The 54774-nt window shown below is 36.8% G+C and overlaps 6 protein-coding genes across 6 annotated transcripts; all 6 read right to left on the bottom strand.

Moving 5' to 3' along the window:
• Positions 1–4625: 4625 nt before the first annotated feature.
• LOC145897216 (uncharacterized) lies at positions 4626–8384 on the bottom strand. The gene is made up of 3 exons (XM_082985410.1): positions 8309–8384; positions 5252–5923; positions 4626–4999 (listed from the first exon to the last, which is right to left on the bottom strand). The coding sequence occupies exons 1-3, from the start codon at positions 8382–8384 to the stop codon at positions 4626–4628; spliced, it is 1122 nt and encodes a 373-aa protein (XP_082841536.1).
• Positions 8385–9801: 1417 nt separating this feature from the next.
• Positions 9802–13270, bottom strand: LOC145897215 (uncharacterized). Its single transcript, XM_082985409.1, has 2 exons — positions 12816–13270; positions 9802–11083 (listed from the first exon to the last, which is right to left on the bottom strand). The coding sequence occupies exons 1-2, from the start codon at positions 13268–13270 to the stop codon at positions 9802–9804; spliced, it is 1737 nt and encodes a 578-aa protein (XP_082841535.1).
• Positions 13271–14579: 1309 nt separating this feature from the next.
• On the bottom strand, positions 14580–15545 carry LOC145897214 (uncharacterized). The gene has a single exon (XM_082985408.1). It carries the CDS (start codon positions 15543–15545, stop codon positions 14580–14582), a length of 966 nt encoding a protein of 321 aa, XP_082841534.1.
• A 7656-nt stretch (positions 15546–23201) lies between these two features.
• On the bottom strand, positions 23202–24854 carry LOC145897211 (uncharacterized). Its single transcript, XM_082985404.1, has one exon. It carries the CDS (start codon positions 24852–24854, stop codon positions 23202–23204), a length of 1653 nt encoding a protein of 550 aa, XP_082841530.1.
• Positions 24855–31801: 6947 nt separating this feature from the next.
• On the bottom strand, positions 31802–37545 carry LOC145897209 (uncharacterized). Its single transcript, XM_082985403.1, has 4 exons — positions 37325–37545; positions 36605–36739; positions 34816–35328; positions 31802–33083 (listed from the first exon to the last, which is right to left on the bottom strand). Exons 1-4 carry the CDS (start codon positions 37543–37545, stop codon positions 31802–31804), a joined length of 2151 nt encoding a protein of 716 aa, XP_082841529.1.
• Positions 37546–43335: 5790 nt separating this feature from the next.
• On the bottom strand, positions 43336–46860 carry LOC145897208 (uncharacterized). Its single transcript, XM_082985402.1, has 2 exons — positions 45317–46860; positions 43336–43807 (listed from the first exon to the last, which is right to left on the bottom strand). Exons 1-2 carry the CDS (start codon positions 46858–46860, stop codon positions 43336–43338), a joined length of 2016 nt encoding a protein of 671 aa, XP_082841528.1.
• Positions 46861–54774: the final 7914 nt, after the last annotated feature.

The raw sequence follows: 54774 nt of genomic DNA, 5'->3' as shown, positions 1-54774 counted from the left end.
GTGACAGTTAAGATTAGATTAGAGGTTCCAAGCATCGGTTGTTATCTGCGGTGGCATTAGTTCGGCGATAACAAAACAAAAGGAAAGCGAATGGACGATTAAACGAAACACAAAACCTGCAAGCGGGGATTGCCAACATTTTGAATATGCTGGTGGTGCCTTTAAACAAAATGCGGGTACTTCGAGCAATTTCCAAATACCAATACGAAACGTCATAACAGTAGCCTGTTGTTGCTGTTGCGAAATATCTGATTCTCGATCCCAGTCATCTGATTAAACTGTTGTTTCCTGACTATCTTTTTTCAATTCTAGACCGAACGATGTTGGGAGACGGAGTTTGGATTTCCTGCAAAACTCCCACAGCTTTCTGGCATGCTTCTGGACAAGATCCATTTTTTTAAAAATTCAAACGCGATCCTTTGCATGCAGTCTATTATGTCTCGGGATCGCGCCCTATTGCACGCAGGAAGTTTGGTAATTTACTCACGTTGTATAAATCTTTGATATTAACTGCTTCAGTCACTGACAGGCGTTTAAATGCAGCCACCAACCGATATTGCAACGTAACGTTCTAAAATAAGTAAGTCTGTTCATAAAGACGAATTTAGCAGTCTCTAGCAAGAACACACATAACAGACTTATATTAAGTTCTAACATCCTATCGCAAACATTCCAAAATTCCAATGTGTACAATTTTATTCATATTAACTTCCGTTTAACAGGGTACAATAAGACAGACACGATAACTTATTTCTTGGTCCATAGAATTTATATCTTAGTCCATAGAATACAATATCAGGCGCGTTGGCACAGTTGTCGCCGGTGATTTAACATCATGACTATTTGGCATTCTTTAAAAATATTTATTAATCCATATAGCATCAAGCAACGATTTTCAAAACAGATTGCATCAGACAAATATTATCAGTATACGATATTTTGTGCTGTCTAAGTTCCTTCGAAAACTTTTATTCTGACATGCATCCCTTGCAGTAAAGGTCCATTACGTATGTTGGATGTTTTTCATTGATTTACCCCTGGTATGAGTTTGAAGGTGAACATATCTCAGATTTTTACGTCGAAATGTTTTTTCGCAAACATCACATCTAAACGACTTTTTTTCCGGTGAATGAAAATGTGCCCTTTCAGATTGTTCTTTATAGAAAAAGACTGATCACATACGTTTAATTGCATCACCTAAGGAAGTATTTGATATTGCCTATGGCGATCTTGATCTATAAGTTTCCTGTATTGATTGTTATTACTAGTTCGCAAACTCTATCCTTTTGAAACATAGCGTTAACTCCTAAGCCATTTCAGTAACAAAATACGGCCAAGCTCATACCGTGAAAAGCAACAATAATTTAAGTTACGATCAGTGGCGATAACTCACACAATCTGACAACCGCCAGAGGCGGAAAATCATCGAACCGTATCAACGCATGTGCCAATTTTGTAGAGAATTCAAGCCCGCGGTTCACAAATTACAAATCGTATTTTAGCTTGATTTATTTGAAACCATCGCATTTTATGTCAAATTTAACTGTAAATTGATTGATATTTGTGTTCTTTCAGTTTCTAAGTTACCACAAACTAAATTACAAGGAGTAAATTTACCACCATCTGCATCATAAACCTGTTAATTTTGTCGACAAACTTAAGGACTGAAGAACACCGGATTATTTCCGTATATATCCAAAAGTTTTGCTTGATTTCTGTTGTAACTGACACTAAGTCTGTTGTGCGCGTTCGTTACTTCAGGCTACTGAATTTGAATCCGTGAGCAGAGTTATTTAATTTTTGAAGAACACATTGCAGCACCAGTTAGCGTGCATTCAATTGTCCAAGCGCGTTAATGACACTTAAATCAGTTAATGTTAAAGAATGAAAACACAAAACTGAACTGTATCGAGCTAATTACCACAAAACGTGATTCAGTGAGAGCGCGATAATGAGAAATACTAGACTGACTGAGCGAGTAACTTCTATGCTGTAGGCAGTTAGTTAAGTGTCCGAGTCGAATTGGGTGGAAGAGTGAATGTAATTGGGTCACACGTGTTTAACAAGTTGCGATGAAAAAGGCCTGACGTCGAGCCCGGTGTCTGAAGGCGGTGGGACTTCTACTGGAAACCTCTGTCTGCATTCTTCGTTGCGTCTGGCGATCTAGAAGGGTGGGGAGTTAAAGTGCATATGACACGGCCTCGACAACTTTACGTAAAACTAAAGGTACATCTACAACAAAGATATATCCAAAGTTTTTCGGTTCTACGTCAACTAAAAATTGTAGAAAACTGCACAAAAAGTAGCGACGACCAAAAATCGTAAACCGTTTGCGCTGTGGCGAAAATGACATCACAATAGGCGCTCGCGTAGAAAAAATGCATTGTTTAGATAGGAGAAGGCGCCTTATAATGCAGATACCAAATAGTTACAAACATAGGAGAATCCACAGATTACTTTACCCCAAAGGTCAGGAAAACGTGTTACATCACACAACAATTTGTCACTGTGACGTCACAAACCAAAGGATCATTTGTCCAGAATTATCGGAAGACCAAAGCGTATAGCAGCAACGACATTACTCTGTACTTCGACAAGACAGGAATGGTGCGTTTCTTTGTTTAGTGACATTACATGAAGTCATTTTTAATGTGATGTGATTACTTTAACCTAACTTTTGTGTGGACTTGAATTTTATGATTCCAAACATTCAAACAACATTCAATATTTTCATTCCGAAATCGACCTTTTCTAACGCCCCTCGTTGTGCGTCACACAGGTGGAAACTTCACGTTTGCAGAATTACAATATAATATAACCTTGTGACAAACGCATTTACTGTTAAGAATGCATGTTTCGCTCAAAATAAGCATCTCCAGTTGCAAAATAAAACGGAAAACAAAAATAACAAAAATAAAATGCTGAAAAATAAATGCTAAAAACAGGCCGAACATATGGACTGCTGGTGGTAACCTCCAAGACACTCTGAGAAGCAATGTCTGGTGGCCTACTTGCGTGGTGTAGCGCCACAGCCGCAAGCATGCGTTGCATGTAGATAAAAACGTTGGTTAAAGTCAAGTGATACATGCTTGATTCAAATCTGAATGCAAAGCGCAACGTACGTGGGTATATACGAAGCGAATTAACAACCGTGATGTTGTTACTATAAAGCGTAACAAAAGCCTAAGAACTTGATGTAATTATAATCTAATTAGCTGTGAAGCGTTTGATATACTGCCTTGATATTATTAATGCACATCTGAATCAGAGTGACTCCAGAATTTAATATCTGTAGGTCTCCTCGCTAACCTCTCACAGCATACAAAGTCTTACTAACTAACGTAACTAAATGTGACAGTAGTTTAAAGAACGAAAATAAAGTGTGACAGTTAAGATTAGATTAGAGGTTCCAAGCATCGGTTGTTATCTGCGGTGGCATTAGTTCGGCGATAACAAAAGGAAAGCGAATGGACGATTAAACGAAACACAAAACCTGCAAGCGGGGATTGCCAAAATTTTGAATATGTTGGCGGTGCCTTTAAACAAAATGCGGGTACTTCGTAGAGATAGTAGACTGTTGCGAAATATCTGATTCTCGATCCCAGTCATCTGATTAAACTGTTGTTTCCTGACTATCTTTTTTCAATTCTAGACCGAACGATGGCGACAGACGGAGTTTGGATTTCTTGAAAAACTCCCACAGCTTTCTGGCATGATGCTGGACAAGATCCATTTTTTTACACTTCAAACGCTATCCTTTGCATGCAGTCTATTATGTCTCGGGATTTCGCCCTATTGCACGCAGGAAGTTTGGTAATTTACTCACGTTGTATAATTCTTTGATATTAACTGCTTCAGTCACTGACAGGCGTTTAAATGCAGCCACCAACCGATATTGCAACGTAACGTTCTAAAATAAGTAAGTCTGTTCATAGAGACGAATTTAGCAGTCTCTAGCAAGAACACACATAACAGACTTATATTAAGTTCTAACATCCTAACGCAAACATACCAAAATTCCAATGTGTACAATTTCATTCATATTTACTTCCGTTTAAACAGGGTACAATAAGACAGACACGATAACTTATTTCTTGGTCCATAGAATTTATTTCTTAGTCCATAGAATAGAATATCAGGCGCGTTGGCACAGTTGTCGCCGGTGATTTAACATCATGACTATTTGGCATTCTTTAAAAATATTTATTAATCCATATAGCATCAAGCAACGATTTTCAAAAACAGATTGAATGAGACATATATTATCAGTATACGATTTTTCGTGCTGTCTAAGTTCTTTCGAAAACATTTATTCTGACATTCATCCCTTGCAGTAAAGGTTCATTAAGTATGTTGGATGTTTTTCATTGATTTCTCCCTGGTATGAGTTTGAAGGTGAACATTTCTCAGACTTTTACGTCGAAATGTTTTTACGCAAACATCACATCTAAACGACTTTTTTCCGGTGAATTAGAATGTGCCTTTTCACATCTTTCTTGAAAGAAAAAGATTTATCACATACGTTGCACTCAAAAAGGCTTTTCTCCAGTATGAGTTCGGAAGTGAATTTTAAGACTGCATTTTTCAGAAAAAGATTGATCACATATTTCACATTTGAACGGCTTTTATCCAGTATGAGTTCGAAAGTGCCTTCTTAGATTGCCTTTTAAAGAAAACGATTGATCACATATTTCACATTGGAACGGCTTTTCTCCAGTATGAATTCGAAGGTGCATTCTGAGATTGCATTTTTCAGAAAAAGATTGATCACATATTTCACATTTGAACGGCTTTTCTCCAGTATTAGTTCGAAAGTGTGTTCTTAGACCGCCTGCTTGAGAAAAAGATTGATCACATATTTCACATTTGAACGGCTTTTCTCCAGTATGGGTTCGGAAGTGAGTTTTGAGACTGCCTTTTTCAGAAAAAGATTGATCACATATTTCACATTTGAACGGCTTTTCTCCAGTATGAGTTCGAAAGTGCCTTCTTAGATTGCCTTTTAAAGAAAACGATTGATCACATATTTCATATTGGAACGGCTTTTCTCCAGTATGGGTTCGAAAGTGTGTTCTTAGACCGCCTGCTTGAGAAAAAGATTGATCACATATTTCACATTTGAACGGCTTTTCTCCAGTATGGGTTCGGAAGTGAGTTTTGAGACTGCCTTTTTCAGAAAAAGAGTGATCACATATTTCACATTTGAACGGCTTTTATCCAATATGACTTCGAAAGTGCCTTCTTAGATTGCCTTTTGAAGAAAACGATTGATCACATATTTCACATTGGAACGGCTTTTCTCCAGTATGAATTCGAAGGTGCCTTGTAAGATTGCATTTTTCAGAAAAAGATTGATCACATATTTCACATTTGAAAGGCTTTTCTTCAGTATGAGTTCGAAAGTGTGTTCTTAGACCGCCTGCTTGAGAAAAATATTGATCACATATTTCACATTTGAACGGCTTTTCTCCAGTATGGGTTCGGAAGTGAGTTTTGAGACTGCCTTTTTCAGAAAAAGATTGATCACATATTTCACATTTGAACGGCTTTTCTCCAGTGTGAGTTCGAAAGTGAACTCTTAGATTGCCTTTTGAAGAAAAAGATTTATCACATATTTCGCATTTGAACGGCTTTTCTCCAGTATGAGTTCGAAAGTGCGTTCTTAGACTGCCTGTTTGAGAAAAAGATTGACCACATAATTCACATTTGAACGGCTTTTCTCCAGTATGGGTTCGAAAGTGCGTTTTAAGAATGCTTTTTGCAGAAAAAGATTGATCACATATTTCACATTTGAACGGCTTTTCTCCAGTATGAGTTCGAAAGTGTGTTCTTAGACCGCCTGCTTGAGAAAAGGATTTCTCACATATATCACATTTGAAGGACTTTCCTCCGGTATGAGTTCGAAAGTGCGTTCTAAGACTGCCTTTTGAAAAAAATGCTTTCTTACATATGCTACACTTAAACAGTTTCTCTCCAGTGTGAGTTTGACCGTGTTGCTTTAGATTATCATTACTGGAAAACCTTTTTGGGCAAAACGTGCATTGATATGGTCTGTCACCAGTATGTGTCCGATAGTGCGTTTTTAGATTACTTTGTTTAGTAAATGTTTTTTCACATACGTTACATCGGAATGATGTTTCTCTAGTGTGCACTTGAATATGCATCCTCAGTGATTTTCCACTGCTAAACAACTTTTCACAAATATCGCAGCGAAAACAATTTGCTGTTGTTTGAATTTCCATTTGAGTTTCACGTTTTCCACAAATTGCGACTTTGCTGCTTGTGTAAAGATTTTTTTTCTCTGCATTACAAGAATGTATTCATATTTCCAGACAACATATGATCAGCACCAATTCTCTGTTTTTACTTTGCACAATGTCACTTATATAAGAACCTGCGCTATATATATCCTGGAAGTGAAAAGCATTATTGAAGAATTCGTTTGCTTTCTTGCAATATTTAACGATTAATCGTCACCAAAAATACTATTTGCGTCATTTAAAGAATTATTTGATATTGCCTCTGACGATCTTGCTCAATAAGTTTGTCCATCCTGTATTGATTGTTTTTAACCCGACCGCAAACTTTATCCTTTTTTAAAACCTATCATTGATTCATAAGTCATTTCAGTCATAAAATAAAGTCAAGCTCATACCGTGAAAAGCAACAATAATTTAAGTCACGATTAGTGGCGATAACTCACACAACCTCACTACCGCCAGAGGCTGGAAATCATCGAACCGTATCAACGTATGTGCCAATTATGTGAACAATTCAAGTCCGTGGTTCACAAATTACAAATCGTATTTTAGCTTGATTTAATTGAAACCATCGCATTTTATGTCAAAATTAAACTGTAAATTGATTGATATTTGTTTTCTTTCAGTTTCTAAGTTTGCCACAAACTCAATTACAAGGAGTAAATTTACCACCATCTGCATCATAAATTTGTTAATTTTGTCGAAAAAATTAAGGACTGAAGAGCACCGGATTATTTTCGCATATATCCAAATGTTTTGCTTGAATTCTGTTATAACTGAAACTAAGTCTGTTGTGCGCGTTCGTTACTTCAGGCTACTGAATTTGAATCCGTGAGCAGAGTTATTTAATAATTGAGGAACACATTGCAGCACCAGTTAGCGTGCATTCGATTGTCCAAGCGCGTTAATGATTTTAAGTCAGTTAATGACAAAGAATGAAAACACATAACTGAACTGTATCGAGCTAATTACCACAAAACGTGCTTCAGTGAGAGCGCGAAATACTAGACTGACTGAGCGAGTAACTTCTATGCTGTAGACAGTTAGTTAAGTGTCCGAGTCGAATTGGGTGGAAGTATGAATGTAATTGGGTCACACGTGTTTAACAATTTGCGATGAAAAAGGTCTGACGTCGAGCCGAATGCCTGAAGGCTGTAGGACTTCTGCAGGAAACCTCTGTCTGTATTCTTCGTTGCGTCTGGCCATCTAGAAGGGTGGGTAGTTAAAGTGCATATGACACGGCCTAGACAACTTTACGTAAAACTAAAGGTACATCAACAACAAAGATACATCCAAAGTTTTTCGGTTCTACGTCAACTAAAAATTGTAGAAAACTGCACAAAAAGTAGCGACGACCAAAAGTCGTAAACAGTTTGCGCTGTGACCAAAATGACATCACACAAGACGCTCGCGTAGAAAAAATGCATTGTTTAGATAGGAGAAGGCGCCTTATAATGCAGATACCAAATAGTCACAAACATAGGAGAATCCACGAATACTTTACCCCAAGGTCAGGACAACGTGTTACATCACAGAGCAATTTGTCACGGTGACGTCACAAACCAAAGGATCATTTGTCCAGAATTATCGGAAGACCAAAGCGTATAGCAGCAACGACATTACTCTGAACTTCGACAAGACAGGAATGGTGCGTTTCTTTGTTTAGTGACATTACATGACGTCATTTTGGGTGGGATGTCATAACTTTAACCTAACTTTTGTGTGGACTTGAATTTAATGATTCCAAACTTTCAAACAACATTCAATATTTTCATTCCGAAATCGACCTTTTCTAACGCCCCTCGTTGTGCGTGACAGAAGTGGAAACTTTTGCAGAATTACAATATAATATAACCTTGTGAAAAACGCATTTACTGTTAAGAATGCATGTTTCGCTTCAAATAAGAATCTCCAGTTCTAAAATAAAACGGAAAACCAAAATAACAACATATAAAATGCTGAAAAATAAATGCTAAAAACTGGCCGAACAAATGGGCTACTGGTGGTAACCTCCAGGACACTCTGAGAAGCAATGTCTGGTGGCCTACTTGCGTGGTGTAGCGCCACGGCCGCAAGCATGCGTTGCATGTAGTTAAAAACGTTGGTTAAAGTCAAGTGATACATGCTTGATTCAAATCTGAATGCAAAGCGCAACGTACGTGGGTATATACGAAGCGAATTAACAACCGTGATGTTGTTACTATAAAGCGTAACAAAAGCCTAAGAACTTGATGTAATTATAATCTAATTAGCTGCCAAGCGTTTGATATGCTGCCTTGATATTATTAATGCACATCTGAATCAGAGTGACAACAGAACCTAATATCTGTAGGTCTCCTCGCTAACCTCTCACAGCAAACAAAGTCTTACTAACTAACATAACTAAATGTGACAGTAGTTTAAAGAACGAAATGAAGTGTGACTGTTAAGATTAGATTAGAGGTTCCAAGCATCGGTTGTCATCTGCGGTGGCATTAGTTCGGCGATAACATAACAAAAGGAAAGCGAATGGACGATTAAACGAAACACGAAACCTGCAAGCGGGGATTGCAAAAATTTTGAATATGTTGGCGGTGCCTTTAAACAAAATGCGGGCACTTCGAGCAATTTTTAACGACCAATACGAAACGTCATAATAGTAGACTGTTGCGAAATATCTGATTCTCGATCCCAGTCATCTGATTAAACTGTTGTTTCCTGACTATCTTTTTTCAATGCTAGACCGAACGATGGCGGCACTCGGAGTTTGGATTTCCTGCAAAACTCCCACAGCTTTCTGGCATGCTGCTGGACAAGATCCATTTTTTTAACACTTCAAACGCTATCCTTTGCATGTAGTCTATTATGTCTCCGGATCGCGCCCTATTGCACGCAGGAAGTTTGGTAATTTAGTCACGTTGTATAATAGCTTGATATTAACTGCTTCAGTCACTGACGGGCGTTTAAATGCAGCCAACAAACGGAAATGGAACGTATCGTTCTAAAATAAATAAGTCTGTTCATGGAGACGAATTTAGCAGTCTGCAGCAAGAACTCACATAGCAGACTTATATGCAGTTCGAACATCATATCGCAAACATACCAAAATTGCAATGTGTACAATTTTATTCATATTCAGTTCCGTTTAACAGGGTACAATAAGACAGACACGATAACTTATTTCTTGGTCCATAGAATTTATTTCTTAGTCCATAGAATAGAATATCAGGCGCGTTGGCACAGTTGTCGCCGGTGATTTAACATCATGACTATTTGGCATACTTTAAAAATAATTATCAAGCCATGTAGCATCAAGCAACGATTTTCAAAACAGATTGCATGAGACATATATTATCAGTTTACGATATTTTGTGCTGTCTAAGTTGCTTGAAAACTTTATCTGATATGTTGTAATCCGCTGGTTTTTCTCTTGTGTCAAAAGCAAGTTGGGCAGTGCAAATATCGAGGCTGTGTTAAAAGGGTTTACCCCATCTACACGATGTTTCTCCAGTGTGGATCCGACGGTAAGCGTTCACGATGCAATCCTCGCAGAAAACGTCTATTAAATATGTTGTATGCTTTTCATTGATTTCTCTCTGGTATGAGTTTGAACGTGGACATCTCTGTGGATTTTCTGTCGAAATGTTTTTTCGCAAATTTGACATCTAAACGGCTTTTCTCCGGTGTGAATTAGAATGTGCTTTTTTAGACTGCATTTTTCAGAAAAAGATTTCTCACATATTTCACATTTGAACGGCTTTTCTCCAGTATGAGTTCGAAAGTGCCTTCTTAGACTGTCTGTTAAAGAAAAAGATTTATTACATTTTTCACATTTGAACGGCTTTTCTCCAGTATGTGTTCGCAAGTGCTTTTTAAGACTGCCTTTTTCAGAAAAAGATTTATCACATATTTCGCATTTCAACGGCTTTTCTCCAGTATGGGTTCGAATGTGCGTTTTTAGATTGCCTTTTGCAGAAAAAGATTTTTCACATATTTCACATTTGAACGGCTTTTCTCCAGTATGAGTCCGAAAGTGCGTTTTAAGACTGCCTTTTTCAGAAAAAGATTGATCACATATTTCACATTTGAACGGCTTTTCTCCAGTATGACTTCGAAAGTGCGTTCTAAGATTGCATTTTTCAGAAAAAGATTTCTCACATATTTCGCATTTGAAAGGCTTTTCTCCAGTATGAGTTCGAAAGTGCTGTCTTAGATTGCCTTTTTCAGAAAAAGATTTCTCACATATTTCACATTTGAACGGTTTTTCTCCAGTATGAGTTCGAAAGTGCGTTTTTAGACTGCCTTTTTCAGAAAAAGATTGATCACATATTTCACATTTGAACGGCTTTTCTCCAGTGTGAGTTCGAAAGTGAACTCTTAGATTGCCTTTTGAAAAAAAAGATTTATCACATATTTCGCATTTGAACGGCTTTTCTCCAGTGTGAGTTCGAAAGTGAACTCTTAGATTGCCTTTTTCAGAAAAAGATTGATCACATATTTCACATTTGAACTGCTTTTCTCCAGTATGACTTCGAAAGTGCGTTCTTAGATTGCTTTTTTCAGAAAAAGATTTCTCACATATTTCACATTTGAACGGTTTTTCTCCAGTATGAATTCGAAAGTGCGTTTTTAGACTGCCTTTTTCAGAAAAAGATCGATCACATATTTCACATTTGAACGGCTTTTCTCCAGTGTGAGTTCGAAAGTGAACTCTTAGATTGCCGTTTGAAAAAAAAGATTTATCACATATTTCGCATTTGAACGGCTTTTCTCCAGTATGAGTTCGAAAGTGCGTTCTTAGACTGCCTGTTTGAGAAAAAGATTTCTCACATATATCACATTTGCCATTTGAAGAAAATGCTTTCTTATATATGCTGCACTTAAACAGTTTCTCTCCAGTGTGAGTTTGACAGTGTTGCTTTAGATTATCATTACTGAAAAACCTTTTTCGGCAAAACGTGCATTGGTATGGTCTGTCATCAGTGTGCGTCCGATAGTGCGTTTTAAGACTACTTTGTTTAGTAAATGTTTTTTCACATACGTTACATCGGAATGATGTTTCTCTAGTGTGCACTTGAATATGCATCCTCAGTGATTTTCCACTGCTAAATAACTTTTCACAAATATCGCAGCGAAAACGATTTGTTGTTGTTTGAATTTCCATTTGAGTTTCACGTTTTTCACAAATTGTGAGTTTGCTGCTTGTGCAAAGTTTTTTGTTTTCTCTGCCTTACTAGAATGTACTCATATTTCCAGAGAACATATGATCAGTCCCAATTCTCTGATTTCACTTTGCACAATGTCACTTATATAAGAACCTGCGCTAAGTATACCCTGGAAGTGAAAAGCATTATTAGAGAATTCGTTTGTTGTCCTGCAGTATTTTGCGAATAAAGTTCATAATAAAATACTATTTTTGTCATCTAACAATTATTTAAGATGGCCTCTGACGATCTTGATCTATAAGTTTGTCCATCCTGTATTGATTGTTTTTAACCCGTCCGCAAACTTTATCGTTTTTTTGAACCTAACGTTAATTACTAAGTCATTTCAGTTATATAATAAGGTCAAGATCATACCGTGCAAAGCAGCCATAATTCAAGTCACGATCAGTGGCGATAACTCACACAACCTAACAACCGCCAGAGACAGAAAATCATCGAACCGTGTCAACGCATGTGCCAATTATGTAAACAAATTAAGTCAGCCGTTCACAAATTACAAATCGTATTTTGGCTTGATTTATTTGAAACCATCGCATTTTATGTCAAATTTAACTGTGAATTGATTTATATTTGTGTTCTTTCAGTTTCTAAGTTACCACAAACTAAATTACAAGGAGTAAATTTACCACCATCTGCATCATAAACCTGTTAATTTTGTCGACATACTTAAGGAATGAAGAACACCGGATTATTTTTGCATATATCCAAATGTTTTGCTTGATTTCTGTTGTAACTGACACTAAGTCTGTTGTGCGCGTTCGTTACTTCAGGCTACTGAATTTGAATCCGGGAGCAGAGTTATTTGATAGTTGAAGAACACATTGCAGCACCAGATAGCGTGCATTCAATTGTCCAAGCGCGTTAATGACTCTTAAGTCAGTTAATGTTAAAGAATGAAAACACATAACTGAACTGTATCCAGCTAATTACCACAAAACATGATTCAGTAAGAGCGCGAAATACTAGACTGACTGAGCGAGTAACTTCTATGCTGTAGGCAGTTAGTTAAGTGTCCGAGTCGAATTGGGTGGAAGAGTGAATGGAATTGGGTTACACGTGTTCAACAAGTTGCGATGAAAAAGGCCTGACGTCGAGCCAGATGCCTGAAGGCTGTGGGACTTCTACAGGAAACCTCTGTCTGCATTTTTCGTTGCGTCTGGCGATCTTAAAGGGTGGGGAGTTAAAGTGCATATGACACGGCCCCTAAAGGTACATCTACAACAAAGATATATCCAAAGTTTTTCGGTTCTACGTCAACCAAAAATTGTAGAAAACTGCACAAAAAGTAGCGACGAACAAAAATCGTAAACCGTTTGCGCTGTGGCGAAAATGACATCACACAAGGCACTTGAACGGCTTTTCTCCAGTATGAGTTCGAAAGTGCTTTCTTAGACTGTCTGTTAAAGAAAAAGATTTATTACATATTTCACATTTGATCGGCTTTTCTCCAGTATGAGTTCGCAAGTACTTTTTAAGACTGCCTTTTTCAGAAAAAGATTGATCACATATTTCACATTTCAACGGCTTTTCTCCAGTATGAGTTCGAAAGTGCGTTCTTAGACTGCCTTTTGAAGAAAATGCTTTCTTACATATTCTGCACTTAAACAGTTTCTCTCCAGTGTGAGTTTGACTGTGTTGCTTTAGATTATCATTACTGAAAAACCTTTTTGGGCAAAACGTGCATTGGTATGGTCTGTCATCAGTGTGCGTCCGATAGTGCGTTTTAAGACGACTTTGTTTAGTAAATGTTTTTTCACATACGTTACATCGGAATGATGTTTCTCTAGTGTGCACTTGAATATGCATCCTCAGTGATTTTCCACTGCTAAACAACTTTTCACAAATATCACAGCGAATTGATTTGCTGTTGTTTGAATTTCCATTTGAGTTTCAAGTTTTTCACAAATTGTTACTTTCCTGCTTGTGTAAAGTTTTTAGTTTTCTCTGCAATACTATAATGTACTCATATATGCATACAACACTCGATCAGTCCCATTTTCTGTTTTCACTTTGCACAATGCCACTTATATAAGAACCTGCGCTAAGTATATCCTAGAAGTGAAAAGCATTATTAAAGATTTCGTTTGTTTTCCTGCAGTATTTAGCGAATAAAGGTCGCAATAAATACTTTATCTGTCATCTGAAGAAGTATTTGACTCCTAAGTCATTTCAGTTATAAAATACGGCCAAGCTCATACCGTGAAAAGCAACAATATTTCAAGTTACGATCAGTGGCGATAACTCACACAACCTTACAACCGCCAGAGGCAGAAAATCATCGAACCGTATCAACGCATGTGCCAATTATGTAAACAATTCAAGTCCGCGGTTCAAAAATTACAAATCGTATCTTAGCTTGATTTAGTTGACCATCGCATTTTTTGTCAAAATTAACTGTAAATTGGTTTATATTTGTGTTCTTTTAGTTTCTAAGTTGCCACAAACTCAATTACAAGGAGTAAATTTACAACCATCTGCATCATAAACCTGTTAATTTTGTCGAAACACTTTTGGACTGTAGAGCACCGGATTAAAATCGTCGCCACGTTGTTTGTCGCCATTCTCTTTAGCGCGTTACTTTTTATTTGTTCCGCTTCAACGATTTCGTAATATTAATTTTTGAGTTTTGTATTTTTAAGATCAATGTCAGTATTTTAAAACGATCTTCACCTTTAATATTCGCTTCACATTTGTACGCGCTTATCAAGGAAGGTCAATGAATGTGTTGATGTATTAATTTACTTCCAGGTTTTGTATTATCAACTGCAAGTGCGTTTATTTTCTGCTGATTTCGTAATCGTAGAGAAATGTCAATAGATAAACAAGATGAAAAAATATGGTATTTAACAATATAATGCGTAAGAATTTAATGCAAATATCAATGTCATATTGACAAAAATTGTTGCTTCGAATGTTTTGCAATGTTTCGAAGAAAATCCGTTGATCCAATGTCGTTTTAAAAGTTTTTCAATACATACTGCAATCCCCTGCTTTTTTTCTCTTGTGTCAGTAGTAAATTGGACAGTGCACATTCCTTTTTCCAAGATTTTTTACCATTGAGATTCCAACGTTGCGTTCTTGATGCATTCCTTATAAAGAAAGTTTTTCGATAAGGTTATTTGCGTTTTAATGTTTTCTGCGAAGAATGAGTTCGAAGGTGCGAATTTCTCTTGCTTTTCTGTCGAAAGGTTTTTTCGTAAATTTCACATCGAAACGGCTTTTCTCCAGTGTGGATCAGAATGTGATTATTTAGATGGACTTTTTCTGAAAAAGATCTATCACATACGTTGCACTTAAAATGCCTTTCTCCTGTATGAATTCGAAAGTGCCTTGTTAGACTGCCCTTTTGAGAAAAGGATTGATCACACATTTCACATTTGAACGGCTTTTCTCCAGTATGAGTTCGAAAGTGCGTTTTAAGCTTGCATTTTTCAGAAAAAGATTGATCACATATTTCACATTTGAACGGCTTTCCTCCAGTATGAGTTCGAAAGTGCATTTTAAGCTTGCCTTTTTGAGAAAAAGATCGATCACATATTTCACATTTGAACGGCTTTTCTCCAGTATGAGTTCGAAAGTGTGTTCTTAGACTTCCTTTTTCAGAAAAAGATTTCTCACATATTTCACATTTAAACGGCTTTTCTCCAGTATGAGTTCGAAAGTGCGTTCCAAGACTGCTTTTTTCAGAAAAAGATTTATTACATATTTCACATTTGAACGGCTTTTCTCCAGTATGAGTTCGAAAGTGCCTTGTAAGATTGCATTTTAAAGAAAAAGGTTTCTTACATATGATGCATTTGAACGGCTTTTCTCCTTTGTGAGTTTGACCGTGTCGCCTCAGAGCATCTTTACGGAAAAACCTCTTTGGGCATAACGTGCATTGGTATGGTCTTTCGCCACTATGTGTCTGATAGTGCGTTTTTAAATTACCATGGGTAGTAAATGTTTTTTCACATACGTTACAGCGGAATGATGTTTCTCTAGTGTGCACTTGAATATGCTTCCTCAGGGATTTTCCACTGCTAAACAGCTTTTCACAAACATCGGAGCGAAAACTATTTGCTGTTGTTTGAATTTCCATTTGAGTTTAAGTTTTTCCTGAATTGTGGATTAGCTGTTAGAATAAATTTTGTTATTTTTTATGCATTACTAGAACGTATTCGTATTTCCAGACAACATATGATCAGCCCCAGATGTCTATTTACACTTGGAAACTAGATTTTACCTCCAATGCATAAATCAATAATCAAGAACTGGTCGCAGATATTCAAGAACTTAAGAACTGCATATATATGCCTTTCAACCGCCTTGCATTAACATTTAACAGGAAAATCCTGTTGAAAAGTGTATTGACATAAGGTCACAAGCGAGTTCTTATTCAGATAGAATCTAATGTAAAACCACAGCACTATTTATTGTAACAAGTCTGTTAGCAAATAAAACATACATACTAATTGTTATACGTGGTATATAAAAGCTTAGAGATTTGAAACGCATGTGAAGACACAATATATAAGCTCCATGAATCTGGAAGGATAACAACGCAAAGTAGTTTATGAGAACAAAGCTAAAAAGCATTGACGGTCATATTAATCTGAAGCGATTTATTAGCTAGTTTGAAAGTGTTTGGTTTGGTCGCTTAGAGACTAGTGATGCACCGAAACAGCTATTTTTATATTCGGCCGAAACCGAATATTCGGCCGCATAAACCGAAAATAATTTTGGTATTCATCGTTTTAAACGCAATAAATTTAAACAAAACATGTACTTGATTGGGTCTAATCCTATATCATACAGCCTTTTTTGGCGCTTAAAAAATAACCTCGTCGTCTGTACCAACTGCTTAAAGTTGATTTTTATCATTTCTGTGAAAATAAACAAATGAAACGAACACATTCGTACAATTTAAACAATGATTTTAACGTTTTCTAAACTTTGCGTATCAGCGTTACATGAAGTAAAGAAGTTTCGGTTTCGGCCGAATTTTGCAGAAATATTCGCCCGAAACCGAATAATTGCGAAAACCTTAGTTTCGTTTTCCCATGTGATTGTCCTTTATCGTCTTTCAGTAACCGCCTTTGATGTGTGATTAACTGTTTTGAGGGAGTGAGAATGTGCCCGCAATTGAGTTACAAATCCGTGTGTAGGACAACGCCGTGGCTGGAATCTGTGTTGATAAGAACTTTTTCCCGTGTTCCATCATTACGGTAGTGTTTGTTTGACAGGGACCCTTTATCTTTAATGTCCGTAGGATACTTATCCACATGGTATTTACGATATTACGAATACACTGCCTTTCACTCACAATATCGCACATGACTTCCGAGAGCACAGGTGAACAGACAATTCAGTGGCAACTAGCTAACAGGTAAGCCGACCTTCATTGAGACTCATTGCGCCAGCTTCATCGAGACAAATTGTCAGGAAAGCCAAGTATCCTGCATGCTACAAAACTTTAACCTTTTTCTGATAATACAAACCTAAATTCAATAACTAAGTCATTTCAATAACAACATTTACAGTCCAATTTCTATGAAAAGCAGCAATAGTTCACGTATGAGCCAATCCCTAGTCAACAAAACTTGGCCAGCTTACGCGGGTTACTTGGCCAGCTCACAAGGTAGCTGCATGTTTTTTTGCGCACGTTTTAGATCATAGGCTGACCTTTCTAACGATAACAAAAGTATAAGAAAAACATATTTATATTCGGTTATGAATATTATATACATACTATGTCATAGCTACGAGTAAACATCGATTACCGCTAAAATCCTTATTTTTTTTTACATCCACATATTTTTTTACATCCATTGTATCTAACAATATTAAACTTTTACCCGAAAAAAAACGCGAGCAGTACAAAATTTGCGGAATAAAAATACTTTTTTATGTTTTGTGGTCGCCACGAACAAGTTTCGACCAAAAAACTTTCCAGAAAGGATTACCGCTGAAATCCCGTTTATCAAACAACCTTACACACACCCTGCTTTCGATCAAAATCAACTTTGCCTTCTAATAAAACGCGAGCCTTCTTAAGTTTCACCAGCTATAGACTGAAAATCATTCATCCGTATCATTGAAAACGCATGTGCCAATTAGAGTCATAGAAATCAGGAACTGTGGTACCAATTACGTAACCAGTTTAAGTCCGCGGTCGTTTATCACTAGTTTAGTTCAGTGACGTATTTTGGTTTCAATCATTTGTTTGTTGTTTAGTTCGACTACTTTATATACCTTAGGTCACATATCACAGGTAACACTTTTCGAAACCTTTTTCAAGTGATTGTTGATATCCCTAGGTGCTTACAATTTAATTTTGAGGAAGAGTTACTAAAAACAAACCATACGCGTCGAAGCGGTATTTTTATAAACAGGAAAATCGTTTTTAGCGACGGTTAATGAACCCATTTGAGTTTCAGTACAATCTTGAGAATCAAAATAACGTCATGTTTATTTATGTTGAGTTGTTTTTTATTTAAATTGATTTCTACGTTGGCACAAACTAAAGAAAGTAACTTTACCATTTTCTTCATTATGGAATTCTTGATATTGTTGAAACATTGTTTGACTGCAGAGCACGGAAACTGTGTTACTGCAGTGCAACTATCCTTATCGTCTTTGTCACGCTGTTGGCATTTCCTTGAATAACAAGAATTTGCTCCCGAATTCGCTGATTCATTGCCAGTTGCTTTAATATCTACCTCTAATTGTCATAGCAAATGCCTCAACTGTGCTGTAAAACTAGAAAGCCATTCCCTGCGCTATATACTATTAGATAAATAGGTAATTCTTAAATAAACGGACAACCCGCGAGCGTTACACAGAAACATAAACTGCGATGACCCAGATTTTGGCTTTTTTCCTACCGCTCACACTGCTTCATGCAAAAATCGGATTATTTTAAAACTCGAAGGAGAACTCAAGATTCTACGATTTACAAACGGGCAATGTGGTTTTCAGTGAAACTGTTTGCAAATTATTACATAACTGTTTAAAAACTTATAGATAAAGAAATAAATGTCAAAATGTGTTGAGTGGTAAGTTTTGAACCTTTTGTATGTGTTAAGTTTTTTGTCGCTTGTAGAAAACTTAAACAGGAGACTACTTTTATTCAATAATCTGACGATTTGTTGGATAATAATCTTTATTAACGGCCAAGATCGTTCCAGAAATGTTTATGTCATGGCCGGTGGCGACAACTCACACCACATTTAAACACCCAGGACTGAAAATCATCCAACCGAACTAACGAAAACACATGTGACGTTAAAAGGCGGGAGATTGGCAAAATCGGTCAAGCGCCCGACCCATATATTAAGAAGTAATCCTAATCGGGATCCGTGACCGGGATATTAGGGATTTAAATCTTGGTCTGGTCAAAAAATAATTGTGCCAACAATGTAAACTGCAAAGTCTGCGTTCATGAATTACAAGTTGAGTTTAGTGACGTGCTGTTATTGCCTTTCATTTCTATTTTATTTAGTTGAGTTATTTTTAAAAGGCAATTAAAAATAACAGACAAACTGCCTCGTTTTGTGCACCTTCTAACTTACTTTTAAACAAACACACAATGTGCAGTTGATTACAAAAATTCGTATGGTTGGATTTACTTTTTGTAAAGGTTTTTGGTAGCCCACGATAAAGTAGGGAAGCTGGGGAAAAAAATTAAAACTTATGAAGGGGTTTCAAAAGTTTAACCATGATAGTGGAATATTTTGTTAAATGAAGAGAAATAGTTTAAGGCTACAAAATGATAGTGGTATATTATTTTAAATGAAGAGAAATAGTTTAAGGCTACAAAATGATAGTGGAATATTAATACATCAATACCATTGTCAAAAACAATGATGTTTGTCACTCTGACGCGTAAGAGTTTGGAGTTACTACAACTTTATCTTGCTAAGTTCCCTTTAAGGCGGCTCAAGACAGACCAAATAACTTTTCCATTGTTGTACATAGCAGTTAACATGACAAGCATGATGAATAAAATAGCAGGCACAAAAATAACATTTGAAAGAATGACAATTCAGGGGAGAATTTCAATAGCATTTTGAAGACATTACACACGTTAGCACAGATGACTATTTTGCGGTGATAAAAAATAATTACCAATCCCTAAGCTATTAATTATCTGTCGATATCAGAAAAGTTTTCAACCGTTTTTATTTATTAATCTCTCTCCAGTGTGGATCCGGCGGTTTCAGAGACGCTTTTAGCGAAAAAGGTTGATCACATATGTTGCACTGGAATCATTTCTCTCCAGAGTGAGTTTGAGTGTGTGTCTGTAGATTACCTTTACAGGAAAATCTCTTTGTGCAAAACGTACATTGGTATGGTTTCTCTCCAGTATGTGCTCGAAAGTGCTTGTTTAAATGGCATTTTTGCGAAAAACGTTCATCACATGTTGCACTTGAAAGGTTACTCTCCTGTGTAAGTTTGGCCGTGTTTCATTGGACTTGGATATGCCTCGTGAGGTATTTTCCACTGCCAAACAATTTTTCACAAACATCACAGCAAAAACAATTCACTGTTGCTTGAAATTCCGTTTAAGTTTCACGTTTCTTCACAAATTGTAAATTTGCTGCTTGTGTAAAGTTATTTTTGTTTTCTCTGCGTTACTAAAACGTACAAATACTTCCAGACCACACAAAATCGCAAGTTAACAAAACTTTGGAGGCGGGTTACTCGGCTACCCTACGATATAGCTGCATGATTTTTTTTCACACGTTTTACATTATAGGCTGACCTTTCTGACGATACGTAAGAAACGCATCTTCATATATTCGGTTATGGATATGATATATATATATATATACTATGTTATTACTATGAGTAAACATCGATTACCGCTAAAATCCTTGGGACACATATTTTTTTACGTCCATGTGTCTAACAATATTAAACTTTTACCCGAAAAAAAACGCGAGCAGTACAAAATTTGCGAAACAAAAGCACTTTTCTATGTTTTGCGGTCGCCACGAACAAATTTCGACCATAAAACCTTGCACAAAGGGTTGCCGCTGAAATCCCGTTTATCAAACAACCTGACACGCCCCTGCTATCGATCAAAATCAACTTTACCTTCTAATAAAACGCGAGCTTTCTTAAGTTTTACCAGCTACAGACTGAGAATCATTCATCCGTATCAATGAAAACGCATGTGCCAACCAGAGTCATAGTTATCATGAACTTTGGCACCAATTACGTAAACAATTCAAGTCCGCGGTCCTTTATGATAAGTTGAGTTCAGTGATGTGTTTTTGTTCCAATCATTTATTTGTTGTTTAGTTCGACTACTTTATACGCCTTATGTTATTTATCAAAAGTAATACTTTTGCAACTATCGGAAGTGATTATTGACATGCCTAGGCGCTTTCCCCTCAATTTTGTGAAAGAGTAACTAAAAACAAACCATGCGCGACGAAGCTGTATTTTAAAAAAAATAGAAAATTCGTTATTTGCGACGGTTAATGAACCCATTGGATATCGGTATAAAGTTGAAAATCAAAAAAGCGTCATGTTTATTTATGTTAAGTTGCTTCCAGTCTAATAAATTGCTTTTTACGTTGGCACAAACTGAACAAAGAAAGTAACTTTACCATTTTCATCATCATGAAATACTTGATGTTGTTGAAACATTGTTTGACTGCAGAGAACCGAAATTGTGTTTCTGCAGTGCAACTATCTTTATTCCGTTCGTCACGCGTCACTTGTTATTTGCTTCGCTTGATTAATTTCGTGTTATTATTCCTATAGTTTCGCATTTTGAATAACAATGTCAGAATATAAACTAGAATGCATTTCGTACAAAAAGAGCTCATTAAATTCGTTGTTTGCTTTTCAATGATTTCTCTTTGGTGTAAGTTTAAAGATGCGAATCCCTGTAATGTTTTGGTCGACACGTTTTTTTTCCTTTGTGGATTTGAATGTGCCTTTGCAGATTTCCTTTCACAGAAAAAGCTTGATCACATATGATGCACTTGTGTGTGTCCTCCCCATTGTGAGCTTGTATATGCTTTCTTAATCTGTCCTTTTCAGCAAAAGATTTACAACATATGATGCACTGGTGTGTTTTTTCCCCATTGTGAGTTTGCATATGCTTTCTTAATCTGTCCTTTTCTGGTAAAAGTTTATCACATATAATGCACTTGAACAGCTTTTCTCCGGTATGGATTGTCTTGTGTCTCTTTAGATGATCTTTACGCAAAAAACCTTTTGAGCAAATCTCACATTGGTGTGGTCTCTCGACAGTGTGTGACTGATGGTGACTTTGTATGTGTGTTTTTAGATTCCACTTGAAAGCAAAAGATTGATCACATTCGTTGCACGTGAACGGCCTTCAGTATGAACACGAAAATACATTGTTGGAGTACTTTTGTAAGTAAAAGATTCATCGCATATGTTGCACTTGAAAAGCCTAAGAACTTGATGTAATTATAATCTAATTGCTGTGGAGCGTTTGATATGCTGCCTTGATATTATTAATGCACATCTGAATCAGAGTGACTCCAGAACCTAATATCTGCAGGTCTCCTCGCTAACCTCTCACAGCATACAAAGTCTTACTAACTAACGTAAACAAATGTGACAGTAGTTTAAAGAACGAAAATAAAGTGTGACAGTTAAGATTAGATTTGAGGTTCCAACCATCGGTTGTTATCTGCGGTGGCATTAGTTCGGCGATAACAAAACAAAAGGAAAGCGAATGGACGATTAAACGAAACACAAAACCTGCAAGCGGGGATTGCCAACATTTTGAATATGCTGGTGGTGCCTTTAAACAAAATGCGAGCAATTTCTAACGACCAATACGAAATGGTCACAGTAGCCTGTTGTTGCTGTTGCGAAATATCTGATTCTCGATCCCAGTCATCTGATTAAACTGTTGTTTCCTGACTATCTTTTTTCAATGCTAGAGTGAACGATGGCGGCAGACGGAGTTTGGATTTCCTGCAAAACTCCCACAGCTTTCTGGCATGCTTCTGGACAAGATCTATTTTTTTAACACTTCAAACGCGATCCTTTGCATGCAGTCTATTATGTCTCGGGATCGCGCCCTGTTGCACGCAGAAAGTTTGGTATTTTATTCACGTTGTATAATTCCTTGATATTAACTGCTTCAGTCACTGACAGGCGTTTAAATGCAGCCACCAACCGATATTGCAACGTATCGTTCAAAAATAAATAAGTCTGTTCATGGAGACGAATTTAGCAGTCTACAGCAAGAACACACATAGCAGACTTATATTCAGTTCGAACATCATATCGCAAACATACCAAAATTCCAATGTGTACAATTTTATTTATCATATTAAGTTCCGTTTAACAGGGTACAAGACAGACACGATAACTTATTTCTTGGTCCATAGAATTTATTTCTTGGTCCATAGAATACAATGTCAGGCGCGTTGGCACAGTTGTCGCCGGTGACGTAACATCATGACTATTTGGCATACTTTAAAAATATTTATCAATTCATGTAGCATCAAGCAACGATTTTCAAAAACAGATTGCATGAGACATATATTATAAGTTTACGATATTTTGTGCTGTCTAAGTTGCTTGAATACTTTATCTGATATGTTGTAATCCGCTGGTTTTTCTCTTGTGTCAAAAGCAAGTTGGGCAGTGCAAATATCGAGGCTGTGTTAAAAGGGTTGACCCCATCTACACGATGTTTCTCCAGTGTGGATCCGACGGTAAGCGTTCACGATGTAATCCTCGCAGAAAACGTCTATTAAATATGTTGTATGCTTTTCATTGATTTCTCCCTGGTATGAGTTTGAAGGTGGACATCTCTATGGATTTTCTGTCGAAATGTTTTTTCGCAAATTTGACATCTAAACGGCTTTTCTCCGGTGTGAATTAGAATGTGCTTTTTTAGACTGCATTTTTCAGAGAAACATTTCTCACATATTTCACATTTGAACGGCTTTTCTCCAGTATGAGTTCGAAAGTGCCTTCTTAGACTGTCTGTTAAAGAAAAAGATTTATTACATTTTTCACATTTGAACGGCTTTTCTCCAGTATGTGTTCGCAAGTGCTTTTTAATACAGCCTTTTTCAGAAAAAGATTGATCACATATTTCACATTTGAACGGCTTTTCTCCAGTATCAGTTCGAATGTGCGTTTTTAGATTGCCTTTTGCAGAAAAAGATTTTTCACATATTTCACATTTGAACGGCTTTTCTCCAGTATGAGTTCGAAGGTGCTTTCTAAGATTGCATTTAACAGAAAAAGATTGATCACATATTTCACATTTGAACGGCTTTTCTCCAGTATGAACTCGAAAGTGCGTTCTAAGACTGCCTTTTTCAGAAAAAGATTGATCACATATTTCACATTTGAACGGCTTTTCTCCAGTATGAGTTCGAAAGTGCGTTCTAAGATTGCATTTTTCAGAAAAAGATTTCTCACATATTTCGCATTTGAAAGGCTTTTCTCCAGTATGAGTTCGAAAGTGCGTTTTAAGACTGCCTTTTTCAGAAAAAGATTGATCACATATTTCACATTTGAACGGCTTTTCTCCAGTATGACTTCGAAAGTGCGTTCTCAGATTGCATTTTTCAGAAAAAGATTTCTCACATATTTCGCATTTGAAAGGCTTTTCTCCAGTATGAGTTCGAAAGTGAGTTCTTAGATTGCTTTTTTCAGAAAAAGATTTCTCACATATTTCACATTTGAACGGTTTTTCTCCAGTATGAGTTCGAAAGTGCGTTTTTAGACTGCCTGTTTCAGAAAAAGATTGATCACATATTTCACATTTGTACGGCTTTTCTCCAGAATGGGTTCGGAAGTGCGTTTTAAGACTGCCCTTTTCAGAAAAAGATTTATCACATATTTCACATTTGAACGGCTTTTCTCCAGTGTGAGTTCGAAAGTGCTTTCTTAGATTGCCTTTTGAAAAAAAAGATTTATCACATATTTCGCATTTGAACGGCTTTTCTCCAGTATGAGTTCGAAAGTGCGTTCTTAGACTGCCTGTTTGAGAAAAAGATTTCTCATATATATCACATTTGAACGGCTTTTCTCCAGTATGGGTTCGAAAGTGCGTTTTAAGACTGCTTTTTGAAGAAAAAGATTGATCACATATTTCACATTTGAACGGCTTTCCTCCAGTATGAGTTCGAAAGTGCGTTCTGAGACTGCCATTTGAAGAAAATGTTTTCTTACATATGCTGCACTTAAACAGTTTCTCTCCAGTGTGAGTTTGACCGTGTTGCTTTAGATTATCATTACTGAAAAACCTTTTTGGGCAAAACGTGCATTGGTATGGTCTGTCACCAGTATGTGTCCGATAGTGTGTTTTAAGACTACTTTGTTTAGTAAATGTTTTTTCACATACGTTACATCGGAATGATGTTTCTCTAGTGTGCACTTGAATATGCATCCTCAGTGATTTTCCGCTGCTAAACAACTTTTCACAAATATCGCAGCGAAAACGATTTGCTGTTGTTTGAATTTCCAATTGAGTTTCACGTTTTTCACAAATTGTGAGTTTGCTGCTTGTGTAAAGTTTTTGTTTTCTCTGCCTTACTAGAATGTACTCATATTTCCAGAGAACATATGATCAGTCCCAATTCTCTGATTTCACTTTGTACAATGTCACTTATATAAGAACCTGCGCTAAGTATACCCTGGAAGTGAAAAGCATTATTAGAGAATTCGTTTGTTGTCCTGCAGTATTTTGCGAATAAAGTTCATAATAAAATACTATTTTTGTCATCTAACAATTATTTAAGATGGCCTCTGACGATCTTGCTCTATAAGTTTGTCCATCCTGTATTGATTGTTTTTAACCCGTCCGCAAACTTTATCGTTTTTTTGAACCTAACGTTAATTACTAAGTCATTTTAGTTATAAAATAAGGTCAAGATCATACCGTGCAAAGCAGCCATAATTCAAGTTACGATCAGTGGCGATAACTCACACAACCTAACAACCGCCAGAGACAGAAAATCATCGAACCGTGTCAACGCATGTGCCAATTATGTAAACAAATTAAGTCAGCCGTTCACAAATTACAAATCGTATTTTGGCTTGATTTATTTGAAACCATCGCATTTTATGTCAAATTTAACTGTGAATTGATTTATATTTGTGTTCTTTCAGTTTCTAAGTTACCACAAACTAAATTACAAGGAGTAAATTTACCACCTTCTGCATCATAAACCTGTTAATTTTGTCGACAAACTTAAGGAATGAAGAACACCGGATTATTTTTGCATATATCCAAATGTTTTGCTTGATTTCTGTTATAACTGAAACTAAGTCTGTTTTGCGCGTTCGTTACTTCAGGCTACTGAATTTGAATCCGGGAGCAGAGTTATTTGATAATTGAAGAACACATTGCAGCACCAGATAGCGTGCATTCAATTGTCCAAGCGCTTTAATGACTCTTAAATCAGTTAATGTTAAAGAATGAAAACACATAACTGAACTGTATCGAGCTAATTACCACAAAACGTGATTCAGTGAGAGCGCGAAATACTAGACTGACTGAGCGAGTAACTTCTATGCTGTAGGCAGTTAGTTAAGTGTCCGAGTCGAATTGGGTGGAAGAGTGAATGGAATTGGGTTACACGTGTTTAACAATTTGCGATGAAAAAGGCCTGACGTCGAGCCAGATGCCTGAAGGCTGTGGGACTTCTACAGGAAACCTCTGTCTGCATTTTTCGTTGTGTCTGGCGATCTAGAAGGGTGGGTAGTTAAAGTGCATATGACACGGCCTCGACAACTTTACGTAAAACTAAAGGTACATCTACAACAAAGATATATCCAAAGTTTTTCGGTTCTACGTCAACCCAAAATTGTAGAAAACTACACAAAAAGGAGCGACGACCAAAAATCGTAAACCGTTTGCGCTGTGGCGTAAATGACATCACACAAGGCACTCGCGCAGAAAAAAATACATTGTTTAGATAGGAGAAGGCGCCTTATAATGCAGATACCAAATAGTCACAAACATAGGAGAATCCACGAATACTTTACCCCAAAGGTCAGAACAACGTGTTACATCACACAGCAATTTGTCACTGTGACGTCACAAACCAAAGGATCATTTGTCCAGAATTATCGGAAGACCAAAGCGTATAGCAGCAACGACATTACTCTGTACTTCGACAAGACAGGAATGGTGCGTTTCTTTGTTTAGTGACATTACATGACGTCATTTTGGGTGGGATGTCATTACTTTAACCTTACTTTTGTGTTGAATTTAATTTTTTGATTTCAAACTTTCAAACAACATTCAATATTTTCATTCCGAAATCGACCTTTTCTAACGCCCCTCGTTGTGCGTGACAGAAGTGGAAACTTTTGCAGAATTACAATATAATATAACCTTGTGACAAACGCATTTACTGTTAAGAATACACGTTTCGCTCAAAATAAGCATCTCCAGTTCTAAAATAAAACGAAAAACAAAAAAAATAACAATAAAATGCTGAAAAATAAATGCTAAAAACTGGCCGAACAAATACGCTACGCGTGGTAACCTCCAAGACACTCTGAGTAGCAATGTCTGGTGGCCTACTTGCGTGGTGTAGCGCCGCAGCCGCAAGCATGCGTTGCATGTAGATAAAAACGTTGGTTAAAGTCAAGTGATACATGCTTGATTCAAATCTGAATGCAAAGCGCAACGTACGTGGGTATATACGAAGCGAATTAACAACCGTGATGTTGGTTACTATAAAGCGTAAAAAAAGCCTAAGAACTTGATGTAATTATAATCTAATTAGCTGTCATACGTTTGATATGCTGCCTTGATATTATTAATGCAATATCTGAATCAGAGTGACTCCAGAACCTAATATCTGTAGGTCTCCACGCTAACCTCTCACAGCATACAAAGTCTTACTAACTAACGTAACTAAATGTGACAGTAGTTTAAAGAACGAAAATAAAGTGTGACAGTTACGATTAGATTAGAGGTTCCAAGTATCGGTTGTTATCTGCGGTGGCATTAGTTCGGCGATAACAAAAGGAAAGCGAATGGACGATTAAACGAAACACAAAACCTGCAAGCGGGGATTGCCAAAATTTTGAAGTTGGCGGTGCCTTTAAACAAAATGCGGGTACTTCGAGCAATTTTTAACTATCCCAGTCATCTGATTAAACTGTTGTTTCCTGACTATCTTTTTTCAATTCTAGACCGAACGATGGCGGCAGACGGAGTTTGGATTTCCTGCAAAACTCCCACAGCTTTCTGGCATGCTGCTGGACAAGATCCATTTTTTAACACTTCAAACGCTATCCTTTGCATGCAGTCTATTATGTCTCGGGATTTCGCCCTATTGCACGCAGGAAGTTTGGTAATTTACTCACGTTGTGTAATTCTTTGATATTAACTGCTTCAGTCACTGACAGGCGTTTAAATGCAGCCACCAACCGATATTGCAACGTAACGTTCTAAAATAAGTAAGTCTGTTCATAGAGACGAATTTAGCAGTCTCTAGCAAGAACACACATAACAGACTTATATTAAGTTCTAACATCCCATCGCAAACATACCAAAATTCCAATGTGTACAATTTTATTCATATTAACTTCCGTTTAAACAGGGTACAAGACAGACACGATAACTTATTTCTTGGTCCATAGAATTTATTTCTTAGTCCATAGAATAGAATATCAGGCGCGTTGGCACAGTTGTCGCCGGTGATTTAACAACATGACTATTTGGCATTTTTTGAAAATGTTTATTAATCCATATAGCATCAAGCAACGATTTTCAAAACAGATTGCATCAGACAAATATGATCAGTATACGATATTTTGTGCTGTCTAAGTTCCTTCGAAAACTTTTATTCTGACATGCATCCCTTGCAGTAAAGGTCCATTACGTATGTTGGATGTTTTTCATTGATTTCTCCCTGGTATGAGTTTGAAGGTGAACATATCTCAGATTTTTACGTCGAAATGTTTTTTCGCAAACATCACATCTAAACGACTTTTTTTCCGGTGAATGAAAATGTGCCCTTTCAGATTGTTCTTTATAGAAAAAGACTGATCACATACGTTTAATTGCATCACCTAAGGAAGTATTTGATATTGCCTATGGCGATCTTGCTCTATAAGTTTCCTGTATTGATTGTTATAACTAGTTCGCAAACTCTATCCTTTTGAAACCTAGCGTTAACTCCTAAGCCATTTCAGTAACAAAATACGGCCAAGCTCATACCGTGAAAAGCAACAATAATTCAAGTCACGATCAGTGGCGATAACTCACACAACCTCACTACCGCCAGAGGCAGAAAATCATCGAACCGAATCAACACATGTGCCAATTATGTGAACAATTCAAGTCCGTGGTTCACAAATTACAAATCGTATTTTAGCTTGATTTGTTTGAAACTATCGCTTTTTATGTCAAAATTAACTGTAAATTGGTTTATATTTGTGTTCTTTCAGTTTCTAAGTTGCCACAAACTAAATTACAAAGAGTAAATTTACCACCATCTGCATCATAAACCTGTTAATTTTGTCGACAAACTTAAGGACTGAAGAACACCGGATTATTTCCGTATATATCCAAAAGTTTTGCTTGATTTCTGTTGTAACTGACACTAAGTCTGTTGTGCGCGTTCGTTACTTCAGGCTACTGAATTTGAATCCGTGAGCAGAGTTATTTAATTATTGAAGAACACATTGCAGCACCAGTTAGCGTGCATTCAATTGTCCAAGCGCGTTAATGACTCTTAAATCAGTTAATGTCAAAGAATGAAAACACAAAACTGAACTGTATCGAGCTAATTACCACAAAACGTGATTCAGTGAGAGCGCGATAATGAGAAATACTAGACTGACTGAGCGAGTAACTTCTATGCTGTAGGCAGTTAGTTAAGTGTCCGAGTCGAATTGGGTGGAAGAGTGAATGTAATTGGGTCACACGTGTTTAACAAGTTGCGATGAAAAAGGCCTGACGTCGAGCCCGGTGTCTGAAGGCGGTGGGACTTCTACTGGAAACCTCTGTCTGCATTCTTCGTTGCGTCTGGCGATCTAGAAGGGTGGGGAGTTAAAGTGCATATGACACGGCCTCGACAACTTTACGTAAAACTAAAGGTACATCTACAACAAAGATATATCCAAAGTTTTTCGGTTCTACGTCAACTAAAAATTGTAGAAAACTGCACAAAAAGTAGCGACGACCAAAAATCGTAAACCGTTTGCGCTGTGGCGAAAATGGCATCACAATAGGCGCTCGCGTAGAAAAAATGCATTGTTTAGATAGGAGAAGGCGCCTTATAATGCAGATACCAAATAGTTACAAACATAGGAGAATCCACAGATTACTTTACCCCAAAGGTCAGGACAACGTGTTACATCACACAACAATTTGTCACTGTGACGTCACAAACCAAAGGATCATTTGTCCAGAATTATCGGAAGACCAAAGCGTATAGCAGCAACGACATTACTCTGTACTTCGACAAGACAGGAATGGTGCGTTTCTTCGTTTAGTGACATTACATGAAGTCATTTTTGGTGTGATGTCATTACTTTAACCTAACTTTTCTGTGGACTTGAATTTTATGATTCCTAACTTTCAAACAACATTCAATATTTTCATTCCGAAATCGACCTTTTCTAACGCCCCTCGTTGTGCGTGACAGAAGTGGAAACTTTTGCAGAATTACAATATAATATAACCTTGTGAAAAACGCATTTACTGTTAAGAATACATGTTTCGCTTCAAATAAGAATCTCCAGTTCTAAAATAAAACGGAAAACCAAAATAACAACATATAAAATGCTGAAAAGTAAATGCTAAAAACTGGCCGAACAAATGGGCTACTGGTGGTAACCTCCAGGACACTCTGAGAAGCAATGTCTGGTGGCCTACTTGCGTGGTGTAGCGCCACGGCCGCAAGCATGCGTTGCATGTAGTTAAAAACGTTGGTTAAAGTCAAGTGATACATGCTTGATTCAAATCTGAATGCAAAGCGCAACGTACGTGGGTATATACGAAGCGAATTAACAACCGTGATGTTGTTACTATAAAGCGTAACAAAAGCCTAAGAACTTGATGTAATTATAATCTAATTAGCTGCCAAGCGTTTGATATGCTGCCTTGATATTATTAATGCACATCTGAATCAGAGTGACAACAGAACCTAATATCTGTAGGTCTCCTCGCTAACCTCTCACAGCAAACAAAGTCTTACTAACTAACATAACTAAATGTGACAGTAGTTTAAAGAACGAAATGAAGTGTGACTGTTAAGATTAGATTAGAGGTTCCAAGCATCGGTTGTCATCTGCGGTGGCATTAGTTCGGCGATAACATAACAAAAGGAAAGCGAATGGACGATTAAACGAAACACGAAACCTGCAAGCGGGGATTGCAAAAATTTTGAATATGTTGGCGGTGCCTTTAAACAAAATGCGGGCACTTCGAGCAATTTTTAACGACCAATACGAAACGTCATAATAGTAGACTGTTGCGAAATATCTGATTCTCGATCCCAGTCATCTGATTAAACTGTTGTTTCCTGACTATCTTTTTTCAATGCTAGACCGAACGATGGCGGCACTCGGAGTTTGGATTTCCTGCAAAACTCCCACAGCTTTCTGGCATGCTGCTGGACAAGATCCATTTTTTTAACACTTCAAACGCTATCCTTTGCATGTAGTCTATTATGTCTCCGGATCGCGCCCTATTGCACGCAGGAAGTTTGGTAATTTAGTCACGTTGTATAATCCCTTGATATTAACTGCTTCAGTCACTGACGGGCGTTTAAATGCAGCCAACAAACGGAAATGGAACGTATCGTTCTAAAATAAATAAGTCTGTTCATGGAGACGAATTTAGCAGTCTGCAGCAAGAACTCACATAGCAGACTTATATGCAGTTCGAACATCATATCGCAAACATACCAAAATTGCAATGTGTACAATTTTATTCATATTCAGTTCCGTTTAACAGGGTACAATAAGACAGACACGATAACTTATTTCTTGGTCCATAGAATTTATTTCTTAGTCCATAGAATAGAATATCAGGCGCGTTGGCACAGTTGTCGCCGGTGATTTAACATCATGACTATTTGGCATACTTTAAAAATAATTATCAAGCCATGTAGCATCAAGCAACGATTTTCAAAACAGATTGCATGAGACATATATTATCAGTTTACGATATTTTGTGCTGTCTAAGTTGCTTGAAAACTTTATCTGATATGTTGTAATCCGCTGGTTTTTCTCTTGTGTCAAAAGCAAGTTGGGCAGTGCAAATATCGAGGCTGTGTTAAAAGGGTTTACCCCATCTACACGATGTTTCTCCAGTGTGGATCCGACGGTAAGCGTTCACGATGCAATCCTCGCAGAAAACGTCTATTAAATATGTTGTATGCTTTTCATTGATTTCTCTCTGGTATGAGTTTGAACGTGGACATCTCTGTGGATTTTCTGTCGAAATGTTTTTTCGCAAATTTGACATCTAAACGGCTTTTCTCCGGTGTGAATTAGAATGTGCTTTTTTAGACTGCATTTTTCAGAAAAAGATTTCTCACATATTTCACATTTGAACGGCTTTTCTCCAGTATGAGTTCGAAAGTGCCTTCTTAGACTGTCTGTTAAAGAAAAAGATTTATTACATTTTTCACATTTGAACGGCTTTTCTCCAGTATGTGTTCGCAAGTGCTTTTTAAGACTGCCTTTTTCAGAAAAAGATTTATCACATATTTCGCATTTCAACGGCTTTTCTCCAGTATGGGTTCGAATGTGCGTTTTTAGATTGCCTTTTGCAGAAAAAGATTTTTCACATATTTCACATTTGAACGGCTTTTCTCCAGTATGAGTCCGAAAGTGCGTTTTAAGACTGCCTTTTTCAGAAAAAGATTGATCACATATTTCACATTTGAACGGCTTTTCTCCAGTATGACTTCGAAAGTGCGTTCTAAGATTGCATTTTTCAGAAAAAGATTTCTCACATATTTCGCATTTGAAAGGCTTTTCTCCAGTATGAGTTCGAAAGTGCTGTCTTAGATTGCCTTTTTCAGAAAAAGATTTCTCACATATTTCACATTTGAACGGTTTTTCTCCAGTATGAGTTCGAAAGTGCGTTTTTAGACTGCCTTTTTCAGAAAAAGATTGATCACATATTTCACATTTGAACGGCTTTTCTCCAGTGTGAGTTCGAAAGTGAACTCTTAGATTGCCTTTTGAAAAAAAAGATTTATCACATATTTCGCATTTGAACGGCTTTTCTCCAGTGTGAGTTCGAAAGTGAACTCTTAGATTGCCTTTTTCAGAAAAAGATTGATCACATATTTCACATTTGAACTGCTTTTCTCCAGTATGACTTCGAAAGTGCGTTCTTAGATTGCTTTTTTCAGAAAAAGATTTCTCACATATTTCACATTTGAACGGTTTTTCTCCAGTATGAATTCGAAAGTGCGTTTTTAGACTGCCTTTTTCAGAAAAAGATCGATCACATATTTCACATTTGAACGGCTTTTCTCCAGTGTGAGTTCGAAAGTGAACTCTTAGATTGCCGTTTGAAAAAAAAGATTTATCACATATTTCGCATTTGAACGGCTTTTCTCCAGTATGAGTTCGAAAGTGCGTTCTTAGACTGCCTGTTTGAGAAAAAGATTTCTCACATATATCACATTTGCCATTTGAAGAAAATGCTTTCTTATATATGCTGCACTTAAACAGTTTCTCTCCAGTGTGAGTTTGACAGTGTTGCTTTAGATTATCATTACTGAAAAACCTTTTTCGCCAAAACGTGCATTGGTATGGTCTGTCATCAGTGTGCGTCCGATAGTGCGTTTTAAGACTACTTTGTTTAGTAAATGTTTTTTCACATACGTTACATCGGAATGATGTTTCTCTAGTGTGCACTTGAATATGCATCCTCAGTGATTTTCCACTGCTAAATAACTTTTCACAAATATCGCAGCGAAAACGATTTGTTGTTGTTTGAATTTCCATTTGAGTTTCACGTTTTTCACAAATTGTGAGTTTGCTGCTTGTGCAAAGTTTTTTGTTTTCTCTGCCTTACTAGAATGTACTCATATTTCCAGAGAACATATGATCAGTCCCAATTCTCTGATTTCACTTTGCACAATGTCACTTATATAAGAACCTGCGCTAAGTATACCCTGGAAGTGAAAAGCATTATTAGAGAATTCGTTTGTTGTCCTGCAGTATTTTGCGAATAAAGTTCATAATAAAATACTATTTTTGTCATCTAACAATTATTTAAGATGGCCTCTGACGATCTTGATCTATAAGTTTGTCCATCCTGTATTGATTGTTTTTAACCCGTCCGCAAACTTTATCGTTTTTTTGAACCTAACGTTAATTACTAAGTCATTTCAGTTATATAATAAGGTCAAGATCATACCGTGCAAAGCAGCCATAATTCAAGTCACGATCAGTGGCGATAACTCACACAACCTAACAACCGCCAGAGACAGAAAATCATCGAACCGTGTCAACGCATGTGCCAATTATGTAAACAAATTAAGTCAGCCGTTCACAAATTACAAATCGTATTTTGGCTTGATTTATTTGAAACCATCGCATTTTATGTCAAATTTAACTGTGAATTGATTTATATTTGTGTTCTTTCAGTTTCTAAGTTACCACAAACTAAATTACAAGGAGTAAATTTACCACCATCTGCATCATAAACCTGTTAATTTTGTCGACATACTTAAGGAATGAAGAACACCGGATTATTTTTGCATATATCCAAATGTTTTGCTTGATTTCTGTTGTAACTGACACTAAGTCTGTTGTGCGCGTTCGTTACTTCAGGCTACTGAATTTGAATCCGGGAGCAGAGTTATTTGATAGTTGAAGAACACATTGCAGCACCAGATAGCGTGCATTCAATTGTCCAAGCGCTTTAATGACTCTTAAGTCAGTTAATGTTAAAGAATGAAAACACATAACTGAACTGTATCCAGCTAATTACCACAAAACATGATTCAGTAAGAGCGCGAAATACTAGACTGACTGAGCGAGTAACTTCTATGCTGTAGGCAGTTAGTTAAGTGTCCGAGTCGAATTGGGTGGAAGAGTGAATGGAATTGGGTTACACGTGTTCAACAAGTTGCGATGAAAAAGGCCTGACGTCGAGCCAGATGCCTGAAGGCTGTGGGACTTCTACAGGAAACCTCTGTCTGCATTTTTCGTTGCGTCTGGCGATCTTAAAGGGTGGGGAGTTAAAGTGCATATGACACGGCCCCTAAAGGTACATCTACAACAAAGATATATCCAAAGTTTTTCGGTTCTACGTCAACCAAAAATTGTAGAAAACTGCACAAAAAGTAGCGACGAACAAAAATCGTAAACCGTTTGCGCTGTGGCGAAAATGACATCACACAAGGCACTTGAACGGCTTTTCTCCAGTATGAGTTCGAAAGTGCTTTCTTAGACTGTCTGTTAAAGAAAAAGATTTATTACATATTTCACATTTGATCGGCTTTTCTCCAGTATGAGTTCGCAAGTACTTTTTAAGACTGCCTTTTTCAGAAAAAGATTGATCACATATTTCACATTTCAACGGCTTTTCTCCAGTATGAGTTCGAAAGTGCGTTCTTAGACTGCCTTTTGAAGAAAATGCTTTCTTACATATTCTGCACTTAAACAGTTTCTCTCCAGTGTGAGTTTGACTGTGTTGCTTTAGATTATCATTACTGAAAAACCTTTTTGGGCAAAACGTGCATTGGTATGGTCTGTCATCAGTGTGCGTCCGATAGTGCGTTTTAAGACGACTTTGTTTAGTAAATGTTTTTTCACATACGTTACATCGGAATGATGTTTCTCTAGTGTGCACTTGAATATGCATCCTCAGTGATTTTCCACTGCTAAACAACTTTTCACAAATATCACAGCGAATTGATTTGCTGTTGTTTGAATTTCCATTTGAGTTTCAAGTTTTTCACAAATTGTTACTTTCCTGCTTGTGTAAAGTTTTTAGTTTTCTCTGCAATACTATAATGTACTCATATATGCATACAACACACGATCAGTCCCATTTTCTGTTTTCACTTTGCACAATGCCACTTATATAAGAACCTGCGCTAAGTATATCCTAGAAGTGAAAAGCATTATTAAAGATTTCGTTTGTTTTCCTGCAGTATTTAGCGAATAAAGGTCGCAATAAATACTTTATCTGTCATCTGAAGAAGTATTTGACTCCTAAGTCATTTCAGTTATAAAATACGGCCAAGCTCATACCGTGAAAAGCAACAATATTTCAAGTTACGATCAGTGGCGATAACTCACACAACCTTACAACCGCCAGAGGCAGAAAATCATCGAACCGTATCAACGCATGTGCCAATTATGTAAACAATTCAAGTCCGCGGTTCAAAAATTACAAATCGTATCTTAGCTTGATTTAGTTGACCATCGCATTTTTTGTCAAAATTAACTGTAAATTGGTTTATATTTGTGTTCTTTTAGTTTCTAAGTTGCCACAAACTCAATTACAAGGAGTAAATTTACAACCATCTGCATCATAAACCTGTTAATTTTGTCGAAACACTTTTGGACTGTAGAGCACCGGATTAAAATCGTCGCCACGTTGTTTGTCGCCATTCTCTTTAGCGCGTTACTTTTTATTTGTTCCGCTTCAACGATTTCGTAATATTAATTTTTGAGTTTTGTATTTTTAAGATCAATGTCAGTATTTTAAAACGATCTTCACCTTTAATATTCGCTTCACATTTGTACGCGCTTATCAAGGAAGGTCAATGAATGTGTTGATGTATTAATTTACTTCCAGGTTTTGTATTATCAACTGCAAGTGCGTTTATTTTCTGCTGATTTCGTAATCGTAGAGAAATGTCAATAGATAAACAAGATGAAAAAATATGGTATTTAACAATATAATGCGTAAGAATTTAATGCAAATATCAATGTCATATTGACAAAAATTGTTGCTTCGAATGTTTTGCAATGTTTCGAAGAAAATCCGTTGATCCAATGTCGTTTTAAAAGTTTTTCAATACATACTGCAATCCCCTGCTTTTTTTCTCTTGTGTCAGTAGTAAATTGGACAGTGCACATTCCTTTTTCCAAGATTTTTTACCATTGAGATTCCAACGTTGCGTTCTTGATGCATTCCTTATAAAGAAAGTTTTTCGATAAGGTTATTTGCGTTTTAATGTTTTCTGCGAAGAATGAGTTCGAAGGTGCGAATTTCTCTTGCTTTTCTGTCGAAAGGTTTTTTCGCAAATTTCACATCGAAACGGCTTTTCTCCAGTGTGGATCAGAATGTGATTATTTAGATGGACTTTTTCTGAAAAAGATCTATCACATACGTTGCACTTAAAATGCCTTTCTCCTGTATGAATTCGAAAGTGCCTTGTTAGACTGCCCTTTTGAGAAAAGGATTGATCACACATTTCACATTTGAACGGCTTTTCTCCAGTATGAGTTCGAAAGTGCGTTTTAAGCTTGCATTTTTCAGAAAAAGATTGATCACATATTTCACATTTGAACGGCTTTCCTCCAGTATGAGTTCGAAAGTGCGTTTTAAGCTTGCCTTTTTGAGAAAAAGATCGATCACATATTTCACATTTGAACGGCTTTTCTCCAGTATGAGTTCGAAAGTGTGTTCTTAGACTTCCTTTTTCAGAAAAAGATTTCTCACATATTTCACATTTAAACGGCTTTTCTCCAGTATGAGTTCGAAAGTGCGTTCCAAGACTGCTTTTTTCAGAAAAAGATTTATTACATATTTCACATTTGAACGGCTTTTCTCCAGTATGAGTTCGAAAGTGCCTTGTAAGATTGCATTTTAAAGAAAAAGGTTTCTTACATATGATGCATTTGAACGGCTTTTCTCCTTTGTGAGTTTGACCGTGTCGCCTCAGAGCATCTTTACAGAAAAACCTCTTTGGGCATAACGTGCATTGGTATGGTCTTTCGCCACTATGTGTCTGATAGTGCGTTTTTAAATTACCATGGGTAGTAAATGTTTTTTCACATACGTTACAGCGGAATGATGTTTCTCTAGTGTGCACTTGAATATGCTTCCTCAGGGATTTTCCACTGCTAAACAGCTTTTCACAAACATCGGAGCGAAAACTATTTGCTGTTGTTTGAATTTCCATTTGAGTTTAAGTTTTTCCTGAATTGTGGATTAGCTGTTAGAATAAATTTTGTTATTTTTTATGCATTACTAGAACGTATTCGTATTTCCAGACAACATATGATCAGCCCCAGATGTCTATTTACACTTGGAAACTAGATTTTACCTCCAATGCATAAATCAATAATCAAGAACTGGTCGCAGATATTCAAGAACTTAAGAACTGCATATATATGCCTTTCAACCGCCTTGCATTAACATTTAACAGGAAAATCCTGTTGAAAAGTGTATTGACATAAGGTCACAAGCGAGTTCTTATTCAGATAGAATCTAATGTAAAACCACAGCACTATTTATTGTAACAAGTCTGTTAGCAAATAAAACATACATACTAATTGTTATACGTGGTATATAAAAGCTTAGAGATTTGAAACGCATGTGAAGACACAATATATAAGCTCCATGAATCTGGAAGGATAACAACGCAAAGTAGTTTATGAGAACAAAGCTAAAAAGCATTGACGGTCATATTAATCTGAAGCGATTTATTAGCTAGTTTGAAAGTGTTTGGTTTGGTCGCTTAGAGACTAGTGATGCACCGAAACAGCTATTTTTATATTCGGCCGAAACCGAATATTCGGCCGCATAAACCGAAAATAATTTTGGTATTCATCGTTTTAAACGCAATAAATTTAAACAAAACATGTACTTGATTGGGTCTAATCCTATATCATACAGCCTTTTTTGGCGCTTAAAAAATAACCTCGTCGTCTGTACCAACTGCTTAAAGTTGATTTTTATCATTTCTGTGAAAATAAACAAATGAAACGAACACATTCGTACAATTTAAACAATGATTTTAACGTTTTCTAAACTTTGCGTATCAGCGTTACATGAAGTAAAGAAGTTTCGGTTTCGGCCGAATTTTGCAGAAATATTCGCCCGAAACCGAATAATTGCGAAAACCTTAGTTTCGTTTTCCCATGTGATTGTCCTTTATCGTCTTTCAGTAACCGCCTTTGATGTGTGATTAACTGTTTTGAGGGAGTGAGAATGTGCCCGCAATTGAGTTACAAATCCGTGTGTAGGACAACGCCGTGGCTGGAATCTGTGTTGATAAGAACTTTTTCCCGTGTTCCATCATTACGGTAGTGTTTGTTTGACAGGGACCCTTTATCTTTAATGTCCGTAGGATACTTATCCACATGGTATTTACGATATTACGAATACACTGCCTTTCACTCACAATATCGCACATGACTTCCGAGAGCACAGGTGAACAGACAATTCAGTGGCAACTAGCTAACAGGTAAGCCGACCTTCATTGAGACTCATTGCGCCAGCTTCATCGAGACAAATTGTCAGGAAAGCCAAGTATCCTGCATGCTACAAAACTTTAACCTTTTTCTGATAATACAAACCTAAATTCAATAACTAAGTCATTTCAATAACAACATTTACAGTCCAATTTCTATGAAAAGCAGCAATAGTTCACGTATGAGCCAATCCCTAGTCAACAAAACTTGGCCAGCTTACGCGGGTTACTTGGCCAGCTCACAAGGTAGCTGCATGTTTTTTTGCGCACGTTTTAGATCATAGGCTGACCTTTCTAACGATAACAAAATTATAAGAAAAACATATTTATATTCGGTTATGAATATTATATACATACTATGTCATAGCTACGAGTAAACATCGATTACCGCTAAAATCCTTATTTTTTTTTACATCCACATATTTTTTTACATCCATTGTATCTAACAATATTAAACTTTTACCCGAAAAAAAACGCGAGCAGTACAAAATTTGCGGAATAAAAATACTTTTTTATGTTTTGTGGTCGCCACGAACAAGTTTCGACCAAAAAACTTTCCAGAAAGGATTACCGCTGAAATCCCGTTTATCAAACAACCTTACACACACCCTGCTTTCGATCAAAATCAACTTTGCCTTCTAATAAAACGCGAGCCTTCTTAAGTTTCACCAGCTATAGACTGAAAATCATTCATCCGTATCATTGAAAACGCATGTGCCAATTAGAGTCATAGAAATCAGGAACTGTGGTACCAATTACGTAACCAGTTTAAGTCCGCGGTCGTTTATCACTAGTTTAGTTCAGTGACGTATTTTGGTTTCAATCATTTGTTTGTTGTTTAGTTCGACTACTTTATATACCTTAGGTCACATATCACAGGTAACACTTTTCGAAACCTTTTTCAAGTGATTGTTGATATCCCTAGGTGCTTACAATTTAATTTTGAGGAAGAGTTACTAAAAACAAACCATACGCGCCGAAGCGGTATTTTTATAAACAGGAAAATCGTTTTTAGCGACGGTTAATGAACCCATTTGAGTTTCAGTACAATCTTGAGAATCAAAATAACGTCATGTTTATTTATGTTGAGTTGTTTTTTATTTAAATTGATTTCTACGTTGGCACAAACTAAAGAAAGTAACTTTACCATTTTCTTCATTATGGAATTCTTGATATTGTTGAAACATTGTTTGACTGCAGAGCACGGAAACTGTGTTACTGCAGTGCAACTATCCTTATCGTCTTTGTCACGCTGTTGGCATTTCCTTGAATAACAAGAATTTGCTCCCGAATTCGCTGATTCATTGCCAGTTGCTTTAATATCTACCTCTAATTGTCATCGCAAATGCCTCAACTGTGCTGTAAAACTAGAAAGCCATTCCCTGCGCTATATACTATTAGATAAATAGGTAATTCTTAAATAAACGGACAACCCGCGAGCGTAACACAGAAACATAAACTGCGATGACCCAGATTTTGGCTTTTTTCCTACCGCTCACACTGCTTCATGCAAAAATCGGATTATTTTAAAACTCGAAGGAGAACTCAAGATTCTACGATTTACAAACGGGCAATGTGGTTTTCAGTGAAACTGTTTGCAAATTATTACATAACTGTTTAAAAACTTATAGATAAAGAAATAAATGTCAAAATGTGTTGAGTGGTAAGTTTTGAACCTTTTGTATGTGTTAAGTTTTTTGTCGCTTGTAGAAAACTTAAACAGGAGACTACTTTTATTCAATAATCTGACGATTTGTTGGATAATAATCTTTATTAACGGCCAAGATCGTTCCAGAAATGTTTATGTCATGGCCGGTGGCGACAACTCACACCACATTTAAACACCCAGGACTGAAAATCATCCAACCGAACTAACGAAAACACATGTGACGTTAAAAGGCGGGAGATTGGCAAAATCGGTCAAGCGCCCGACCCATATATTAAGAAGTAATCCTAATCGGGATCCGTGACCGGGATATTAGGGATTTAAATCTTGGTCTGGTCAAAAAATAATTGTGCCAACAATGTAAACTGCAAAGTCTGCGTTCATGAATTACAAGTTGAGTTTAGTGACGTGCTGTTATTGCCTTTCATTTCTATTTTATTTAGTTGAGTTATTTTTAAAAGGCAATTAAAAATAACAGACAAACTGCCTCGTTTTGTGCACCTTCTAACTTACTTTTAAACAAACACACAATGTGCAGTTGATTACAAAAATTCGTATGGTTGGATTTACTTTTTGTAAAGGTTTTTGGTAGCCCACGATAAAGTAGGGAAAGAAGCTGGGGAAAAAAAGTAAAACTTATGAAGGGGTTTCAAAAGTTTAACCATGATAGTGGAATATTTTGTTAAATGAAGAGAAATAGTTTAAGGCTACAAAATGATAGTGGTATATTATTTTAAATGAAGAGAAATAGTTTAAGGCTACAAAATGATAGTGGAATATTAATACATCAATACCATTGTCAAAAACAATGATGTTTGTCACTCTGACGCGTAAGAGTTTGGAGTTACTACAACTTTATCTTGCTAAGTTCCATTTAAGGCGGCTCAAGACAGACCAAATAACTTTTCCATTGTTGTACATAGCAGTTAACATGACAAGCATGATGAATAAAATAGCAGGCACAAAAATAACATTTGAAAGAATGACAATTCAGGGGAGAATTTCAATAGCATTTTGAAGACATTACACACGTTAGCACAGATGACTATTTTGCGGTGATAAAAAATAATTACCAATCCCTAAGCTATTAATTATCTGTCGATATCAGAAAAGTTTTCAACCGTTATTATTTATTAATCTCTCTCCAGTGTGGATCCGGCGGTTTCAGAGACGCTTTTAGCGAAAAAGGTTGATCACATATGTTGCACTGGAATCATTTCTCTCCAGAGTGAGTTTGAGTGTGTGTCTGTAGATTACCTTTACAGGAAAATCTCTTTGTGCAAAACGTACATTGGTATGGTTTCTCTCCAGTATGTGCTCGAAAGTGCTTGTTTAAATGGCATTTTTGCGAAAAACGTTCATCACATGTTGCACTTGAAAGGTTACTCTCCTGTGTAAGTTTGGCCGTGTTTCATTGGACTTGGATATGCCTCGTGAGGTATTTTCCACTGCCAAACAATTTTTCACAAACATCACAGCAAAAACAATTCACTGTTGCTTGAAATTCCGTTTAAGTTTCACGTTTCTTCACAAATTGTAAATTTGCTGCTTGTGTAAAGTTATTTTTGTTTTCTCTGCGTTACTAAAACGTACAAATACTTCCAGACCACACAAAATCGCAAGTTAACAAAACTTTGGAGGCGGGTTACTCGGCTACCCTACGATATAGCTGCATGATTTTTTTTCACACGTTTTACATTATAGGCTGACCTTTCTGACGATACGTAAGAAACGCATCTTCATATATTCGGTTATGGATATGATATATATATATATATACTATGTTATTACTATGAGTAAACATCGATTACCGCTAAAATCCTTGGGACACATATTTTTTTACGTCCATGTGTCTAACAATATTAAACTTTTACCCGAAAAAAAACGCGAGCAGTACAAAATTTGCGAAACAAAAGCACTTTTCTATGTTTTGCGGTCGCCACGAACAAATTTCGACCATAAAACCTTGCACAAAGGGTTGCCGCTGAAATCCCGTTTATCAAACAACCTGACACGCCCCTGCTATCGATCAAAATCAACTTTACCTTCTAATAAAACGCGAGCTTTCTTAAGTTTTACCAGCTACAGATTGAGAATCATTCATCCGTATCAATGAAAACGCATGTGCCAACCAGAGTCATAGTTATCATGAACTTTGGCACCAATTACGTAAACAATTCAAGTCCGCGGTCCTTTATGATAAGTTGAGTTCAGTGATGTGTTTTTGTTCCAATCATTTATTTGTTGTTTAGTTCGACTACTTTATACGCCTTATGTTATTTATCAAAAGTAATACTTTTGCAACTATCGGAAGTGATTATTGACATGCCTATAGGCGCTTTCCCCTCAATTTTGTGAAAGAGTAACTAAAAACAAACCATGCGCGACGAAGCTGTATTTTAAAAAAAATAGAAAATTCGTTATTTGCGACGGTTAATGAACCCATTGGATATCGGTATAAAGTTGAAAATCAAAAAAGCGTCATGTTTATTTATGTTAAGTTGCTTCCAGTCTAATAAATTGCTTTTTACGTTGGCACAAACTGAACAAAGAAAGTAACTTTACCATTTTCATCATCATGAAATACTTGATGTTGTTGAAACATTGTTTGACTGCAGAGAACCGAAACTGTGTTTCTGCAGTGCAACTATCTTTATTCCGTTCGTCACGCGTCACTTGTTATTTGCTTCGCTTGATTAATTTCGTGTTATTATTCCTATAGTTTCGCATTTTGAATAACAATGTCAGAATATAAACTAGAATGCATTTCGTACAAAAAGAGCTCATTAAATGCGTTGTTTGCTTTTCAATGATTTCTCTTTGGTGTAAGTTTAAAGATGCGAATCCCTGTAATGTTTTGGTCGACACGTTTTTTTTCCTTTGTGGATTTGAATGTGCCTTTGCAGATTTCCTTTCACAGAAAAAGTTTGATCACATATGATGCACTTGTGTGTGTCCTCCCCATTGTGAGCTTGTATATGCTTTCTTAATCTGTCCTTTTCAGCAAAAGATTTACAACATATGATGCACTGGTGTGTTTTTTCCCCATTGTGAGTTTGCATATGCTTTCTTAATCTGTCCTTTTCTGGTAAAAGTTTATCACATATAATGCACTTGAACAGCTTTTCTCCGGTATGGATTGTCTTGTGTCTCTTTAGATGATCTTTACGCAAAAACCCTTTTGAGCAAATCTCACATTGGTGTGGTCTCTCGACAGTGTGTGACTGATGGTGACTTTGTATGTGTGTTTTTAGATTCCACTTGAAAGCAAAAGATTGATCACATTCGTTGCACGTGAACGGCCTTCAGTATGAACACGAAAATACATTGTTGGAGTACTTTTGTAAGTAAAAGATTCATCGCATATGTTGCACTTGAAAAGCCTAAGAACTTGATGTAATTATAATCTAATTGCTGTGGAGCGTTTGATATGCTGCCTTGATATTATTAATGCACATCTGAATCAGAGTGACTCCAGAACCTAATATCTGCAGGTCTCCTCGCTAACCTCTCACAGCATACAAAGTCTTACTAACTAACGTAAACAAATGTGACAGTAGTTTAAAGAACGAAAATAAAGTGTGACAGTTAAGATTAGATTTGAGGTTCCAACCATCGGTTGTTATCTGCGGTGGCATTAGTTCGGCGATAACAAAACAAAAGGAAAGCGAATGGACGATTAAACGAAACACAAAACCTGCAAGCGGGGATTGCCAACATTTTGAATATGCTGGTGGTGCCTTTAAACAAAATGCGAGCAATTTCTAACGACCAATACGAAATGGTCACAGTAGCCTGTTGTTGCTGTTGCGAAATATCTGATTCTCGATCCCAGTCATCTGATTAAACTGTTGTTTCCTGACTATCTTTTTTCAATGCTAGAGTGAACGATGGCGGCAGACGGAGTTTGGATTTCCTGCAAAACTCCCACAGCTTTCTGGCATGCTTCAGGACAAGATCTATTTTTTTAACACTTCAAACGCGATCCTTTGCATGCAGTCTATTATGTCTCGGGATCGCGCCCTGTTGCACGCAGAAAGTTTGGTATTTTATTCACGTTGTATAATTCCTTGATATTAACTGCTTCAGTCACTGACAGGCGTTTAAATGCAGCCACCAACCGATATTGCAACGTATCGTTCAAAAATAAATAAGTCTGTTCATGGAGACGAATTTAGCAGTCTACAGCAAGAACACACATAGCAGACTTATATTCAGTTCGAACATCATATCGCAAACATACCAAAATTCCAATGTGTACAATTTTATTTATCATATTAAGTTCCGTTTAATAGGGTACAAGACAGACACGATAACTTATTTCTTGGTCCATAGAATTTATTTCTTGGTCCATAGAATACAATGTCAGGCGCGTTGGCACAGTTGTCGCCGGTGACGTAACATCATGACTATTTGGCATACTTTAAAAATATTTATCAATCCATGTAGCATCAAGCAACGATTTTCAAAAACAGATTGCATGAGACATATATTATAAGTTTACGATATTTTGTGCTGTCTAAGTTGCTTGAATACTTTATCTGATATGTTGTAATCCGCTGGTTTTTCTCTTGTGTCAAAAGCAAGTTGGGCAGTGCAAATATCGAGGCTGTGTTAAAAGGGTTGACCCCATCTACACGATGTTTCTCCAGTGTGGATCCGACGGTAAGCGTTCACGATGTAATCCTCGCAGAAAACGTCTATTAAATATGTTGTATGCTTTTCATTGATTTCTCCCTGGTATGAGTTTGAAGGTGGACATCTCTATGGATTTTCTGTCGAAATGTTTTTTCGCAAATTTGACATCTAAACGGCTTTTCTCCGGTGTGAATTAGAATGTGCTTTTTTAGACTGCATTTTTCAGAGAAATATTTCTCACATATTTCACATTTGAACGGCTTTTCTCCAGTATGAGTTCGAAAGTGCCTTCTTAGACTGTCTGTTAAAGAAAAAGATTTATTACATTTTTCACATTTGAACGGCTTTTCTCCAGTATGTGTTCGCAAGTGCTTTTTAATACAGCCTTTTTCAGAAAAAGATTGATCACATATTTCACATTTGAACGGCTTTTCTCCAGTATGAGTTCGAATGTGCGTTTTTAGATTGCCTTTTGCAGAAAAAGATTTTTCACATATTTCACATTTGAACGGCTTTTCTCCAGTATGAGTTCGAAGGTGCTTTCTAAGATTGCATTTAACAGAAAAAGATTGATCACATATTTCACATTTGAACGGCTTTTCTCCAGTATGAACTCGAAAGTGCGTTCTAAGACTGCCTTTTTCAGAAAAAGATTGATCACATATTTCACATTTGAACGGCTTTTCTCCAGTATGAGTTCGAAAGTGCGTTCTAAGATTGCATTTTTCAGAAAAAGATTTCTCACATATTTCGCATTTGAAAGGCTTTTCTCCAGTATGAGTTCGAAAGTGCGTTTTAAGACTGCCTTTTTCAGAAAAAGATTGGTCACATATTTCACATTTGAACGGCTTTTCTCCAGTATGACTTCGAAAGTGCGTTCTCAGATTGCATTTTTCAGAAAAAGATTTCTCACATATTTCGCATTTGAAAGGCTTTTCTCCAGTATGAGTTCGAAAGTGAGTTCTTAGATTGCTTTTTTCAGAAAAAGATTTCTCACATATTTCACATTTGAACGGTTTTTCTCCAGTATGAGTTCGAAAGTGCGTTTTTAGACTGCCTGTTTCAGAAAAAGATTGATCACATATTTCACATTTGTACGGCTTTTCTCCAGAATGGGTTCGGAAGTGCGTTTTAAGACTGCCCTTTTCAGAAAAAGATTTATCACATATTTCACATTTGAACGGCTTTTCTCCAGTGTGAGTTCGAAAGTGCTTTCTTAGATTGCCTTTTGAAAAAAAAGATTTATCACATATTTCGCATTTGAACGGCTTTTCTCCAGTATGAGTTCGAAAGTGCGTTCTTAGACTGCCTGTTTGAGAAAAAGATTTCTCACATATATCACATTTGAACGGCTTTTCTCCAGTATGGGTTCGAAAGTGCGTTTTAAGACTGCTTTTTGAAGAAAAAGATTGATCACATATTTCACATTTGAACGGCTTTCCTCCAGTATGAGTTCGAAAGTGCGTTCTGAGACTGCCATTTGAAGAAAATGTTTTCTTACATATGCTGCACTTAAACAGTTTCTCTCCAGTGTGAGTTTGACCGTGTTGCTTTAGATTATCATTACTGAAAAACCTTTTTGGGCAAAACGTGCATTGGTATGGTCTGTCACCAGTATGTGTCCGATAGTGTGTTTTAAGACTACTTTGTTTAGTAAATGTTTTTTCACATACGTTACATCGGAATGATGTTTCTCTAGTGTGCACTTGAATATGCATCCTCAGTGATTTTCCGCTGCTAAACAACTTTTCACAAATATCGCAGCGAAAACGATTTGCTGTTGTTTGAATTTCCAATTGAGTTTCACGTTTTTCACAAATTGTGAGTTTGCTGCTTGTGTAAAGTTTTTGTTTTCTCTGCCTTACAAGAATGTACTCATATTTCCAGAGAACATATGATCAGTCCCAATTCTCTGATTTCACTTTGTACAATGTCACTTATATAAGAACCTGCGCTAAGTATACCCTGGAAGTGAAAAGCATTATTAGAGAATTCGTTTGTTGTCCTGCAGTATTTTGCGAATAAAGTTCATAATAAAATACTATTTTTGTCATCTAACAATTATTTAAGATGGCCTCTGACGATCTTGATCTATAAGTTTGTCCATCCTGTATTGATTGTTTTTAACCCGTCCGCAAACTTTATCGTTTTTTTGAACCTAACGTTAATTACTAAGTCATTTTAGTTATAAAATAAGGTCAAGATCATACCGTGCAAAGCAGCCATAATTCAAGTTACGATCAGTGGCGATAACTCACACAACCTAACAACCGCCAGAGACAGAAAATCATCGAACCGTGTCAACGCATGTGCCAATTATGTAAACAAATTAAGTCAGCCGTTCACAAATTACAAATCGTATTTTGGCTTGATTTATTTGAAACCATCGCATTTTATGTCAAATTTAACTGTGAATTGATTTATATTTGTGTTCTTTCAGTTTCTAAGTTACCACAAACTAAATTACAAGGAGTAAATTTACCACCTTCTGCATCATAAACCTGTTAATTTTGTCGACAAACTTAAGGACTGAAGAGCACCGGATTATTTTTGCATATATCCAAATGTTTTGCTTGATTTCTGTTATAACTGAAACTAAGTCTGTTTTGCGCGTTCGTTACTTCAGGCTACTGAATTTGAATCCGGGAGCAGAGTTATTTGATAATTGAAGAACACATTGCAGCACCAGATAGCGTGCATTCAATTGTCCAAGCGCTTTAATGACTCTTAAATCAGTTAATGTTAAAGAATGAAAACACATAACTGAACTGTATCGAGCTAATTACCACAAAACGTGATTCAGTGAGAGCGCGAAATACTAGACTGACTGAGCGAGTAACTTCTATGCTGTAGGCAGTTAGTTAAGTGTCCGAGTCGAATTGGGTGGAAGAGTGAATGGAATTGGGTTACACGTGTTTAACAATTTGCGATGAAAAAGGCCTGACGTCGAGCCAGATGCCTGAAGGCTGTGGGACTTCTACAGGAAACCTCTGTCTGCATTTTTCGTTGTGTCTGGCGATCTAGAAGGGTGGGTAGTTAAAGTGCATATGACACGGCCTCGACAACTTTACGTAAAACTAAAGGTACATCTACAACAAAGATATATCCAAAGTTTTTCGGTTCTACGTCAACCCAAAATTGTAGAAAACTACACAAAAAGGAGCGACGACCAAAAATCGTAAACCGTTTGCGCTGTGGCGAAAATGACATCACACAAGGCACTCGCGCAGAAAAAAATACATTGTTTAGATAGGAGAAGGCGCCTTATAATGCAGATACCAAATAGTCACAAACATAGGAGAATCCACGAATACTTTACCCCAAAGGTCAGAACAACGTGTTACATCACACAACAATTTGTCACTGTGACGTCACAAACCAAAGGATCATTTGTCCAGAATTATCGGAAGACCAAAGCGTATAGCAGCAACGACATTACTCTGTACTTCGACAAGACAGGAATGGTGCGTTTCTTTGTTTAGTGACATTACATGAAGTCATTTTTGGTGTGATGTCATAATTTTAACCTAACTTTTCTGTGGACTTGAATTTTATGATTCCTAACTTTCAAACAACATTCAATATTTTCATTCCGAAATCGACCTTTTCTAACGCCCCTCGTTGTGCGTGACAGAAGTGGAAACTTTTGCAGAATTACAATATAATATAACCTTGTGACAAACGCATTTACTGTTAAGAATACATGTTTCGCTTCAAATAAGAATCTCCAGTTCTAAAATAAAACGGAAAACCAAAATAATAATAATAAAATGCTGAAAAATAAATGCTAAAAACTGGCCGAACAAATAGGCTACTGGTGGTAACCTCCAAGACACTCTGAGTAGCAATGTCTGGTGGCCTACTTGCGTGGTGTAGCGCCGCAGCCGCAAGCATGCGTTGCATGTAGATAAAAATGTTGGTTAAAATCAAGTGATACATGCTTGATTCAAATCTGAATGCAAAGCGCAACGTACCTGGGTATATACGAAGCGAATTAACAACCGTGATGTTGGTTACTATAAAGCGTAACAAAAGCCTTAAGAACTTGATGTAATTATAATCTAATTAGCTGTCAAGCGTTTGATATACTGCCTTGATATTATTAATGCACATCTGAATCAGAGTGACTCCAGAACCTAATATCTGTAGGTCTCCTCGCTAACATCTCACAGCATACAAAGTCTTACTAACTAACGTAACTAAATGTGACAGTAGTTTAAAGAACGAAAATAAAGTGTGACAGTTAAGATTAGAGGTTCCAAGAATCGGTTGTTATCTGCGGTGGCATTAGTTCGGCGATAACAAAAGGAAAGCGAATGGACGATTAAACGAAACACAAAATCTGCAAGCGGGGATTGCAAAAATTTTGAAGTTGGCGGTGCCTTTAAACAAAATGCGGGTACTTCGAGCAATTTTTAACGATCAATACGAAACGTCATAATAGTAGACTGTTGCGAAATATCTGATTCTCGATCCCAGTCATCTGATTAAACTGTTGTTTCCTGACTATCTTTTTTCAATTCTAGACCGAACGATGGCCGCAGACGGAGTTTGGATTTCCTGCAAAACTCCCACAGCTTTCTGGCATGCTGCTGGACAAGATCCATTTTTTAACACTTCAAACGCTATCCTTTGCATGCAGTCTATTATGTCTCGGGATTGCGCCCTATTGCACGCAGGAAGTTTGGTAATTTACTCACGTTGTATAATTCTTTGATATTAACTGCTTCAGTCACTGACAGGCGTTTAAATGCAGCCACCAACCGATATTGCAACGTAACGTTCTAAAATAAGTAAGTCTGTTCATGGAGACGAATTTAGCAGTCTCTAGCAAGAACACACATAGCAGACTTATATTAAGTTCTAACATCCTATCGCAAACATACCAAAATTGCAATGTGTACAATTTTAATCATATTAACTTCCGTTTAACAGGGTACAAGACAAACACGATAACTTATTTCTTGGTCCATAGAATTTGTTTCTTAGTCCATAGAATAGAAAATCAGGCGCGTTGGCACAGTTGTCGCCGGTGATTTAACATCATGACTATTTGGCATTCTTTAAAAATATTTATTAATCCATATAGCATCAAGCAACGATTTTCAAAAACAGATTGCATGAGACATATATTATCAGTATACGATTTTTCGTGTTGTCTAAGTTCTTTCGAAAACTTTTATTCTGACATGCATCCCTTGCAGTAAAGGTCCATTACGTATGTTGGATGTTTTTCAATGATTTCTCCCTGGTATGAGTTTGAAGGTGAACATTTCTCAGACTTTTCCGTCGAAATGTTTTTTCGCAAACATCACATCTAAACGACTTTTTTCCAGTGAATTAGAATGTGCCTTTTCAGATTGTTCTTGAAAGAAAAAGATTTATCACATATACGTTGCACTTAAAAGGCTTTTCTCCACTATGAGTTCGGAAGTGAATTTTAAGACTGCATTTTGCAGAAAAAGAGTGATCACATATTTCACATTTGAACGGCTTTTATCCAGTATGAGCTCGAAAGTGCCTTCTTAGATTGCCTTTTAAAGAAAACGATTGATCACATATTTCACATTTGAACGGCTTTTTCTCCAGTATGAATTCGAAGGTGCATTCTGAGATTGCATTTTTCAGAAAAAGATTGACTACATATTTCACATTTGAACGGTTTTTCTCCAGTATGAGTTCGAAAGTGCCTTCTTAGACTGCCTTTTTCAGAAAAAGATTGATCACATATTTCACATTTGAAAGGCTTTTCTTCAGTATGAGTTCGAAAGTGTGTTCTTAGACCGCCTGCTTGAGAAAAAGATTGATCACATATTTCACATTTGAACGGCTTTTCTCCAGTATGGGTTCGGAAGTGAGTTTTGAGACTGCCTTTTTCAGAAAAAGATTGATCACATATTTCACATTTGAACGGCTTTTCTCCAGTGTGAGTTCGAAAGTGAACTCTTAGATTGCCTTTTGAAAAAAAAGATTTATCACATATTTCGCATTTGAACGGCTTTTCTCCAGTATGAGTTCGAAAGTGCGTTATTAGACTGCCTGTTTGAGAAAAAGCTTGACCACATAATTCACATTTGAACGGCTTTTCTCCAGTATGGGTTCGAAAGTGCGATTTAAGAATGCTTTTTGCAGAAAAAGATTGATCACATATTTCACATTTGAACGGCTTTTCTCTAGTATGAGTTCGAAAGTGTGTTCTTAGACCGCCTGCTTGAGAAAAAGATTTCTCACATATATCACATTTGAAGGACTTTCCTCCGGTATGAGTTCGAAAGTGCGTTCTAAGACTGCCTTTTGAAAAAAATGCTTTCTTACATATGCTGCACTTAAACAGTTTCTCTCCAGTGTGAGTTTGACAGTGTTGCTTTAGATTGTCATTACTGGAAAACCTTTTTGGGCAAAACGTGCATTGGTATGGTCTGTCACCAGTATGTGTCCGATAGTGCGTTTTTAGATTACTTTGTTTAGTAAATGTTTTTTCACATACGTTACATCGGAATGATGTTTCTCTAGTGTGCACTTGAATATGCTTCCTCAGTGATTTTCCACTGCTAAACAACTTTTCACAAATATCGCAGCGAAAACTATTTGCTGTTGTTTGAATTTCCATTTGAGTTTCACGTTTTCCACAAATTGTGACTTTGCTGCTTGTGTAAAGATTTTTTTTCTCTGCATTACAAGAATGTATTCATATTTCCAGACAACATATGATCAGCACCAATTCTCTGATTTTACTTTGCACAATGTCACTTATATAAGAACCTGCGCTATATATATCCTGGAAGTGAAAAGCATCATTGAAGAATTCGTTTGCTTTCTTGCAATATTTAACGATTAATGGTCACCAAAAATACTATTTGCGTCATCTAAAGAATTATTTGATATTGCTTGATTTAATTGAAACCATCGCATTTTATGTCAAAATTAAACTGAAAATTGATTGATATTTGTTTTCTTTCATTTTCTAAGTTTGCCACAAACTCAATTACAAGGAGTAAATTTACCACCATCTGCATCATAAACCTGTTAATTTTGTCGAAAAACTTAAGGGCTGAAGAGCACCGGATTATTTTCGCATATATCCAAATGTTTTGCTTGAATTCTGTTATAACTGAATTTAAGTCTGTTGTGCGCGTTCGTTACTTCAGGCTACTGAATTTGAATCCGTGAGCAGAGTTATTTAATAATTGAGGAACACATTGCAGCAAAACACATAACTGAACTGTATCGAGCTAATTACCACAAAACGTGCTTCAGTGAGAGCGCGAAATACTAGACTGACTGAGCGAGTAACTTCTATGCTGTAGGCAGTTAGTTAAGTGTCCGAGTCGAATTGGGTGGAAGTATGAATGTAATTGGGTCACACGTGTTTAACAATTTGCGATGAAAAAGGTCTGACGTCGAGCCGAATGCCTGAAGGCAGTAGGACTTCTGCAGGAAACCTCTGTCTGCATTCTTCGTTGCGTCTGGCGATCTAGAAGGGTGGGGAGTTAAAGTGCATATGACACGGCCTCGACAACTTTACGTAAAACTAAAGGTACATCTACAACAAAGATACATCCAAAGTTTTTCGGTTCTACGTCAACTAAAAATTGTAGAAAACTGCACGAAAAGGAGCGACGACCAAAAATCGTAAACCGTTTGCGCTGTGACGAAAATGACATCACACAAGACGCTCGCGTAGAAAAAAATGCATTGTTTAGATAGGAGAATGCGCCTTATAATGCAGATACCAAATAGGCACAAACATAGGAGAATCCACGAATACTTTACCCCAAAGGTCAGGACAACGTGTTACATCACACAGCAATTTGTCACGGTGACGTCACAAACCAAAGGATTATTTGTCCATAATTATCGGAAGACCAAAGCGTATAGCAGCAACGACATTACTCTGTACTTCGACAAGACAGGAATGGTGCGTTTCTTTGTTTAGTGACATTACATGAAGTCATTTTTGGTGTGATGTCATAATTTTAACCTAACTTTTCTGTGGACTTGAATTTTATGATCCCTAACTTTCAAACAACATTCAATATTTTCATTCCGAAATCGACCTTTTCTAACGCCCCTCGTTGTGCGTGACAGAAGTGGAAACTTTTGCAGAATTACAATATAATATAACCTTGTGACAAACGCATTTACTGTTAAGAATACATGTTTCGCTTCAAATAAGAATCTCCAGTTCTAAAATGAAACTGAAAACCAAAATAACAAAAAAAAAATGCTGAAAAATAAATGCTAAAAACTGGCCGAACATATGGACTGCTGGTGGTAACATCCAAGACACTCTGAGTAGCAATGTCTGGTGGCCTGCTTGCGTGGTGTACCGCCGCAGCCGCAAGCATGCGTTGCATGTAGATAAAAATGTTGGTTAAAATCAAGTGATACATGCTTGATTCAAATCTGAATGCAAAGCGCAACGTACCTGGGTATATACGAAGCGAATTAACAACCGTGATGTTGGTTACTATAAAGCGTAACAAAAGCCTCAAGAACTTGATGTAATTATAATCTAATTAGCTGTCAAGCGTTTGATATGCTGCCTTGATATTATTAATGCACATCTGAATCAGAGTGACTCCAGAACCTAATATCTGTAGGTCTCCTCGCTAACCTCTCACAGCATACAAAGTCTTACTAACTAACGTAACTAAATGTGACAGTAGTTTAAAGAACGAAAACAAAGTGTGACAGTTAAGATTAGAGGTTCCAAGAATCGGTTGTTATCTGCGGTGGCATTCGGCGATAACAAAAGGAAAGCGAATGGACGATTAAACGAAATACAAAACCTGCAAGCGGGGATTGCAAAAATTTTGAAGTTGGCGGTGCCTTTAAACAAAATGCGGGTACTTCGAGCAATTTTTAACGATCAATACGAAACGTCATAATAGTAGACTGTTGCGAAATATCTGATTCTCGATCCCAGTCATCTGATTAAACTGTTGTTTCCTGACTATCTTTTTTCAATTCTAGACCGAACGATGGCGGCAGACGGAGTTTGGATTTCCTGCAAAACTCCCACAGCTTTCTGGCATGCTGCTGGACAAGATCCATTTTTTAACACTTCAAACGCTATCCTTTGCATGCAGTCTATTATGTCTCGGGATTGCGCCCTATTGCACGCAGGAAGTTTGGTAATTTAGTCACGTTGTATAATTCTTTGATATTAACTGCTTCAGTCACTGACGGGCGTTTAAATGCAGCCACCAACCGATATTGCAACGTAACGTTCTAAAATAAGTAAGTCTGTTCATGGAGACGAATTTAGCAGTCTCTAGCAAGAACACACATAGCAGACTTATATTAAGTTCTAACATCCTATCGCAAACATACCAAAATTGCAATGTGTACAATTTTAATCATATTAACTTCCGTTTAACAGGGTACAAGACAAACACGATAACTTATTTCTTGGTCCATAGAATTTGTTTCTTAGTCCATAGAATAGAATATCAGGCGCGTTGGCACAGTTGTCGCCGGTGATTTAACATCATGACTATTTGGCATTCTTTAAAAATATTTATTAATCCATATAGCATCAAGCAACGATTTTCAAAAACAGATTGCATGAGACATATATTATCAGTATACGATTTTTCGTGCTGTCTAAGTTCTTTCGAAAACTTTTA

The sequence above is a fragment of the Ascidia mentula genome, chromosome 4, assembly GCF_947561715.1.
Source record: "Ascidia mentula chromosome 4, kaAscMent1.1, whole genome shotgun sequence".
Taxonomy (NCBI): Eukaryota; Metazoa; Chordata; class Ascidiacea; order Phlebobranchia; family Ascidiidae; genus Ascidia; species Ascidia mentula.
Note: the sequence above shows the minus strand (reverse complement) of the source record. Positions and strands in the feature narration are given on the sequence as shown.

Coding starts and splice junctions, on each gene's coding strand:
- LOC145897209 (XM_082985403.1), bottom strand. CDS start 37,545: ATGGAAATTCAAACAACAGCAAATAGTTTTCGCTCCGATGTTTGTGAA. Junction 35,329..36,604: donor CACCTTCGAACTCATTCTTC/GCAGAAAACATT, acceptor TTCAAACAACAG/CAAATCAATTCGCTGTGATA. Junction 33,084..34,815: donor CATACTGGAGAAAAGCCGTT/CAAGTGCCTTGT, acceptor TTCTTCAAATGG/CAAATGTGATATATGTGAGA.
- LOC145897211 (XM_082985404.1), bottom strand. CDS start 24,854: ATGCATATTCAAGTGCACACTAGAGAAACATCATTCCGATGTAACGTA.
- LOC145897216 (XM_082985410.1), bottom strand. CDS start 8,384: ATGTATCACTTGACTTTAACCAACGTTTTTAACTACATGCAACGCATG. Junction 5,924..8,308: donor CGTGGCGCTACACCACGCAA/GTAGGCCACCAG, acceptor TTTTTTCAAAAG/GCAGTCTTAGAACGCACTTT. Junction 5,000..5,251: donor TCAATCGTTTTCTTCAAAAG/GCAATCTAAGAA, acceptor TTTCTTTAAAAG/GCAATCTAAGAAGGCACTTT.
- LOC145897214 (XM_082985408.1), bottom strand. CDS start 15,545: ATGGAAATTCAAACAACAGCAAATAGTTTTCGCTCCGATGTTTGTGAA.
- LOC145897215 (XM_082985409.1), bottom strand. CDS start 13,270: ATGCATATTCAAGTGCACACTAGAGAAACATCATTCCGATGTAACGTA. Junction 11,084..12,815: donor CATACTGGAGAAAAGCCGTT/CAAGTGCCTTGT, acceptor TTCTTCAAATGG/CAAATGTGATATATGTGAGA.
- LOC145897208 (XM_082985402.1), bottom strand. CDS start 46,860: ATGCATATTCAAGTGCACACTAGAGAAACATCATTCCGATGTAACGTA. Junction 43,808..45,316: donor ATTCACACCGGAGAAAAGCC/GTTTAGATGTCA, acceptor TTCATACTGAAG/GCCGTTCACGTGCAACGAAT.